At 51.6% G+C, this 56,510-nt stretch overlaps 2 protein-coding genes across 3 annotated transcripts; both read right to left on the bottom strand.

The window, feature by feature from the left end:
• Positions 1-11,992: 11,992 nt before the first annotated feature.
• Positions 11,993-39,870, bottom strand: NUDT3 (nudix hydrolase 3). Of its 2 annotated transcripts, none has more exons than XM_062013842.1 (5): positions 39,412-39,870; positions 24,006-24,116; positions 16,602-16,646; positions 15,018-15,102; positions 11,993-14,129 (listed from the first exon to the last, which is right to left on the bottom strand). In XM_062013842.1, the coding sequence occupies exons 1-5, from the start codon at positions 39,508-39,510 to the stop codon at positions 13,960-13,962; spliced, it is 510 nt and encodes a 169-aa protein (XP_061869826.1). In that variant the 5' UTR covers positions 39,511-39,870; the 3' UTR covers positions 11,993-13,959. The 2 variants fall into 2 exon arrangements, with proteins under 2 accessions (XP_061869826.1, XP_061869827.1); XM_062013843.1 differs by lacking the exon at positions 11,993-14,129 and adding an exon at positions 14,207-14,690.
• A 2,243-nt stretch (positions 39,871-42,113) lies between these two features.
• RPS10 (ribosomal protein S10) lies at positions 42,114-49,266 on the bottom strand. Its single transcript, XM_062013841.1, has 6 exons — positions 49,158-49,266; positions 47,677-47,826; positions 46,714-46,885; positions 43,637-43,714; positions 42,708-42,763; positions 42,114-42,202 (listed from the first exon to the last, which is right to left on the bottom strand). The coding sequence occupies exons 2-6, from the start codon at positions 47,824-47,826 to the stop codon at positions 42,161-42,163; spliced, it is 498 nt and encodes a 165-aa protein (XP_061869825.1). The 5' UTR covers positions 49,158-49,266; the 3' UTR covers positions 42,114-42,160.
• Between the last annotated feature and the right edge of the window lie 7,244 nt (positions 49,267-56,510).

Raw genomic sequence — 56,510 nt, 5'->3', positions numbered from 1 at the left:
ACCAGGACCAGCACCGGGACCGCACCGGCACCGCACCGGGACCGCACCGGGACCCGCAGCACCGGGACCTGCACCGGGACCGCACCGGGACCTGCAGCACCGGGACCTGCAGCACCGGGACCCAAATCGGGACCAGCAGCACCGGGACCCGCACCGGGACAGCACCGGGACCCGAACCCGGATCCGCACCCGGACCGCGCCGGGACCTGCAGCACCGGGACCTGCAGCACCGGGACCGCACCGGGACCCGCACCCGGACCGCGCCGGGACCTGCAGCACCGGGACCCGCGCCGGGATCGAGGGGGAAAGGGAAAGCGAGGACATGAATAGAAATGGGAGAGGGAAGGGAAAGGTAAAGGGGGGCGAGCAGAGGGGCGCGGGGACAGATGGCGGAGGGGCGGGACGGGACACGGCGGGACGGGCTGGGGACGGAGAGGGACGGATGGGGGGTGGAGGGAGGGATGGAGGGAGGGTGGAGGGAGGGATGGAGGGAGGGATGGAGGAGGGATGGAGGACAGATGGGAGGGGGCTCAGAGCGGGGTGGGGGTGGGTGCGGCCCTGGGCTGTCGGGTGGGTGAATGTCGGGTGGACAGAGGGACGGACGGACAGAGGGACGGGTGGACAGAGGGACGGACGGACAGAGGGACGGGTGGACAGACGGACGGATGGACAGCGGGACGGACGGACAGAGGGACGGATGGACAGACGGACGGAGATGCGCAGGATGAGGCCACAGCCCTGCAGCGGCTGGCTGGGCACAGCGCAGGGTGAGCCATGGCAGGGGCTGCCCCGGGTCCCATCCCCAGCCCGGGGCTTGAGCCGCGGCTGATGCTCCCGGGGCCGCCCCGCAGGGAGCTCGGCGGGCGGGGAAGGGGCTGTCGCGGTGCCCTGGCGCTGCCCCCGGGCCGTGGCAGTCCCAGCCTGATCTCTGGCCGCAGGGTGAGCTGCTTTGCCGGCAGCGGGAGCAGATGGCACCGCGAGGTGGGTCGGGTGGGAGTGGGGGACGCTGGGGAGCAAAGAGCCCCGATTTGCTTCCCTATAGATGAAATAAAGGTGATGATCAAGTGAAATGAGGTGGAAGTGGAGCCTGGGAATGGCAGAGCTTCGGGGTCACGGCCCCTGGTGCCCAGGCTGAGCTGAGGTGGGTGCTGGGATGGAGGTGACACCCCTCCAGCTCCGTGCAGGAAAGGGTTTGGGGAACACGGGGGCCTGGGGCAGGTGGGGCTGTGGCTGGTTTGGGAAGGCTGCATGAGGCAGGGAGGCTCAATGCAGATGATGGGAGCAGTGGGGTCAGTGAGGGTGCTGTGGACAGTGGGGTGGGATGGAGCTTGGTGCCACCCCAGAGCACCAAGAGCATCCTGTGCTGGCAGTGCTGGGGAAAAGCAGCTCTGGCTCTGCAGCACCCCCAGGATGAACCTGCCCAGTGAGGATCCTTCTCCTGCCTGCACCCCCTGCCCTCAGCCCCTGCTCAGGAGCACCAGCCCAGGACAGAGCTCAGGGACCATGGTGATGCACCACAGCCACAGGAGACTCTGGGGACACAGGAGCAGAGATGCCCTTGGCCAGGCATGATGGAGAGTGGGGGATGCCACAGAGGGTAGGAAGAGGTTGAGGTGACTTGTCCCCATGCTGGAGGGATCCCCCAGCCCAGAAAAAGGCACCTCTCCTGAGGCCACCTGATGTCCCATTGTCCCCAGTGTCCCCACTGGCCCTGGCAGCCCTGCTGTCCACAGCACCCTCGCTGACCCCATCATCTGCATTGAGCCTCCCTGCCTCATGCAGCCTTCCCAAACCAGCCACAGCCTCACCTGCCCCAGCCCCCCACGTTCCCCAAACCCTTTCCTGCATGGAGCTGGAGGGGTGTCACCTCCATCCCAGCACCCACCTCAGCTCAGGAGCTGGGATTTTGGTGGCACTGGGTGAGGAAGATCTGATGAGGGCTCTGGAGGAGCCACACTCCCTGAGCAGGGCATCACCCCTATGAGCTGCAGCAGCAGCAGCAGCAGCAGCAGCAGCAGCAGCAGCAGCTCTCCTCACAGCCCATCCTCACCCCCACCCTCCTGCCCAAAGGCACCAGGACCAGCCCAGCACCACTGCAATGGGGAAAATGCAGAAAGGGATCCAGCCCCTCACTGCTGGGGCAGGAGGCAGCTGAGTGGTGGGAGCACATCAGCACCATGTCAGCCTCACACTCTGCCCACCCCTTCCCAGCCTGGCACTGCTGTGAAGTGGATAAAACCCAATCCAGCCATTTCTAGGGAAGATCCTTGGACAGAGCAGACAGGAGCACACGGGCAGCCCAACCCAGCCCAGCCCAGCCTGAGGGGCACACAGGGGCTGGGGGTGAGCAGCCTGCCTAGGGCAGGGGGCACTGAGCCCCCCTGCACAGCCAGAGGCACCCCTGAGCACTCAGGTGTTTTATTTCTTCCTTCACTGCTGCCCAGCACATCAGGATGGGGAGAAAGAGGGGGGAGGGGGTCAAGGCTGGGGCAGTGCTGGGGATGCTCATCCCTGGGGAAATCTCCCTGTTACTTACCCCAGGGTGGGGGAAGGGTACCAAGGGGCTTAGGGCAACACAACCTGGGCATGTGGCACCTTCCTGATCAGGGTGGCAGGAGGGTTCAGCTAGAACACGAGGTATTTCTGCACAAAAACCTGCTGAGAGAGACATCAGCCCCCTCTTTTCTGCTGCTCAGCCCCCAGCAGGTAATTGGGGACAGCTTTGCTGAGCTGCTAAGCTCCCATTTAAGCAGCTAAGCTCAAGTGGCCAGATTTCTAGCCAGTGCCTCCCTCCAGCTGCTCAGCCAGGCAGAAATACCAGGGCAGGGGAAGAGCACTGCTGCCCACCCCTCTGAGAGCTCCAGCTATGCTCACAGAGACCTTCCCTGTGCCTCAGCAGGGATTAATTGTGCCCTCAGCTGTGTGGCACAGCTGTGAAGGTGAGGGTGATGTGCTGGTGTGTTTTCCCTCATTGCAGTGCAGGAGATTCCTGGTTACATTCAGATCCCAGAGGGGATTTGCAAAGGCAGAGGGCAAGAGGTGAATCTCCAAACCAGGACACACTCACTGTGCAGACAAACACCAGAGCTCCCATGGCTGTACTTCCAGCCCTGCTGCTACATTCAGGCTGGATGTTAGTGGCTCTTGCCCAGCCCTAAAGGAGGGGAAACCCCCACCCTGCCCAGAGCCCTGGGAGCTGCACAGAGGCAGCAGCAGAGCCCAGTCCCCAAACTGGGGAGTAATGGGGGTGGTTGGGGTAAAGGACAGCCCTGAGGGGCCATGTCAGGTACCCAGGAGGATGAGAACTGCCCCTGGCACAGCAGCTGCCCCACAGCTGGGCATGATGTGGGGCTGAGGGACACAGCAGCTCTCGTTGCACTGTGCAGAGGCTGAGGGAGGTGCTGCATGTCCCCATCCCACAGGCAGTGAGGGCAGTGGGACGTGCCAGAGGCAGCCTGATGCCATGCAAAGAGCCCTGTCTGCTCCCCAGGAGTGTCCTGGCAGCAATCCTGCATCCCCTCTGATGGCCTCTGAGCATCTCCTGCTGCCCCCCTTTCCCAGAGAGGAAACCCAGCAAACCTTCAAAGGGTTCAGGTGCCCTGAGGCTGACCACAGGCCTTGGGGAGGTGGTGAAGCATTTGTGTGCACACACACCAGGAGCATGAACACAGCAGGTGTTTGTCAGCACTGGGTCTGAAGCAGCTCATGTGATTTATCGCTGACTTACACTGGCCCCTCAAAACGCATTTCTCTGTCTCAGCCCTGGCTGGGGCAGCAGCAGCTTGTGGTGGGCTCAGCCAAGGGCTGTCACCAGCAGCCTCTCCCACAGCAAGGGGACATTTCCACCTGAAGGGCTCTCAGTAAGGGCTTTGTGACACCAGCCTGAGCAGCTTTGGAGTCAAGATCACCAATGCTCCATGAGGATCTTGGTCAGGACCAGAAACATCTGGATAAGACTCACTGACAGAGCCACAGAGATGCTGGAGGGAGTGGAGCATCTGCCTTGTGCTGAAAGGCTGAGGGAGCTGGGGCTCTGCAGCTTGGAGAAGAGGAGCCTGAGGGGTGAGCTCAGTCATGTTACAAATGCATCAAGGGTTGGGTGTGAGGAGGCTGGAGCCAGGCTGTGCTCAGGGATGGCCAGTGACAGGACAAGGGGCAACGGGCACAAGCTGCAACAGAAGAGGTTCCAGAGACACAGCAGGAGGAATTTGTTCCCTGTTGAGCTGAGGGAGCACTGGCAGGGGCTGCCCAGAGGGGCTGTGGAGGCTTCTTCTCTGGAGACATCCCAAACCCAGCTGGATGAGTCCCTGTGTGCCCTGCTCTGGGTGCTGCTGCCCTGGCAGGGGATTGCACTGGATGAGCTCTGCAGGTCCCTTCCAGCCCTGGAGATTCTGTGGTATCCCTGCTTTAACACAGCCTGGATGGATTGCTGCCTGCCCTCCCCACTCACACAAGCCCATCTCAGTATCAAGCTCTTGGTCCAAATTTTCTTCTCCAGGCTGTGACCATACCAAGAGCCACTCCACACAGGGCTGTCACCTCTGGTGACACTCCACTGCCCCATCTCCAAGTCCCTGTGGGTAACAGCACTGGGAAGATGAGACACCACGCAGCAGGCAGAGCTGGGTGTGAAACTGCTGTGTTTATTGGTTGGCACTAGGTTACAGCCCAAACTCTCAGCAAACTTGCATCTTAAAGACAGTGGTGACCTCCTCCCTCACACACAACTCAAGCCAACAGCTGGAGGAAGGAGCCAGGCTGTGGCTGTGTCACCCTGCAGTGTCACACTGCCCCAACACACCCAGCCCCATCGGCACAGGAGGGACAGGGGTTTGTAACGATACCAGAGCTGAGTGTGGAGTGGACAGAGAGCCCTCAGGTCTGTGTGGGACACACTAGGGATGAAAAGGACAACATGATGGAGGTTTATGCTCTACCTGCCAGCCAAGACTAAGCAGGAGCAGGGGAGCACCTGCATTACTCATCAGCTCCAAGAGCCTCAAAGAAAACCAACGTGTTTGACTTGGAACAAACGTGTGGTGAGGAAGAACAAGCCCATGTCAGTAAGAAAAAGCATCAGCTGAAAGGCCAAAGTGCCCTTGCAGGTGTCAAGGGGGGGCTTTGCAAACCATTGCAATGTAATAGATCATTAACAACCCCCCCATGTGTTCTCTGTAGCAGAGGATCAGCAACACGAAGCACTGGAGTGAGGAACAGAAGTCTGCAGCCAGAAAAACAAACAGATGATGGGAATTACAAGTCCCAAACCAGCTCAAATGCACAGAGAAGTGAGTATTTCACTGACTCAGGATCCATTGAAACATCACTGGCAAGCTCAGGCTTCTTCCCATTGTAAGACATCAGCCAGTTTGTGTCTGTTTTCCTCCTCCACACTCACCAGCGTTTCAGCAGCACTGAGACATCCCAACCATGAGGCAGGAGCTGGGAATGCCAGGAGGTCACTCGCTGCCAGCATCCCCCTGCCTCAAGCCTGGGCACTTGGATGACTCAGGAAAGCATCTGCAAGGTTTAAAACCCCATTTCCACTGGGATTGCTCCACACTGGCACTGCCAAGGGAGAGACCTGGGCACAGGCTGGTACTCCAATGGGCATCAGAGTCATCTTGGGGCTGAAGGTGAGTTCAAATGTACCAGCTCAGACACAAACAGAAGAGGCAGCCAAAGCCTCACAGCTTTGACCTTGGAGGTATCTTGGTTCCAGAAGGAATGGAAATGCCTAAGGCAGATGTGCTTGTAGCCACTGCCAGCCAGGTGAGATGGCCTGGGCAGTTATCCCAGGGCCAGGCACACACTCCCAGGGGTCCTGGGATCCAGGGACAGAGAGTTCATGAAAAGACTGAGCAGAAAATGCAAAGTGATTGTTCCAGATCTTCTCATTTAATAAACAGAAACAGGAAAGTACAGCAAAACACTCCTGGACCTCCCGAGGTTGATGTGTGAGGCAGCTCTAGAGCCAGGTGCTCACTTTCCCAACCAAAAAAAGGGGGGGAAAGGAACAAAGCAACAAAAGGAAAAACCCCCTCTATCAACTAGCACCAAAGAGAGATTTTCATCTCCTAACCACACTGTTCAGCCCAGCAGAGTGTTCTTTCCCACCCATCCAGCCCTCTGGTATGTACAGACCTGATGCCACTACACCCAGGGAAACACCACACGTGCCTACACACAGCCCTGCACCACTGAAGCCCCCTCACCAGCCTCTGACTGTGTTCAGCTCACTGAAGCCTTGAGGAAAGTGAGGCTCATGTCTATAGGTGTGTGTGTTACAGTCTGCAACAGTGAGCCACGACAAGGGCACCCCTGAAGCCTGTCCCCAGGCTGTGCTGGTGGCCACCACATCTCTCCCTAAGCAGGAAGGGAGCCAGGAGGGGAAAAGTCATTCAAGAGCAGGGCCAGAGCAGCTGGGGAGCTACACAAAGCTGCTGAGTGTCTTTATCAAAGCTCTTTGCACCAACAAGTTTGTTTCTTGCTGCAGGTTTGGCTCAAGAGACCAACAGATTTCAATTCTCTTCCCAAGGATGGGCAGCAGCTTCCACCCTGGGCAAGTGAAGTGTTCAGCCCTGCCCTTCAGAGCTCACCCAGGCTGTCACTGCAGGTACAGGCATTGCAGCTGCCTGGCTGGAGAGCACAGAACACAGCAGTTTGGGATAAAAGAGTGCTTCTGAGAAACAGCACCATCTGAAGTTGTTGTGTGGGAGAGGCAAATGCTCCATCTGTACAGCTTCAAACACTTTGCTCTTCTGGAGCACATGTCCTGGGTGGGAAAGATCAGGCAGAGGCCTGAAGTCCAGGCTGGATCTGGGAAGGGAACTGAGGATTCCTGACATTGCCTACCCACATTTCCATCCACTGAATGCTTTGTGTCATAGAATCATTTCAGCTGGGAGAGCCCTTTCAGCTCATGGATGCAGCCTTTGTCTCAGCCCCATCAGCCACCAGCCCATTGCCCTCAGTGCAGCACCCACCCAGCTCTGAAACCCCTCCAGGGACTCCAGCAGCTCCCTGGGCAGCCCCTTCCAATGCCTGACAGCCCTGGCACCAAAGAGACTCCTCCTCACATCCAGCCTCAACCTCCCCTGGTGCAACTTGAGGCTGTTTCCTCTTGTTCTGTTGCTTGTCACCAGGGAGAACAGATCCACCCCCACCTGGCTCCAGTTGCCTTTCAGGTAGTTGTAGAGTGAGAAGGTCTCCCCTGAGCCTCCTTTACTCAACAGCCCCAGATCCCTCAGCTCCAAACCCTTTCCCAGCCTGGCAGACCTCTGGAGAGGTCCAGCACCTCAATGTGCTTCTTGCAGAGAGGGGCCCAGAACTGGGCACAGTATTGGAGGTGCAGCCCCACCAAAGCCAAGCACAGGGCAATGATCAGCTCCCTGCTCCTGCTGACAACACTGTTCCTGAGCCAGGCCAGGATGCCCTTGGCCTTCTTGCCCACCTGGGCACGCTGCTGGCTCAGTTCAGCTGCTGTCAACCCACACTGGCAGAGTTAGATTCCAGCCCCCTTTTGATTTTTTCCAGTGTATGGGGTTTGCTTTAAGGCATGTTCAAGCTCATGCTGAATTAAGCTGCCTCCTTGCTCAACAGCAACGTGGGAAGCACAGGCAATGTCCATCTGCTGAGTAAAAAAGCTTCACTTCAGTTCCTCTCCAGCCCCCAAACCAGAGCTCTTACTTTCCCCCCCATCTGCAAGACGGCTTCCAACAGCAAGTTGTTTGGGTGCAGCCCTCCACAGGCACCCAGGGGTGGGTGAAATCCAACCCCTTCCCACCTCAGGCTCTGCTCCTTCCCCACCAGCACCACTCACTGCTTTTATCTCACAGGGCAGCTGTCAGAGAAGCAAAGGAACCACAGCCCCAGAGATAGAACCCAACATCCAAAGGAACCACAGCCCCAGAGACAGAACCCAACATCCAAAGGAACCACAGCCCCAGAGATGGAACCCAACCAAGCAAAGGAACCACAGCCCTAGAGATGGAATCCAACCAAGCAAAGGAACCACAGCCCCAGAGATGGAACCCAACCAAGCAAAGGAACCACAGCCCCAGAGCTGGGACCCAATCAAGCAAAGGAACCACAGCCCCAGAGATGGAACCCAACATCCAAAGGAACCACAGCCCCAGAGATGGAACACAACAGGCAAAGGAACCACAGCCCCAGAGATGGAACCCAACATCCAAAGGAACCACAGCCCCAGAGATGGAACCCAACATCCAAAGGAACCACAGCCCCAGAGATGGAACCCAACATCCAAAGGAACCACAGCCCCAGAGATGGAACCCAACATCCAAAGGAACCACAGCCCCAGAGATGGAACCCAACATCCAAAGGAACCACAGCCCCAGAGCTGGGACCCAACCAAGCAAAGGAACCACAGCCCCAGAGATGGAACCCAACATCCAAAGGAACCACAGCCCCACAACCAACCAAAGAAGCATGTCCCCACAATGGAAGGAAAAGGAAACAAATCCCAAAGGCTGCAGAGAGACAGCAGCACATGCATTCACCTGCCTGTGCCACCTTCCCATGGCAAAGCAAGGCAAGAGATGTGACCTGAGGAGAGCCCTGGCTGGGCTCCCTGAACCTCTAAATGAGTGCACTGTGCACAGCAGGACTCAAATCACAACAGCTTTACTACCAAGAGCCAGTGGCCACTCCCAAGCATTGCATCTTACCCTACTGAACATCAGCAAGGGATGGGGAAAGAAATAGGAAGGCTTTAACAAGCCAGACTCTCCCCATCTGATCCACACAGCAGCTTAAACCCCTCCTTATTGAGAGCCCTTCTGTTAAAGCCCATATTTTTATCCCATTCTGTTTGGTTTCAATGCCAGTTACTGGGGCTACATGGTAATGCCAGTGGAGGACTGAGCTCAGCACTAAACACAACACATGAGCTGAACTATCTTCTGGCTACAGGGGGTGCAACTGCCCTGCCCTCACTGAGCAGCCTCATTCTGCCACTCTGTGGTCCCCACACTTTCTCTCCAACAGATTCACCTCAAGAGTTCAGCTGTAAAACCACTCAGAGGCTACATGCCTTGTTCTGAGAGTCAGGAGCAAGTAACATTCACCCTGCTCAGGGAGATGCCCTCACATCCTGCACTCTCTCAGCTGCCACCACCTCAGCCCCAAAGAGCTTTCACAGTTCAAAGTCTAATGCATTTTCAAATGGAAAGAAAATACTTTGCAAAGTAGCCATTAACTCTAAGGAATGTTTTGCCAAATGATACAACCAGAGAGGGAAAGTCACTGTACTGTGAGTGAGGGTTTGCTGAGCTCTGACAGAGCAGCTCAGCTCAACTCCAGCACAGTGCAAACCAGCTCAGCCAGCCCTGGCAACAAGTCAAAATGCTGTGCAAAGATGAGGGAAATACAAGTCTCTCCAGCTTTGTAACAAGCTGAGCTTCTCTGTCACCAGTAAACTCTTGTCTAGAACCAAAACAATCCATCAGAGAGGGTGTGGAGGCTCCTTCCTTGGAGGGCTTCAAAACCCACCTGGACACGTTCCTGTGTGACCTGATCTGGGTGGGAGCTGCTTCTGCAGGGGGTTGGGCTGGATGAGCTCTGAAGGTCCCTTCCAGCCCCTCCATGCTGTGACTCTGTGAAGCAACCAGAAGTACTCTATCAACACTGAAAGCCAGATCTCAGGGAGAACAGAAGAATCTCCCCTTCTTACACTCTATCAAACACTGGGGGAAAGCTGCTCCAAACAGAAAATGATGTGTGTTACTTCTAAGCCCAAAGAAAAGGTTCTTCCTTATGAAAGATGCCTTTAAAAAGCCTCAGCAAGGCCAAATGTGAAACCCCCAACACCATCTTACAGTAACCACTTCAAGACAAAGGCAGGTGCTGCACCTTGTCTACTGCACACAATTGCTGACCATCACCAATGCATCCAAATCCCTGCTCCACTGTACCAAAACCTTATCTGAGACACCTCCTACAGTCCCAGCTCCACTAAGCTTGATTACACTTGGCACTTCTGCAGAGGGACATCCACCTGCTTCTGGAGTTTTATGCATCAGTTAAGATCAGCAGGAAGGGTTCTGACAAATCCTGCTCTAAGAACCAAGCAGCAGTTGCTGGAGACATTGGTATCCTGATGGGGACCTTATGTTTTCTCCTGCTCCTATGCTGGAGGCAATGTCAGCAGAGCTGGTAGGCAGCATCACCTTCAACTCCCTGGCAACATTTTGCTGCCACAGCAGTAATCCCAGTGGGTCTGTCAAATGCTTCCAGTGAGAGAGAACCAGTTTTCTAAGTCTTTTGAGGTTTAACAGCTCATCAGGCCTAAGCAGTGGTCTCCTCTCTCCAGCCATTAAGCTCTCAAACACTTAAAGATCCAGATGGCAGGATGCAGCTTTGCTAGAGGAGGATTTCTCACTGTGAGAAGACCAGAGGAAGTGAGTCTGAGTGGGAACTGCTCAGAGAACCCCCCTGAGCTGAGCTGCAGGGCTTTCCTCTGCATCACTCATCTTGCAACCCTGAGGTGCAGAGAAATCCAGTACTCCAGGTGCTTCAAGGGCCAATAAACTTGCTGCTTGATGGATCAGAAGGGAGGTGTCTGTACAAACCATGAAAGCAGCAAGGGCAAAAGTAATGTTATTAGTGGAGTTACCCTGATGAGGTTGCAGGGGACACAGACTTTTGCAGGAGAGCTCAGGGCTTGGAGGTGGAGTAATTAAGGTAATTAACAGAGTCAGAGGCTGCACCTCCTCAGCACACCCAGCCTTCATCCCAAAGTGCATTCTGGAGAACCAAGACACATACCTGCCACCTGCAACTTCAGGGTGATCTGCTCAATCTGCTGCCAACTTGCAGGAAATGCAACCACAGCACTGCAGTGTCATCCCCACGGAGGCAGCAGGGCCAGGGAACAGCAAAGCTACAGCAAAAGCCAAACTACAAACACTCATCTTCCACATGAAGCTGAGACACACTGCAATGCTCCACTGAAGGGGGTCAGCCTAGACAACTGCTTGAGGTAATAACCTCCAAAAACTAGCTCAGGATAGCACCAGTTTGAGCAATATGGGAAGTCCAGGACTAATTCTACAGGGTTTTTAAGCAGTTGGTCATGACAGCAGTTTAATCAAGCAGGCAGGGGTCTGTACTGCAACACCCAGAGCACACTGTCCTTTGAAACAACTCTGATTGATAAAGGTAGTTTGATTGTAGGTCCCAAACCAATGTAACAGCTTGTTTTGTTGGATAAAATCACTTAGAAAGGCCAGGGCACACAGCTAAAGCAGTCACTGGAGAAGAGCCCCAGATGCTGAGGAAGAGGGGGATTTGTGTGGTGCAGGGAGAGGTTTGGGCAGGACTAAGGCCTGTTTTGCAACCCAAGTCTGTTGAACAAAGGCTATTTCTGCCCCCAGGAGCTGTTTGCAGTTAAGAAAGGCATCCTATCAGCCACTCAGTGTTACTGTGTTAACCAGCATCGATTCATGCCACATTCAAACACTTTCTTGGCACAATTTATTTTTCTGACCCAAACAAAGAAGCCATTAGCAAGTCATTAACAATATTCTACCCTAAATTGTCAGTTTGAACAGCCCTGTAAAAACATCTCTTAGTTTAAAAACAAAAGTGTGCATGCTGTATTAAAACTGCAGTTGCCCTTTCAGAGTACCAGCTGCTTTTGTTGCAAAGCATTTTTTTTCCCCAACCATCCTCATCTGTACAGTGCAGAGAACAAAAAAAGAAACCTCAATGGAAGGCAGCAGATGGCTGTGTCCTGGTGCCACTCACAGCTTGGTAACAGAGGACTCTCTGGCTTTCTTGTACACTTCCAAATACAACATTCAAGCCCTTTTGAAGAGTTTGGTTCAGGCAGATCAGCACAGAAAAAGGATTGTACATTCGTTGAAGTGAACTCAACTGGTGTCATTTTAGGCTCCATTCCAGATGCTTGGTTTTTCAAGCTACTTCTTGAATAATGGCCTCTGGGCTTTTTTTTTCTCCTTAGGAGGGGTTTTTCTCCTTGGCCATGGCTGGCAGCTCTCTGGGCCTCGCTCCTCTGTGCTGATGAAAGCGAGGAGAACGAGCGAAGGAACAGAATGGGATCTGCAAATGAACAGCTTCTTGCCAAAGCAGCAAGGATACCATTCCCCCTTGTCCCAGGCTCCATGGATATTTCTATCAGATTTTCATACTTTCAAAGAGCTTCTTGGGAAGAGAGAGAAACTCTGCAACAGTGAGTGTTTATTAGGATATTTTCTGTTAAATAAAGGGGGGGGAAGAAGAGGAAGAAGAAAAAAAAAGAGTACTGCAGATTTAATTTCACATCTTGGCTCTGCTCTGACAAAAGAGAAGTCACTGAATTCAGCAACTACTTCTTGTCCCAAGCCAGGGATTCATTAATGCCCCTCCCAAAACTTGTACCTCTCCCACCCCACTCCCCAGCCCCAACCCTTCCCATTTTATTTCCCAACTAGACAACACTGTTGGCAAATCAAGACAGCATGAAACTTACATCAATAAAAACAACAACAGAAAAAAATAGAGAGAGCAAGCTGTGAAGCTGTGCCAATGCATGAGGGGAACTATCCTAGCAAATGGTGCACTCCTCCAACCAGAGTCAGCTGTACCTTTCACAGAGGGAGAGTCTAAACACCTTGAGCATGCTCCACGGTGCAACTCTAAGTGCTGCAGAACCACAGGACAAGAGACCCAACACCTGATTGTTTCTTACCCCCCCACCTCCCCCCAGGACTTCTTTTCAAGGGCTACAGATGGTTATCCAGCTGTAGGGCCACAGAGGGTTATCCAGCTGCAGGGCCACAGAGGGTTATCCAGCTGTAGGCTCACACAGGAACACTCAGGGAAGTCCAATCCAATGCTTTAGCACAGGAGGATCCAGTTCAGCACGGTGTAAGGCATGTGGACAAGAGGAGACATCAGCAGAACGCAGCAGGAGCAGCAGAAGAACCCAGCTCAGACCTTGAACCTCACTTTGAGCCCCTCAGTCCCTACCACAAGGACATTGGGTTCCTCTCCTCACGTTTCTGAGGCTTTTTTGGCCAAGTGTCAACAACAAAAACACCCCACCCCAACTCCTTTTTCCTTTTGTTTTGATGTGGCTGCAGAAACTGGGAGCTGGAGGAGAAAGCAGGGAGCAGCAGGGACTTCTGTCTGCAGGTGATCAAAACTCTGCCCTCAAGTGTCACTGCACTAACAGCAAACAGAGAGTGGACTGGCCCAGCCACCAGCACTGTCACAGAATGGGTGAGGGTTTCTTTGTTTTCTTTCAAAAGCCAAAACAGAACAAAAGGCAAACAGATTAATGATGAATCCTTCTTTGCAGAAGCAAGCCAGGAGTATAAAAAAATCCTGTGAAATTAAAGTGTTAGATTCTCCATCTAAAAAAAAACCCACCAACAAACCAAGAAGAGTTTATACAATAGGTGCTGCCAGGGACCACCCCACGGGTCTGAGCAGCACCTTACAGTACAGACTAAGACTTAAAAGAGCTGATCTCACATTTGAAGTCTTTAATTAAAAAAAAAAAACAAGGAAAGAAACAACAACAAAAAAAAAGAAGTGGCTGTGGCTGGGAGGACACAGAGGGGACACTGCAGGACACAAGGCAGAGGAGAAACTGGCAGCCTTTGCTTTGCCAGGCTGTGGAAGCTGTGGTGTAACAGGAAAGGGGCACTTCATGCACAGAATGTATTTTACAAAATACATCTCCAAAAAAGCCCCTCCCAGAAAAAAGGGGAAAAAAAAAAAGAAGAAAAAGGAGGGAAAAAAAGCCAACAACAACAACAACAAAAATAATCCCACCTTGCACTAAACTGCAGCACTCTTAACACTTGCTCTGCCACAGGCTGCTGCCCATGCCTTGTTTGAGAGAGGAGGCATGTGAAAAAGGGGAGGGGGGAGGGGAATCCATGTTTCAGTCTGTTTTTCAGCATTTCTCTCACAGGGATGTGTCTTGAGTCATCTGATGTCAGCCACGGAGCTCTCCGAGTACGTCGCAGTCATGACAGGGGTGCCGTTGTTTGCCAAACAACCTTGCCTCAAGGTTTCAAAATACGAGGCCTGCACTGGTTTGTGATACTGCAGAACTTTTATGGCATCTTCTATCTTAAACCATTCCCTTTTCCTTCCTGTGGGTAAGAAAGACAAACCAGTAGATGTGACAAAACGTTGGTGTCGATTAGCTTCAATTCATGAAGCTACCCGTCGGGTGCATTTACCACTGCAAGAACAATTCCACTGTGTAGCAAAGCATCAGCTCAAGAGACACTGGGAGGTTTGCTCTTGAGATTGTCTCAAGGGCCACCAAGTCCAAACACCACACACTGATGACTTCTCTAGGCCCATGACACTGTTTAGAGCAGCACAACCACTGGCCCGACGACTGGACTTGCATTTCCCAGTTTAAAGCAAAGTCCAGCCTCACAGCACCTCTGTTCTGCCTTTACTGCAACTCCCATTCAAGTTGGATTCTTAAGACAAGCCACAATGACACACACACCAATCATCACCCCCAAGTGCTGACAGTTTGCAAGGGAACCTCAGTTTTGGGTGGGCTGGACTCATTCACTCACCTCTTCCTCTTGCTCTGTACACAGCCTGAGGAAAGTGAGGTTCCAGGTGCTACAGCACTAAGGGCAAACCTTGGGCAGGGTTCAGGTTCATTTGCATTTGGGGATCCAAATTAAAGGCTAAAATTCCAAGAGGTAATGGGAATGGTTAATCTGTGCTGCCCACATATTTTCTTCTAGTCACAGTAAAGACAGCTCTTCATCATCTTGGCTTAGTAGCTTAAGCTGGAAGAATGCAATGCTGGATTGCTCTAGAGGCATCTGCACAGCTGAAGGGACTCCTCTTGGCTCACAGGGGTTACAGAAGCATCAATCTGACCACAAGCAACCAAAGGACACAACACTGCAACTTCTCTCAACCACTCTCAGGAGGATTTCAGCTCTCAGGTGGATGCAAAGCTGACATGTTTCTGTCTGCATCCAAGCCAGCAAACCCCAAATGCTTACCAATATTGACAGAGTCCTCCCAGTCCTCCAAGACCTCTGTGACGATAAGTACGTAAACATATGTCCTGTGCTTCCTGTCCCGGTTCTAAAAGGCAAAGGGATCAGAGTCATGGCAAAACTACCAGAGGGAAAAAGCAGGTGGGCACATGGTGACTACAAGCTGCCTCACTGTGAAGCTGTGCTACCACAGCATCACACAATGGGAAGGGGCCTTTAGAGATCAGCCAGTCCAATCCTCTGCTAAAGCAGCTCCACTTAGATCAGGCCAGAAAACCTGAGCCCTTCTGGGTGTAACTGCTGATTCACAACACAAGGTGAATGCTAACTCCTAACAGCTGAAGTATTCAATACACCTCATCCCTTGTTGAATCAAAAGGTGGTTGAGGAGCAAGTACAAATGGGAGGTCATCTGCAGCACTGCTGTTGAACTCTGGAAATGAGCCTCGACCAGTAAATTGATTAAGAGATTTGGATTAGTTAGATCAATGTCTGGGCACTTGATTGACTTTATTTCGAGCAAGTCCCCTTTCTTTTCCCTCTTTATTGCTCATCTACAGAAGGGAAATGCACACACTACCTTATGCACACCTTCTCTCACCTTATAGCTTGGCCTTAGCTATTAAAAACTGTTGCATTATAAATGAGAAGTCTGACAATATTAACAAGGATTGCAGCTCCTCCTCTCTCTGCCCTCCTGAGACCACAGCTGGGATATTGTGTCCAGCTCTGGGCCCCTCAGCTCCAGAAGGACAGGGAGCTGCTGCAGAGAGCTCAGCACAGGGACACAGAGATGCTGGAGGGAGTGGAGCATCTGCCTTGTGCTGAAAGGCTGAGGGAGCTGGGGCTCTGCAGCTTGGACAAGAGGAGCCTGAGGGGTGAGCTCAGTCATGTTCCAAACCCATCAAGGGTGGGTGTGAGGAGGCTGGAGCCAGGCTGTGCTCAGGGATGGCCAGTGACAGGACAAGGGGCAACGGGCACAAGCTGCAACAGAAGAGGTTCCAGAGACACACCAGGAGGAATTTGTTCCCTGTTGAGGTGAGGGAGCACTGGCAGGGGCTGCCCAGAGGGGCTGTGGAGGCTCCTTCTCTGGAGACATCCCAACCCCAGCTGGGTGAGTCCCTGTGTGCCCTGCTCTGGGTGCTGCTGTGGCAGTGGGGTTGCTTTGGAGGTCCCTCCCAGCCCTTGAGATTCTGTGACTCTGTAATTGTTAAGAGAGCTGTGTGTGGTACCTGTTGTCTCTGTATCTCACCAGTACCCATCAGGTGTGACCACACACACGCTTCACCACACTGCAGAGGCCAGTTTGGCAAGAGCTGATGTCAAGTGCTAAAGAACAAAGGAGAGACATTGCTCCCCAGCTGCTGAGTGGCCTCTTTTGGCAGCAAGAAAGGTCTGAAAGCACTGAGAATATTCACTGCTACACTGTCTGACACTCCTGACTGATTGCAGGGGAGGTCCCTGATGATCAGCATCGCAAAACCAAGTCATGTGGTTTATCTCACCAAGAGATAAGTTGGGTTTTATTCCAAGACAAATCTATTTATTTTGCATCACAGTTTCACAGCCTCAATGTCTGAAACTTACCTCAAAAATTCCCACTAGTCTTCCCAACGTCCCTTTCACTCCAGCCTGTGGAGAGTTCAAAGAGAGAAACAGAGACATGCTGTAACAACAGGTCACTACATATTTCCTCATCTGTTGTGCAGGAGCAGTTTCTTTAGGTCAGGAAGCAAATGCTGTGCAGTTCTGTTAACCTGAAAACAACATGGTCACAAGAAAAGTGCCACCAATGCATCACAAGCTGTACCCATGCTTTCCTAGGAGTTTTTCCTTCCTTTTCTAGATTCAATCCATTCTGGATTCAATCTGGAGGAAAAAAACCACTCCAACTATTTGATGAGGGAGTAACTGCACACCCTGAGTGAGCAGAATCTCCTCTAAAGGTGAGTATAGTCTAAGCATGGATAAAATTTGCTTTGTGATGTATAGTTTCACCTCTTTATAGTTCATGAAAAGAACTTGAAAGCACACCTAAGGGACCCAGTGACACCATCAAAGCATCATGACAGCTACCAGGTACCTCAGGGATGTGCTGCATACATTTGAAGCAGGCCAATACAAACATCAAATGCTTTCAAACACTGCAAAGTGGCCTCTGCAACAGGATCAAGACTATTTTGGATACAGCACAAAACACAGCTGTGCATTGACAGAGGGCTTTTGAATCAAGCACAGGCACAAATCAAGAGAAGATCTAAGCAATGGTTTAGTCTTCTACTTGAGTAGTGCTGAGGATCTAGTCACTGTATCTGATTTGCTGTCACTTTTTACACATCCACTCGCTGCTGGGGCTCAGCCACTTTCTCCAACTGCTGTTTCTTGCCTCTTCTCTCTAGGGCTGGCAGCCCACGTGAATGCAAAATGCCATGGAGCCATCCCACTCTCCTGTCCTCAGACCCCCCTCCCCCCCATATGTTACATTCCCTTCTTCTGTGACTGTAAATGGTTGGAAGGCACATGCCACACACTGGATGGGATTTAGCTCCATGACTTCACTGGTGTGAGGCACCAGGCACAGCCTGGCACGTTTGGAAGGGAAATTTGGGCATCTTCTGTGGCAGCTGGAACACATCCTAAATGCTTTGGGAAATCAGTGCCTGTGCTCTTGCATACAAGAAACACAGATCTGATGATGGCTGGCTTAAGAACTTATTACTGAATTAGAAGAATGTTTAGGTGAAGGCAACTAAATATTTAAGACAAATGCAGTGTCCTAAGCAGCTCAGATACACCATGTCCTGCTTGTTCAGCTGCCAGCCCCTGCTGTACAGTCACACTCTTTTGGAGAGGAACCTTTGCTTAACAAAAGACTTTACTGGTTAATTTTCCAGCCTACTAAATGAACATAAACACCACCAAACAGCCAGAGCACACCTCACTGCTGCTTGTAATGACAGCTGATGGCAGAGCTGCCCCAAGAAGAAAGCTCCCCCTACCACAAGCACTCACAGAAATGTGTCATCCTTTCTGTACCATGCTCCCTGACCTCTACTTCTAGGAAGGAGTTTTTCATCTGAATCTTTTATGTTGGTTTTGGATGCAAAATTTATTGTCTCATCAGTGTTTCTGACATTCTGCTCAGCCCATTGGTGGCCCACAAGGCTATTTCTGGAGTCAAATAGCAATTCCATGAAGGTCAATGTACGCATGTATGCACACACCAGCGTGGCTAGGACAGATAACTGGTTCTGACCTTTGCAGATGAGTGATTTTACCTCATCTGAAAAGCCATTGCTGCTAACCTGGACTAATCTGTCTCAGAAGTGAACTGGAAGGCAAATACTTCAAATTAATATCGTGCAAAGAACTCTATCAGCCCCTAACAGTAGATAAGCAACCACATCAGGCAGCACTAACACAGGGAGGAAACACTAGGCTTCCACCTTCACAACACACACACATACATGTATGAAAAGGTGAAGGCTAAGCAAATGTTTCAGGTAAAGAAATGTCTTAAGCCAATTTTCTTCTCCTGTTCTTGGGAAGGCTACTGAAGTTCTGTCCTCTGTCCTCTTTACTTACCTGTGGAGGCACTGAATCAAAAGCCAGGGATGTTGTTGTGATGGTTTAGCAAACTCTCAAGCCTGACCTGAAAGAAATTGATCTCCAGGCAACTATCCAGTCTGGAAACTAAGCAGGAATACTGCACAGCCAGCCTCCCCAGCTCTAAAACTGTGCTTGAGGTAATACAGGCAGGTGAGGAGCCCTTCCTTCTGCTCTGAATAAACAGAGAGGCGACAGATACCGCTCTGCCTGCAAACTCACATCATCTTTCTCCATTCTTCCTAATCCTACTCATCCCAAAAAGCAGAAAAAGCAATGCCAAGGTAAGCATGTGCTGTAGGAAAATCATGTTGAGCTACCATTTAAAAAGTGCAGATGTAGGAATTTACCCCACACAGTATTAAACGGTGTTGGAAATCAATAGTTTGAGTCAAACATTGGGCTGGTTAAGAGTCCTTATCAAAGATTGAAAGCACATCAACCATCACATCTGGGACACCAGTGACTCATATTATTTTACTGGTGCAGTGGAATGTAAAGACAACACATAGAACATGGATTGAGTTCTTTTCAATCTATTTTTGACACAGCAGTTAATTCACATGCAAACAGGAAAGTCAGAATCTCTCTGCAGCCACGTTTAATGGCACAATCAAATGTGAAAGTGGACTTCCCAGTCTCCAAGAATCCAAGAAAATAATCTACAGCTGTCACCACTAACAAAGCAAGCTAGATAATGAGCAACAGAACTGCCAGGCTCCATAACTCTTGCCTATGGGCCAATCCCTCACCCACCACCTTCCTGACTCATCTTCGCTGCAGGACCATGAGTATTTTCTTGGGAAGTTAAAAGCATCAACACAGGATCATCCAGAATTGAAGATGGATCTAAATCTTCATTTGCACCAGATGACTCAGGAATTTTCTCCTTGGTAGTAAATGGATTAAGGAACCTCCACCCTCAGAAGTCACAACAGCAAGTGTCTGGCAGGGACAGACCAATTGATTTGGGCACACTTTTTCCCACAAGCATTAAAAGTGATGTACACAGAGCCCATGCTTCTCCTCAAAATGCATTCCCATCCTAGAAGGACTCTATTAAGAAAGACAGGAGAGCAGCAGCACCAACTGTTCCATCCACAGGTATGAAAACAAAGCAAATCAATCAAACAACAGTACTCCCCAGGAAGAGGCATGCTCAGGTAGAAAAGAGCACAGACACAGCTTGCAAAATGAGCTTTTTTTTCCCTCTGCTCTGCATATTCCAATCAGTTTTGAGGTAGCCCTGGTCAGAGGAAAAGCCTGAGTCTGGCAAGAGTGCAGGAGTGACCCAGCACCAGCCAGTTGCCCCCAAACAGACGACTTCAAACGGCTGGGGCACGCCCAGAGGGGTGGGCTGGATGAGGAACACAAATCTGGAGGAAATGAAGCTTTACTGGTTCTGCTGCTCATGGAACAACTTGTTTTAATAAAGAAAAATTACTGAAGACATCCAAGAACAGCAGGTTCAGGTTTCAAAGCTGAAAATAAATTGGGGTCAGATGCAAAAAGCAGCCTGCAGCAACACCATCTGTTCCTAGGGACAGCTTTTATTTCCTTCCATCTGAGCTAAGGAAAGTGTGGGTTGGAATTTCAGCTATTTTACTTTGCTCTATTAGGCTCAAAGCCTGCATCTACTACAGATTACTGCTGGGCAAGAGGAGTGTGGTAAAAACAACCAAATATTTGCCCTAATACTTGCAGTGCTGAAGGTAGTTAATCACACCCACAAAGTGCCAGCTTAGACAAGTCCTGAGGATGCCAATTACACACCTGCCAGGAAAATGTTCTTGCTGTCTGTGTGTCTCAGGGAGGGTTATACTTAGTGAGCTAATTCTTTACTGCATTATAACCAATCTTCATGAGCTAGAAATTAAATACCACCACAGAGCAAAGACCTTAAGACACTGCACTTGTTTTTATGAGGTTTGAGTACACAGGGTAACAGACAGCAGCCACTTTAGTCCACTGCTAGCACTGAACATTACCACATCCAGGAAGAGTTTCATGCCATCATTTAAGTCATTCATCCATGGTCCTTGCAACACTCTAAACCCAATTATGCTTCCTGTTTTAGCACTGAAAGGTATCAATATTCATACTCTAAATCACTAATAATGTCCATGAAACAGAAAATGTTCTTTAAAAAGCATGTTTAAGACAGGGAAAGAAAACAGAGGTGGAACAGCCAGGCCAAGGCACTATGGCAATGGATGAGTTCTGATACTGGCATCGATTGCCTCTTTGGTCACAGATCAAGCACAACTTATCTGGGTGGTTTTGATTCCCATGAAGAAAACACAACTAACACTCCTGTCATTTTATAGAACTTGACATTTAGTAAGTATCTAAAGGTCAGGATGTGAAAGATGCTTTAAGTGCAAAACAAAACGCCTTTGGCTTGAACAGATGAGCGTGGAGGCTTTTCTTCAAAGTCACTCTACAGTCGAGTTTAATTTAAGGCATCTATTTCTAAACTATGTTTTTCACCAGTTGCTCACACTCAGAAAAAAACCTTCATTCCTAACATGAAACTAATTCTGAGGAGGGAATGCAACAGCATGAAGAGGCAAAAGATCTACTACATCAGTGCTAAAGGGCTGGTTTCAAAAGGCACAACCTTAGAATGTACCTGGAGTTTGCAGCTGTTTAAGGCTGACTACATCATTTTTCAACAATCTGTCAGAAATAAGTGGTTTTATTCTGAACAAGCTGCTCTCCCCCAGAGCTACCATGCTCCTCTACTGCCACTTTGCCTAAAATTAATGCCCAAGAACTCGAGTCACTTCAAATTTTATGCAGACAACAACACACGACAAGTGTTGGAACCTGTCTGCTGGGACAGATTAATATAGATAAGGACTGTCTCGAACTAGGACAAGGACTTAGAGACAGAGAGATCACAGGTTTCACTCAGAATCTACATTTTCAGTACAGTCTTCCAGTCAGATTCCTTTATGTGACAATAATTCCAGCAATAGCACGGAGGAATCACACACACAGGCAGCAAAATCAAACCAGTGAATGCAGAAGTTAAGAATCTTGGTTTAGGGAAGTGGAGTTTCAAAAGAAAATGCACATCATCCAAAAAAAAAGAGAATGAACTAAGAAAAAGCAGCCTGTTGTCTTCTTCAACATGACTCCTTACAGCTCTACCAACTGTCTTGTATTAAATTGGAAAAGGTATCCCAGAAAACAGGGAAAGAAATTGCTCCCACAACTTTGACCAGCAGGAAACCCACCTTGTTGTAGGGGGAAAAATAGTGTTTATTGACATGGAGGAAAATGGATTTTCCCTCTCTCAACACAAGCAGCAGACTCTACCTGCTCAGCTGACCTCTTGTTTTCCTGCAAGGCAAAGACACCCCTATCCCAGGAGAGAAGCAAAGACACTAAACCTGCTCAGGAATGAGTCTCACATGAAAGAGTGAACAGGGATCACCAGCTAGCACACACACCAGCTGCCCAGCAGTCTCCTAAAACACCTCCTCTGCCAAATCAAAAGCACAAGCTGGGAAAGAGGGTGCACGAGCCCTTTACAGCGTCACAGCTGCAATACAACAAACATTCCCCTTCTGCACGCCTGGTCCCCAGCAACACCTTACAGTCAACGGCTCACTGAGCTTAAGACAGTTGATGTACATTATCATCCTGTGTGTGGAGCCTGAGCAGTGTACCAGAACACAAATCTATTTGAGGAAGACCTTACACCCTCCTAAAAGCTCGCCTGTGTTTCCCACCTGTGTCAGCCAGCCCCATGGTTTGAGCTGGAGAAGCTCTCAAGTGATTTTATACGTGTAGCAGGCAGCCTTGAGGAGAGCCTTTAGCATAAGAGCATCTGATAGCTCCCCATCCCACCCTGCACTGGCATCACGTGCTACTAGGTGTCTGGAGGTTATAGCCATGGGGGTAATCCTGCTGCTTCTGGAGCGTGGCATTCAAGCAGATAGGTGCTTCTCTGGGAATGACTCAACCCTGCCAGGCTGCCACAGTTTGAATTACATTCTCATTCGTTGTGGATCCACGTGAGCGAGGGAACACCAGCTGAGCGAGAGGGGATTATCTCAGCCAGCCCAAACCAGTTTCTTCACTGCAGACTGAGCCTGTGCCAAGGCTTCCTTTCAGCCCCCGAGCTGTCATGGAAAGAGAGCGACTCTTCCAAGGCACTGCTGTGCTGCTGCCTGAGGAAGGGAGGCTCCACACTGATTTCTTTTAAGGATCTGCAAAGCAGAGCCATGCACCTCCTGAGTGAGCCCTTGACTTCTGTATCAAGTAACCTCATTACTAATAATGACTGGGTTCTACAGTCAGAGTCCACAGCTACAAATATTTCTGTTGTTCTGGTTACAATGCCTTGGCATGTGCTTGCAAGATTCAGGGAGAAGGAAGAATTGCACTAGTACTATAGAGACACTCAGGAACTGACACATTAGAACAACCCAAAGGCCTAAACATTCAACATTTTGTTAGACAGTAGCAGGTAGTTCAGAATATTTGAGAGAAAAAGCCTTCATATACCAGACAATCAGTAAAGCAACTGCTGGGGATGCTTCCTCCCAAGTCCCAGCAATTAGCTCTTGTTTTTTGTTCTGCAGCACAAAGATTTATAACCCTCTTAAAAGCTCTTTCAATCCTGCCTTATATAACTGTGAACCTACTTGGTCATCTATATATTTAAGCATTCCTGAATCCAAGCATCTCTCTCACTTGGTAATATTCAGAATGGAACTGTAAAGTCATGTTTTACACACAGTGTAGCCAACTGTCCTTCCCTCTCTTTAAATTCCCTATGATGAATACAACTGGTTGTTCCTGCCTTCCCCATACACATCAATGTTTGATCTCCCTTCTGAAATAGCTTCAATTAAAGACCTCCAAAACATGAACACATTAGGAATTGTTGCTTGTAACTCTTACAATCAAGTTGTAAGTTCACAAGTAACTCAAAATATGGACCAGACCAAACATACTGAAGCTCCTGCACTTGGAGTGTCTTTAGTTGCTCACAGGTCTTATTTCTACCTTCTACCCAAGTATTAGACAGCTCCACGAAAGCACAGCTTAAGTTCTCTTAAGAAAGTGTTCTTCATACAGAGAAAACAAAATGGGGAATATCAAAGATGTACTGAAATCATTCTAGCTTAATTTTACCTATTTTCAGTTAAAGGTATCGAGTTCACTCTGACTGAGATCCTGAATTACATTCCTATGCTATCCTTGTTTAGGACTCTGGCTCCCCTCCCACACATGACAGGGATATCACCAGTGGCTCCATGTCCCTCCTCACCTTAGGGAATACAAGCAAGACTGATGAATACAAATTCAAGCCTTGGCTAACAATCAGCAGCAAAGCTCCAGGAGCTCCCACTCTTGTCAAACACTCACCTCTTCACAGACTTCTCGCACAGCAGCCACGTTGGGCTCCTCCTCGGGCTCCATGCCACCCCCAGGGACAATCCATCGATCAGGATGACGACTACTGCTAACCAGCAGCACCTGAGGAGGGTAAGAGCACAGCTGAGGTAGAAATTCAAGGCAACACTTCATTTCAGAGCCAGGCTGATGAGGAGAAGTTGGTTTTGCATCTCTCTCCTCTCTAAACACGCCCATTTCAATGTGAGTACTTGAAAATACTCCACTTCTTTCCAAGGCAATTTCCTTAGCCCCTTCCAGACAGCTGTGCAAGCTACATTACCAGTGACACCAAGGCACTCCAACTCTCCAAATCATTTCAGCTATTACTGTCTCAACATGTTGCAGAATAACTTATGCCTCTGCATACCAAAACAACAATTCTCTATTTGATACAGCAGTGCAATACTTGGAGTGTAAGAGTTCAGTGCTGCACCCAACATTGCTGAAGCCTTCACAGCCTGCAATACTCATCATGCAGCAATGTAAGATGGCACAGAAGCTGCTCAGCATTTTCACCCTCTGCACAAGCCTGATCTATCTTTACTGTTACCTTTGGCCTTGTCTGCCTCTGCAGTTGCACTAATGATATACACAGGTTGGTAAATTCCCACTAAAATACTTACATGGGATTGTTTTGAGAGAGATTTTCAACTTCCCTGTTTGCCTCTTCTTTCCCAGCAGGCACTAAAGAGCTCAGCTCTGAAACTAGCACTTTGTTACCTTTAGATGAGGTTGCTCAATGAGATAGAAGCCTACATTAAACCTCTTCAAAACCCTAGGAAAAGGCTGCAGACTTTGAGTCAGAGGGTTCAACCACTGCCATAGGAGCAATTCTTCACAAGCATGCTTTCCTGCAGTTTCTCTTGAAGCACATTTTACTTCAGTGCAGTTCTGCTCTGTACAAGTTCAGGTTTTGTTTTGTCATCTTCCAGAGAAAGCCAACTAACAACCTCAACTGCCTAAGGCTTTTCTCAAAGAATATCGAGGCACTGTGCTGCTTAAATCTGCCTGTGACACATTCATGAGCAGAGATGGAAACTAAAAACAAAACTGAGACTGTTTTTCAGCTCTCTAAACAAAGCTTGTTCATTAGAGTCATCATGCTATACTTCATCATTTCACTAGCACAAAGCTTGGAGCCAAAGTGACTTGCTCCAGAAACTTTCCAGCATACCAGTCCAATTAGGTTACAGGCCAGCTGTAACAGTTTCAATCAGACATTTGGAAGTTAAGCTGTGTGAGACACTAAAACCTCAGGCTTTACTGTGTAAATGTTGTTGCCAGTAGGATATGAAAATATTTGCACTAATTATCAAGAGGAAACCTACCTACAGAACTGGAACTGCTGAAACAAAAACAAGCACAAGAGTTCCATGGTTCCCCACTTCTTTTATCTTCTGCAAATTCTCATCTGCCAACTGACCACCCTGCAAAGTGATTTTCCCTTTCCAAGGCCACCCAGACCATGCTGACTCAGCACAGGGAAAAGAGAGGGTCCAACAGACTACAACATGCTGGGGTGAGGAGTCAAGGGTCAGTTGTGGGGGTTCAAACCCCAGCTCTCAACCCAGGAGTAGCAAAGCTCAAGACAGAAACTGAAGAGGAGTCACAACAAGTGTTTTGGCAAGGGCTGGTCTAACCTTTTCTAAGCCTGGAGCTAAACTTGGTGTTCTCAAGTGTCAGCAGTCCTCTAATCAGCAATTTTCTGTGGATCCCACCAACAATAATGTCTCAAAGCCTCCTGTTCCTGATTCACACCTCAATCCTGCAACACTTGAAGGATTTAAGTGTCATTTATCAAACTACCCCACTTAAATCCCTGAGTGCTCCCCCACCTGTCTATTGAATTAAGGCAAATATATAGCAGAAATGAACTAAGCTGAATGAGCCACCTTAATTCTGCAGCTCTCTGACAGAGATACTTACTGCCTGACCCATCTTCTGGCTTCAGTTGCAATGGAGAAGCATTTAATTTATAGTAACATCCCATGGTGTTTGGCCTTCCTCAAAAGGAAGACAGAATTCCTTTCCTCCAAACATGCAATCCATGTAACATGCCATCAGGAAGCCATGCCTAAACAGGGAATGGTAACTTCATTCATCCTCTGAGCCTTCAAAGCTCAGGCCAGAAGTCATGTACCACAGGCTGGGACTGCAAGGCCACCACCAGCAGCCACCTCTGGTTTCACGGTTTTTGGCCACTCCCAGCACATTATCCACCCCCCCAGCATGTGCCACTCTATCAGGGTATCTTTTTGTAGAATCCCAGCATGGTGGGGGTGGGAAAGGCCCTGCAGAGCTCATCCAGCCCCTGCTCAAGCAGGTTTCCCTGGCTCAGGGGGCACAGGAACGTGTCCAGGTGGGGTTGGAAACCTCCTGAGAAGGAGCCTCCACACCCTCCCTGGGCAGCCTGGGCCAGGGCTCCCTCACCTCAGCACCAAAGGACTTGCTCCTCCTGTGCCAGTGGCACTGTTTGTGTCCCAGCTGATGCCCATCAGCCCTTGTCCTGGTACTTGAGACAGCTGAAAAAAAGAGTGAGTCTGTCCTCCTGGCACTCACCCTTTGGGTACTTTTAAGAGCTGATGAGATTCCGCCTCAGTCTCTTCTCCAGGCTGAACAGCCCCAGGTCCCACAGCCTTTCCTCACAAGGAAGATGCTCCATCCCCTCAGCATCTTGCTGGCCCTGCACTGGCCTCTCTCCAGCAGTTCCCTGTCCCTCTGCAGCTGGGGAGCCCAGAACTGGCCCCAGGACTCCAGATGAGGCCTCAGCAGCTATGGCAGAGCAGAGGGGGAGCAGAATCTCCCTGGCCCTGCTGCCCACACTCTCTTGCTGCCCCCAGGCTGCCATTGGCCTTGTACTTCATCCCAACTCATTACCAGTAGAGCTTGGACTGAAATTCCAGACTTCATGTCAGCAGGTGAACCCGAGGACAAAGTCAGAAGTGATGGACACTTCAAGCACACTTTTTCTTGCAAGGTAAGGAGGTGTCATCTTTGTCACCTCCTGTTGCAATTCTGAGTTTCAGCTCAAAGGCTGCAGAAACAGAGCTCTGAAGCTCAGCACAGTTCATGCCATTGAACCCCTGCCACCTTCCACTTGTGAGAAAAAAACATCTGCTACGAAAATCCCTGTACAAAGGCTTCTACAGGAAAGCCTGCTGGACTGCTGAGACTGGAGACAATGCTTCAGCAACACACTAGTAGGAACTTGTAGGTGTAAACACCACTTTTAGGAAAAGTAAATGAACTTCAGCTGCTCTGGCAGTTGAGCATTTTCTGAATAGAATGAACATGAACAACCCTCAGTGGGAAGGAAAAACCTGTCATTCTCACACTTTTATGTAATCAGACTATTTCCTGTTTAATAAAAAGGAAATCCCATCAAGAGAGAGCAGGAAACATGCTCTACAAGGTCATTCTTTTACAACAACTTTAAACAGGATATTGCTACCAATGAGCTCTCCCCAAGACAAAGGGGCCTAGTTCAAAATGAGGGTGAGACTCTGGTTTGGTTTAAAAAAAACCACACATCTAAAAAAGCCCTGTGACCCAATCCATGCAACACCTTCAAAGGGATCCAGTACAGAGATCATTATAATCCCAATCACAGAACACTTTGGGTTAGAAGGGACCTTTAAAGGTCACCTAGGTCAATCTCCCTGCAAGGAGTAGGGATATCTTCACCAAGACAGGTTGGTCAGAGCCCTGGCCTGCCTGACCTCCAGTGTTTCAAGGGACAGGGCATCCAGCACCTCTCTGGGCAACTTGTGTCAGTGTTTCACCACCCTCATGGTAAAAAACGTCTTCCTTATACCTAGTCTGAATCTACTCTTAAAACTATCACTCCTATTGCAACAGGCCCTGCTAAAAACTCTGTTCCTATCTTATAAGCCCCTTCTAAGTGTTGGAGGGCTGCTATAAGGTCTCCCTCGAGCCTTCTCCAAGCTGAACAACCCCAACTCTCTCAGCCTGATCCCTCTGATTGTTTTTGTGGCTTCCCCTGGACCTTCTCCAGCTGTTTTATGTCTTTAGTGTGCTGGGGACTTCAGAGTTGGATGCAGAACTGCAGATGAGGTCTCACCAGAGCAGGGGAAGAGAATCACCTCCCTCAGACTTGCTGCCACCTTTCTTTTGATGCAGCCCAGGATAAGGGTTGGCTGTCTGGGCTGTGAGCACGTGTTGTGAGCTCACATCCAGCTCTACCCCTATGGCCTTCACTGCAGGGCTGCACTCAATCTCTGTTTCCCAGCCTGTACTGATACCAGGGGTTGCCCTGGCTCAGGAGCAGGATCTTGCACTTGGCCTTGTTGAACCTCATGATGTTCACAGGGGCCCACTTCAGTTAGTTCAGGTCCCTCTCAGTGGCATTCAATCCCTCAGGCACATCAGCTGCACCACTCAGCTTGGTGCCACCTGCAAACTTGCTGAGGGTGCACTCAATCCCACTCTCTATGTCACCAATGAAGATATTAAACAGTGCTGTTCCCAATGCAGGCCCCTGAGAGACACCACTCATCACCCATCTCCATCTGGACATTGGGGCATTTGACCACCACCCTCTGGATGTGACCATCCAACCAATTCCTCGTTCACCCTTCAAACCCAATGAGTGGGTACTTCTCCTATTTAAAGTGAAGGATGTTGTGGGGGACTGTGCCAAAAGCCTTACACAAGTCCAGGTAGCTTCTCCCTTGCTCACTGACCTTGCCATTCCATCACAGACAGCAACTGCCTTGGTCAGGCAAGACTCCCCCTTGGTGAAGCCATGCTGACTGACTGGAACCATCTCCCTCCACAGGCACAGCTTCTAGAAGGATCTGTTCCATGACTTTCCCAGGCACAGAGGTGAGGCTGACAGGTCACTGTTTCCCAGGGTCCTCCTTCCTACCCTTGAGTGCAATGTTTCCCTTTTTCCAGTTGCCAGGGTCTCCACCTGACTGCCATGATGCCTCAAGTATCATGGAGAGTGGCTTGGCAACTACATCAGCCAATTCCTTTGGGGTTCTGGGATATATCTCATCAGAATCCACAGACTTAGGTAGCTTCAAGTTCCTCAAGTGATCACAAACCTGATTTTCTCACAAGGCATATTTTCACATGGCAGCATCATTCAAATATTATATGAACTGCCCCACAGCCAGTAAGGTGAGACAAGCTGAAAAACCACCTCTCTGAAAGCCATCCATGTGTGGGTGGAACAGACCAAATGCTGTTTCCAAGATAAGAAACGCATTCCTCTGCAGAAACCTTTTCCCCTCGACAGCTGGATGGGTGAACATAAAATACCTGAGGAAGTGAAGATACCAGCTGAGTGTGTTGCAGAAGAGAGATGTAATAGTTTGTATTTCTGCCATGACAAGTTTCAGAACAGTGACACATTACCAGGCTCACTCACACTGAAAAGCCAAGACAGTGGCACCTACATGTTGATTTTACCAAAGAACATGACAACAAAATGCTGTTCAAGTGCTCAATTCAACTGAGCAATTTCCAGTACAACTCAATTTAACAAAATAGTCCCATTTTTGAAGGATCATCTTGTAAATCCTCCAAACCTACCTTTTAGCTCATTAACTTATGAATTACATACAACTATTCCTTTGAATATACACTCAAGAAGACATTTGACCCAAAACACTCGTTAAAAATACATCCCCCCAAATCAAAGGGGTTTCTTTTGTTCTTTACACTCAGGCCACAACACAAAGCAAAGGTGACATTGCCATTCTATTCTTGCCAGGCAACTGTGTTTAAGGTGGCTGTTGAGACTCCCAGCCTAACTAAGGACTTTGGGGGCAGATGTTGGAGCCAACTCCTGCAGCCTTTTTGCAAAAGGCTTTGCAGGTATCACATCACACAGCCAAATTATGTTTTCCATGATTTGAAAGACAATTATGTCATTTCAAAGCAGGGAAATGAGCAACACAAGCCTCTGTGGCAATGCACAAAGCAGCCCTGAAGTAGCTCTCACACACAATCAATGAAATAAGAGGAAGGTTAGAAAAATAAGCAAAGTTTGAAGTTTACAGCAGGGGCTCCTAAACACTGCTAGGCTGTAGCCCTCGTGGTAAGCAACCTTCAAAGCAGCATGCAAACAAAAAAGGGCAAACAAACCAGGGCAAACAAACCTAGAGCAGCCTACCAGCTTTCCCCAGAGGAGACAGGAAACATGCTGAGACATCTAAGGCTGCCTGGACGGCTGCACACGGGGCCAGGAGCTCCATGGGAAAAGGGGAAAGAGCTGGTCATTGGGATAAATCTGGGAGTCCCTGATACACAGTGCTGACCTTAAAACAATCTAATTACATACTAATCTCCTCTGTTCATATCAGAGGGGTTTTTTTTCCCTAACACACCTTTCCCTGACCTCATCCCTGCCCACCCCCTCCCCAAAATAACGCTGAACCAAAACAAGGCAGAGAATGAATTCCCAGCTAACAGAACAGAGATGAGGGATCCCCAGGCTCTTTTGTGCTATAGTGGATTTAAACAACCACCACCACCCATAAATAAAACAAGAGCAGCTCCTCTGTAAGGAACATGATTCCTGGAAAGAGGCTCCACAGCAGCATTACAGTAAAGTCAAAAAAGGCTCCAGCGTTATTCAAAGCTGGGCTACAACGCTATTAGAAAAATGAGCTGTGAACCTTCCAGGAAAAGACAGTCCTACCCACACACACCAGCCTAAGGACAATCAAGCTGGCAGACTTCACAAGGAACAGCAGACAAGATGTTAAATACATGGGGTTTGGCCCAGCCAGCATTCTGCTGCCAGAAGGCAATCTATAGCTAAACAGCCCCGGTGCTTCCTCTTGTGCTTTGCAACAACACTAAGCCACCAAACCATGCATCTTGCAAAACCTCCCAATATTTAAACTCTCTTTCTCATCTCACTTTAGGATTATTTATCAGAAGATAGACTACAAGAAAATAACAGTGGGTCTGGTGGAGAAGATGGCTGACTCCAATGCTTCCCGCCTCTACAATCTGCCTTTGTTTGAAAGTTTCAGTTTAATAAGAGCCTCTGTATTCAGGAGTTTGGAGTTTAGCTGTGCTAGAGACTCTCTCATTTGCCCTATGACCAGGCAGGATATTGTAGCTGCTGCAGCTCTGTGTCCAGCATAATAAAGAGCTTTTATGCTTTACTCAAAGTTAACAAACGTTCCACACAATCCCAGTGTATTGTTGTTCCTGCACTTAACGCTTTTCTACCAGAGAGAGCCGCAACCTCGACTCAAGCACCTTTAAACACCAACAACAGCACACTGACAGAGTTCAAGAGCAGCAGGAGGGAAAAAAGAGCCTGTAGGTAGCATAGCCATGCAAAAAATTCATCTAATTTAACCAGCAAAAGCACAGCCTCAATGACACCACAGCAAACCCCACGTTTTGCCAAGCTATTAAGGGAGGATGGTCTCAACACACACACCAAGGCTTACAAGGGGGTTTCTCCCACCCTCTTGCTATTCAGGGCACGTGGTAGTAACAACTAGTCTGTGGTCAATAAAGCTATGGCCAGCTTTAAACATGACAAGGTCTTTAATAGGAATACATTCAAGCACAGAGCAAGCCACAGAAGGACCTTCTCCTGACCATGGCAGCACATGCTCACAGGAGCATTGCTGCTCCTCAGCAGGACACATTTCCTTACACAAGTGTTATACTCACACTGTGCTCCCTGGCAGACAACATGGGGCCTAGAAACTGGAGGCAGAAAATTGATGACACAGTGAACTAGAAAGGGAGATGAAAAACTGCCTCAGTGTGAGGTGAGGGAGCCCTGGCCCAGGCTGCACAGGGAGGGTGTGGAGGCTCCTTCTGAAGAGGTTCCCAAGCCCACCTGGACACGTTCCTGTGCCCCCTGAGCCAGGGGAACCTGCTTTAGCAGGGGCTGGAGGAGCTCTGCAGGGCCCTTCCAGCCCCCATCACTCTGGGATTCTATGATCCAGAACTTGACAAAGTAAAGCACAAACCTCAAGAAAGGAGTAAGAGGTGAACTGGAAGTTCAGGTCATTTCAAGCATGTGGATGGCACCTACAGTACTGTAACCACAGAGGAAAAACCACAGAAAGTCTTAGTTTTTAGGTAACTTGTTAGAATAACAGCAGTAAAGGCTCACATACTACACTGCTTCTCTGCCTTCTGAACACCAAGGCTCACAGTACTGTTACTCCAGTTTTCTTGTGGTTGTAAGAGTGACTGCTTACTGTTACTGAGGAAGAGCACAATCCACAGCCCTCTCCCTCCACCAAAATTCAGATAACCACAAGCTTTATCTGCAACACACCTCTCCCAGCAGGGATGGACAGAGACAACAGCTGAAATGCCTGAACCAGCAGCCACTTGTTTCAGAAGCAAAGGGCTGATAAGGTGGCACTCCCAGGGCAAAAAAAAACCCCAACACAAACCTGATAACCTATTTCTGTCTGTCAAAACCAGTTTGTTGACCACTCAGTACTTGCACAACCTGTGCAGGGTGACTTTTTCCAGAAGGAATGTTACCTTGTGAACTGCCTTCTGTAATAATGGGGCAAAAAAAAGAATAGAAATGAAGTGTTTTGGCTTTTTACATAGACCAAGTGCCCCTGGATGTCAGTGCTTGCACATGCTTACACCTACTGGTTTGATTAATGAGTCCTATTCATAAAATAGAGCAAGCAAAAACCCTACAGCCATGAGAACTCTTTGAATACAAGTGGTTAAGTCTCTGCATAGCTGTCAGTGTATGTTAATTACACAAGCAAAAGTAACCACCCAATGAAGAGAGCATCCAAACCATCTGAAGCATCCTGAAAAGAACAAAATCCCTCTGAATTTCAGGGGTTAACTCAAGATTACTGAGAACAAAAAGTCAGTGTGCACGCTGTGAGCACCATCCCCTGCACAGCAAAGCTACAGAGACGTGAATTCTGACCAAAACATTAAAAACTGGAAAGATCCCTGGCTGGTCTGGGAACTCAGGCTCTCCTTTGGAGTGGAAACAAACAAACCTGTTTGAAGAAACTGAGTAGCTGCTTCTCAACTGCCTGATATTGAAGAGTGTGGGCAGCAAGGCCAGGGAGGTTCTGCTCCCCCTCTGCTCTGCCATAGCTGCTGAGGCCTCATCTGGAGTCCTGGGGCCAGCTCTGGGCTCCCCAGCTGCAGAGGGACAGGGAACTGCTGGAGAGAGGCCAGTGCAGGGCCACCAAGATGCTGAGGGGATGGAGCATCTTCCTTGTGAGGAAAGGCTGTGGGACCTGGGGCTGTTTAGCCTGAAGGATCAGAGATCAGAAGAGACTGAGGGGGGATCTCATTAATAGTTACAGATATCTCAGTGGTGGGTGTCAGGAGGTTGGGGCAGCACTTGTTTCTGTTGTATGCAGTGACAGTTCAAGGGGTGATGGGCATCAGCTGGAACACCAACAGTTCCATTGAAACATAAGGGAAAACTGTTTCAGTGTGAGGTGAGGGAGCCCTGGCCCAGGCTGCCCAGGGAGGGTGTGGAGGCTCCTTCTCAGCAGGTTTCCAACCCCACCTGGACACGTTCCTGTGCTCCCTGAGTGAGGGGAACCTGCTTTAGCAGGGGCTGGAGGAGCTCTGCAGGGCCCTTCCAGCCCCCACCACTCTGGGATTCTATTACATACAGCACCTGAACACTGATGTTCACTATTCATAATGCAGAACTGAAAGCTCCTTCATCTTATTCTATCCCATTTTCCTGGGTGACTCCATCGCAGAGTTATGCAAACCAGGATAATTTTCCTTATTAAAAACAATTCACACAGTCCCCCAAGCACAGGATCATTTTCCTTTGATTGAGAAGGGAAATAGTTGGTTTTCCAGACCATGAGTGACCATCCATGGAAAGATGAGGTCCTTTGGCAGCAGCACCAGCTGGGTACAGCCCCCACGTGCTTGTACCTCAGTGGCTTGTCTGAAGAGTGCCAAGATGAACCTAGTCAGGGAACTGATCATGAGTTTTGTAAGAAATAAAGGTCAGAGAGGGAACAGGACACAATGAGTGAGGAGAGAAAGAAAGAAAGAAAGAACAGCTACAGGTTGTGCTCAGGCAATAACTGAATCTGAGATGAAAGAGAGTTCAGAGGAGAAGAGACAGCAGCCACTGATGTTGGATCCTTCTCAACAAAGCTGGGGTGGAGTGCACTCTCTCCTCCTTCCACATTCATCACTTTCTCTGACTTGTAGCAGAACAAAACTGACTCAATTCTTCAGTTTCACAACAGCTTCCAGAGTTTCCAGTAAATTACATGGAAATGTAACAATTTTCATTCTTTTGGAGTTTGGGAAAACACGAGAGCCCACGGAACTGGTTTAAAGTGTTTATGAATGCTGCCTCTGTGAAAAGGCTAAAGGCTTTTTAAGATGAAAGTTGGGTTTTGCAGAGGTTTATACTCTTAGTCTTGGAGAAAAATAGCTACAAACACAGCTGAGAGAGTCAGGAGAAGCACTAGAGAAGACTTCCTGAACTGCCCATATCCTACTGGAGATGGAGTGACACATTAGCAACAGGCAGGGAGAACTTTATTTGGCCTCAACCACAACTCTTCCATGTGGCTGAAGGGAACAGAGTCAAGCCAAACCATCCCACTGAGATACTGAGGCACTATTCCATGCAAAGTACGATGATGACACGTTGCTGGGCTCCTTTTGCATCCCAGCAGTGAAGCACTCCAAGTGTTTTCAGCTATTATTACTTTTCCACTGAAGCAAATGCACAGAGGATGGCTGAGGAACACCACAACATCACCAACAGTTCAACTTTGAGAGCTGCTGGGTTACATCATAGCTTGGTTTGGAACTGACCTGAGAGAAGCCAGAAATAAAGAGTTAGTTTGCATTCAAATTCCCTTCCCCAAGTGAGGCCATGGCAGGGCTGCACAAGAGCACATCTGGTGACTGCTTTGGCGTGGTGTGTTCCTGCAGTGGCTGAGCCAGGGTGCCTACCAGATGCTGGGTGAAAGCTCTGTTTTCTCATCTCAGTTTAGACTTCATTCACAATTAAGAAAAGACCACCAATGCTGGATCCTATTCTTCCTGAAGCATTTCTTCCAAAAGTCTTTATAAAAACCCCAGTGGTTAATGAGCAGCTTGTCCTTTCACCAGACACAATGCAGGCTTGTTGAAACCTGTACCTACACCAGAGCAGGACTTAAAGCCAAATGGTTCCTTTTTATTTGTGTTAAAACATAACACAGAGATGCTGCCATTGAGCAGGCATCCATCTGCTTCTTAACAGTAAGACATTAGAGACATTTTTTTGAACATTTCCTCATTGAAACAGCTGATCTAGACAAAGAAAATACTTGTGTTAGAATCATAGCATAGTTTGGGCTGGAAGAGACCTTTCAGCTCATTGATCCAGCCTCTGGCCCAGCCCATTGCCCTCAGTGCAACACTCACCCAGATCCAAAACCCCTCCAAGGACGGTGACTCCAGTAGCTCCCTGGGCAGCCCCTTCCAATGCCTGACAGCCCTGGCACCAAAGAGATTCCTCCTCACATCCAGCCTCAACCTCCCCTGGGGCAACTTGAGGCTGTTTCCCCTTGTTCTGTTGCTTGTTACCAGGGAGAACAGACCCATCCCCACCTGGCTCCAGCTGCCTTTCAGGTAGTTGTAGAGTGAGAAGGTCTCCCCTGAGCCTCCTTTTCTCAACAGCCCCAGATCCCTCAGCCCTTCCTCAGCTGAGACCTGCGCCAAATCCTTTCCCAGCTTGGTAGCCCAGCCTCTGGATCCTCTCCAGCACCTCAATATCCTTCTTGTAGAGAAGGGCCCAGACCTGGACATAGTATTGGGAGATGCAGCCTCACCAAAGCCAAGCACAGGAGAAAAATAACCCCATAATAACAATATGGAGAGGCACGGACACGATGAGCAGTAAAACGAGTTATTTCAGAGGTAAACACAAGACTTGGGATCTCTTAAACCTGCACACTCTCCTTCCTTGTTTCTGCAGAAGTAGTAAATGTGCTTACTCCATTTGAAAAGATGAAAATAGGAGAGACCTGGCACTTGGTTGCTGAAAGATCCTTTGAAGTCTGCTCACACTCTCTCTGAATCAATCCCGTTGAGTCCCCAGCTCTCCCTCCTGCCCAGTGAGGCAGCACTCTGCAGTGGCTCACTCTTCATGAAAAACACACATCTAGAGATTGTTTTTTCCACAGAGTCCAAATAAGAACTGCAGTTTTTGCTCCATTTGACATTTATCTTTAAATGAATTCACCCCTGGATTGTTCTCTCCTCTTTTTTCTGAAGGAATGTGTAACAAAGGCATCTCTTCAGCCAACTTTTGGTCTTCTAAAAACGTTCTGGAGCTTCTTTCAAGTTGAAAAGTCCAAAGTCCAAATGCAATAGAAAGAAAATGCACAACCTCAAGCAGCAAAGGAAAAAAACAAATCACTTAAAAACTAAAAAAGGAGTGAAGTGTTATTTTGTTAACACTCTCTATGTGCAAATTCCATTTCAGCAATCTCCACTGATGGCTAAGAAAATTCCGGCCACAGACTGAAGACTTTGGGGGTAAACACCTAAAAAGAGGAAAGCAGCTTCCCCTGTAGGAATAAACAGGAATGTTCTTATTTCTTCTTGCTCATTGACAAAATCAGATCATTTGGGAACTAATTAAAGGTTCAAAAAGGGAGAAAAGGTTTCAGTTCTTAGCAGAAAATGACACAACACAGGAGCCCTACTATTTCTTAAGCACTTAAAAGAAATAGCAACCAGAAACAGCCAGACCTGGGAAAAGGAATAATGAAGGAAGTTTAAATTATTTATCAAAACATGCCTTTTTGTTTCCTTTTCAAACAGCAAGCTTTTAATAAATCTTTAACTAACATACTTTGGTCCTGTTTTCTATCCCCTCCCTGGAGAGACTTTTTACATAGACCTTGATTTCCTTTTAAATAGAAATAATCAATAATAAAATGGCATGAGCACAAAAAAACCCCATCCCAACCAAAATATTGTTCTCCAAGAGAAAATGAAAAGCAAGAAATCTTCCATGGACATGATAAAGTATGTAATTAAACAGGTACTGAAGGCACCTGTCTCGTTATTGGAAGAGTGCAAACAGCAGTAAGATTAGACAAGAAGATGCCTCTCAAAAGTTTAAATAATTGGAGAAACTAACAGAAGTAAAGGTTTCCTGCTTGCTGATTGCAATAAAGTATACTTCAAATGGCTCCTAGGCCTTTTGGTTAAGAACAAGAGGAGTGGAGGGTGTCTCTTCTGGTGTGGATGTGTGTTGTCTGGTGTGACTTGAGAAGAACCTTCCTGAATGCATTGGCTGCATAAATCCCCTTCAAGACTGGCTATTGCAATAGGTAAGAGATTAGACCACAGGATGCAGCTTCAGCTCTGTGTTATACACACAGACTCCACAAATAAATGTGGTGTTGGAGAGGCTGTGGGATGTTCTCAGAAGGCCAACTCAAAGCACAACAACCCCGTAATTCATCACTTCGCCGTTTCTGTGGCTCGCTTGCAAAACGCACACACACGCACATCCTTGAGGAAATCAATCTCCAGCCCATGCTGCATCATTTATAAAGCAATCAGTGCTCCTTCATGTGTCACAGAACAGCACAAACAACACCTGATTTTACTAGAGGGATGAGAGACAAAGCCAAGCACTGTGACCAAAGCTCAAGTGAGAAAATAATGCTCAGGTGAGAACAGCCGTTGCCCTGATACACACAAAGTTTTCCAGGGTTTCACTTGCTGGCCTCATAACAGAACCATGGAAATAACAAGGCACAAATAGCAGAGAGAAGCAGCTACCTCAACTCCTGCCTTTGAAACTGGAAATAGATTTTTCTGCTGTAGGTCTTACCTAGAAACTAAAGCCTGAAATTGTACCACTTTGAATTAAATGTGATGTTCAAGCCACTGGAAGTTGTTGCAAACCATAACACAGACATAAAAATGGCTTTAAAGCTCAATCATCAACAAGCCTACACTGAAAAAGATTGGTCACAAGTTAGAATGCCTCTGGAATGACTTTACTTTTCCTTCTTCAATCACTTTGGGTCAGTATTGTGAAATTGCCACACTAAACAGACCTTTGTGTCACCAACACAGCTCTGGACACCAATTCGCCCTGGCCAGAAGGAGTAAGAGATCACTGCCATGAGGTTAAGCTGCAGCCCACATGACACTGCAAATCCAGGTGTTGCAAAATAAAGACTGAACCACCAGTCCAAAGGGGATTGCATCAGGTAGCTGGTAAAATTACACTTCTATCTTCAACCAGGCTGTAATCAAACATGGTCAAGCACTTCAAGAATTGCCACACTTGCCCCACCAGTTGTGCAAAATCACATCAGGAAACTCAGATGTCTTCAACCACCCCTGCTGGTTAGCCCCAGTGTCATTACACAACACAACCACAGTCATTCCCATAGTTAGTTTGGAGTATCACACGTTTCCCTAAAGCCAGGGGGAAGCACCAGCTACGATGAGCACTTCACCAAAACACAGTGTTCTCACGTCACACCATCAATGCCTGAGATGTTGACACTCTTCACCATGACAGCACAGCTACAAAGGGTTTGTCAAGCCTCCTTCCCCATGTTAAATAATAACTGAACAGCATGCTAATTGACTTTCCTCCAGTAAACTGTCTGCATTCCCTTCTGATTTCCTGTAGCTACAAATATGATAAGCAGGAGAACAAAGACTTTAGCACAGCCACTCAAGAACCAGTCCATGAAATGAAGTATGCCCGACTCCAGCAACAGCCAAAACCCAGACCTGCAGCCTCACTTGTCCCAAGTACCCCATGCCCACACTATGGAGATGCTGAAAGAGAACGGTGAAAAACTGCACATCCCAGTAAAGTTTCTCTTTTCAGCTCACAGACAATACAATCACTTAGCAACACGGCCCTTCTTCAACCAATCTACCTTGAATTCCCACTTCCTCCCAAGCCTCTCTGGACAGCAACTTCTGGCACTCCATCAGTCCCCTTTTATCCCAGTTTCTTTTTATAAATCCAAGGTCAGGTTTCCTCTCCCATCTCATGTGATGTGCTGGACTGAAGTTCTGCCAGCGTGGTCGGTCCACTCAACTGCCAAATCCCTTCCCGTGCTACAACACTATTCCTCCACCCCGTGATACACAATCTTTCATTCTGGGCACTTTCCTCACGTTTAGAGCACAGAAATAAAGATGAGAGGGGGGAACCACCAACTTTCCCAGCGACGTTTAATCGTAACTGGAGCGGAAAAAATAAACCCCATCAACCCCGTTACAACCAAGTCGCACCCGGGCGGCTCCGGGGGCTGCACGGGGGGTCCCTGTGGGACGCGGCCTCGCCCCCACCCCTGTCGCCCCGGGCAGGGCACTCGGCCCCCCGGCGGCCGCGGCCCCCGGCCCTCACCTCCTCCTCGCTCTCGCTGCGGAAGCACAGGCAGGCCGCCCGCTTCTTGTAGCCGTCCCCGTCGTAGGTGCGCGTCTGGTTGGACTTGAGCTTCATCATCCTCCGCTCCGAGGGGGCGGCCGGGGCGGGGAGGGAGGGGAGGGGGGGCACAGGCCGGAGGACGGCGAGGCCCGCGGCCTAGAGGGCGGGGGTGGGCAGGGTGGCGGCGCCGGGAAGGACCCGCCGGGACTCCCGCGAGGGGCGGGCGGGGGAAGGACGGGGGGGGACGGAGGGGGGCCGCCTCCCCGCGACAGTCTCTTTCTCGGTCTCGCTCTGTCTCCCGCAGGTCGGGAGCCGCCCGCTACGCGCTGCCGCCCTTCGCCCGCCTCATCCCTCCCTTCACTTCCAGCCTCTCCGCCGCCGCTGCCAACGCTCCGGCCACCGCCGCCGACGACGACCGCGACGCCATCTTGGGGCACGCTACGCAAACGGCGTAGAGCCGGCGGGCGGGGGAGGCGGTGGCTGTCCTTTGCCTTTTCACGGCGCGCCCTCTACGCAAACGGCGCAGCCCGCTTTCCAGAATCCCTCCCCCCCCCTTCCCCGCGCAGACGCCGCCACCACGCCTCCGCCTCACGCCGAGCCCTCTGCGCCAGCGGCGCAGCCCGCCTTCGAGAATAAGGCTCCCGTCCGTAAGCCGCCGTGCGGCTGCGTGCTGGGACGAGCCGGCCGCTACGCAAACGGCGGCGGGGGCAGGGCCCGACCCGCGGCGGCCGCCGCGCACATGGCTCTGCTTTGACAGCGGCTCTACGCAAAATGCGCAGGCGGCGCGGAGGGAAGGACGGGCGCCGTGCGCAGGGAGGGGGCGGCGTACGCCAGTGGCGCAGCGCGGGGGGCTCTTTGTACCCCACGGGCGGCAGCGGAACAAAGCGGAGCGCGGCGGGCGGGGGCACGGCGCCGTGCGAGGGGTCTCGGGCGGACAGGCACCAGCAGCGAGACACCTCACTGCGGGGGGGAGGGCAATACTGCACCCACTCACGGGCTTTTTGAGGGAGTTTTTTGGCTACAGCCTCATGCGATTTCACCGGGTTGCCCCCAAACTGCACCCCCGGAGGCGTTGGCATCAGCATCACCACACTGCAAAGACACCCGTGCTCTTCCCACACCATGGGCTTGGCTTGTTTGTGCAGCCAGTGGCAGGTAGAGGGGTGCCACCACCTCACAGCCCCCCACATCACAGCCCCTCCTTTTGCATCAGCTGGGAATTGAGGGTAAGCCAAGGAGCCTTTAATAACCTTCTGACTCCATCTATTTGCTGAACAAAAGGCTCTTTGCCAGGTGTGAGAGCACTCATGGAGGCCCCCATCCAAGGGGACAGTTAACAGCCCTGCCTCTCAGATCCTCAGCAGCAGCTCCTGTGGCTGAACACTGTGAAGCTTTGAGAAGATGAGGACAGAGCCCACAGAGCTCCCAGCACAGGCTGGACAGATGGTCAGGTTACAAGAGCAGCAGAGATTACATATGTGGGGGTAATACTTCCCTTGTGGAAGAAGGTATTGGGATTGGGATGCTTCACTCCAAAACAAAAGCAGTTTTACTTGCTAATTTGGATCTTCCCTTTCAATGTTCCTATTAGGAAGTCAAATATTCTGTTAGAAGAAAGTATTTACCATTTCATACCAGTTGCCACACACTGAAGTAGTCCAAGTGGTTGCTTATGTTTGTATGAAGTGGAATATTGTTGAACACAACTCTGCTTCCCAATCACTACTGTACATTGAGTAGCAAATGTAAACACTATCCTTACACTGTAGGATAAAATCAGGAGAAAGTCAAGCAGAAAGCTCCACAAGACCTGGAGAACCCAGCAGCTCCCTAGCAAAGATGGGAAAAAAAAGAGCTTTTAATGTATGTTCCCAGGAAGAGCTTGGTTGTAAAGTGCATTCAGGCTAAATCCAGCCACCTGGGTTTCAGCAGCTTAGTTTGGATCATGTTTAGCTAAACTGCAACCTACAAACTTCACCAGAAGGATCAGTTAAAACAAAGACCTGAAACACCTCGTCTCTCCCTACAGTGCCATTTCCTTCAAAGCAAATTAAAAACTATCATCTCATGCCCTCACTCCAAACGAGGACTGGAAGGAACTCCCTTCCCCTGGGTTAGCCTCCAGAAAGCCTGTGATACTAAGGCTGCCTGCAACACGATACCGTTTGTCATGCTACAGAAACCCAGTCCCAGTTAGCAGCGTCCATCGTTAGCTGGCGGGTGACACCTGCTGGTAGGCTGCAGCAGACCCCTACAACAACCACCACCCATCTTTAAGCCACAGTTAATGAACCCAGTGATTTCAGCACCTGCCCGCACTGGTTGTGTCCAATTCACAAGGCAAACACAGCTGAACTTGCTGGATTTTCTGTCTGCAAGACAGAATTGTTTCAGAGCCCAGTTTTACTGCATTACTAGGTCTGAGTGTCTTCCTGGGAGGAGCAGGAAAACTGCCTGCAGTGCTTCTGCACTGTCATGAACCAAAGCTCCTCATTAAGAGTCACCTCTACACACTGGCAACACCCTACATCAGCAACCACCAAACCCTTAAAGTTCCTTCCTATGGCCTGCCTCTGATCTCAAATTATTCCACTCCTGTTGTTACCCATGCCAAAGTTTTGAGTCACCTTTGTGAGCTCTGGATTCATGCACTTAAATGAGATACAGTGATGCAACCCAGGTGGCATTTTCACCTATTTTATTATACACAAAACATGAGCAGGAAGTTCTACTGAGGAGGCTGACCACGTCCACGACCAAATCCACCTCTCTGCAAGAGAAAAGGAAGAGCATTAGGTGTCACTGTATTAAGGAAGTGACAGCAGCAAGAACCATCAGCATCATAAAAGGGCAAACCAACCATCTCTCCTCAGCTTTACATCACTTCGATAAGCATCCCCTGGCTCCAAGCACAGCCTAACTGATCTGAGACTAGCTACAGGCTAGGCTAAATCAACTCAGCCCTGTGGATGATGTCTAAACTTCTTCTATCTCTGCAGCATAAAGTCATGCATTTCCTCCAGAGCTCAGTTTGCTTCTCAGATGCGACACTGTCTCTCCCTGAGGCAATGGGGTGGTTTCCCTGAGAGGAATGCAAAGTGCTGGGGACAAAAGGTTATCAGTTTCCAGCCTCTCTGACACAATCAGAGCCAAACCCCTAACCCCCCTGGAGTACCTGAGCAGCACCACACCAGTGTGCATGCAGAGGGGACCTGTCTACTTTCTCCTAACCAAAGCTTTAACAAAAGATGCAAATCTCAAATGTAAATACTCACAAACTGGAATTCAGTGGCTGCTCCAGCACCAGCCTCAGCCTTCTTGTCAGCACCAGCTGAAGAGAGAGAAAAATGAGTTATTAACCAAAGAATGCACTCCCCAAGCAGAGAGCTCCTGCTTGGAACCAAAGATAACTAGAACTGAGGTGAAACACAGCAAAATTAAATAGCTATTATTGTGTCCAGTTCTGAGTTCCCCAACTACAGAGGGACAGGGAACTGCTGGAGAGAGGCCAGTGCACAGACACCAAGATGCTGAGGGGACTGGAGCATCTTCCTTGTGAGGAAAGGCTGTGGGACCTGGGGCTGTTCAGCCTGGAGAAGAGACTGAGGGGGTATCTCACTAATAGTTAAAAATATCTAAAGGGTGGGTGGGTGTCAGGAGGTTGGGGCAGCACTTGTTCCTGTTGTGTCCAGTGACAGCACAAGGGCTGATGGACATCAGCTGCAACACAAGTTCCATTGAAACATAAAACAAAACTCTTTCAGTGCTGAGCTGAGGGAGCCCTGGCCCAGGCTGCCCAGGGAGGGTGTGGAGGCTCCTTCACAGAAGGTTTCTAAACCTGCCTCGACCTGTTCCTGTGTGATCTGACCTAGGCGGAGCTGCTTTGGCAGGGGGTTGGATCTCTACAGGTCCCTTCTCCAATCCCTACCATTCTGTGATTCTATGACTGTTAGAAAGCTACTGCACCCACCCCAGAGAAAGCCCCACAGTCCAGTTTGACTAAATCAAGAAAAGACTCCTAACCCACAACCAGATACAGGTGAACTGTGGTGTGCAAATGCCTAAGCTACACCAAGAGGCTGATTTTTTCCCCCCTTGTCTTCTTGAAAGGAGGCCAACACTGAAGACAATTCTCCCACAGAGATAAGCTGCACAAAGAGCAAGGTCAGCCCAACACCCATGCAGCAAGAGGCCAGACACTCACGTGGAACAGCGCTGCGTCTGTACGTGTCCCTGTCAGCCTCTCCCCGAGTGAGACGCGCGGGGCGTTCGCCCTCCAGACCTGCGAGGAAAGGCAGTGGCATCAAATACATTGCTCAGCAGGACACAAACAACCCACTGCATGGCTCACCCCTGCACCTCAAGGGGGAAAAAGCCCTCCCTAGTCAAGCATTGCATTCCATCTACCAGCAGAGCTCATAGTGTATACACACCTGAACAAAAATGTGATGTAATAGGACAAGCTTCCCTTAATGGGTGAAGTTTGTTGAAGTGCAGCAGCTTGTGCTTGAGCTCAAGTTAAATCAGATGTAAATGAATTTACAGCACCATCAACAGTCTTGTGGCCTTCACACAAGAGTGAAAAAAGAATGATAATGAAATCAGAATAGAGGGACTCTGTCAGCTATGAACAAGCTCGTCAGGCCTAAGTCACAGCCTGCATGACGTTCTGACCCCAACCTGAAACACAGCTACACTATCAGTGTCACAAATCCCCCTCAATGGAACAGATTAAGGAAAATAAGAGCAGATTATCTATGTAACATCAGATTAATATCAGACTGAACACTTGCAGGGAAGAAATGGATGAGGCAGAACTGCCAGCCCTCTGCACCACTCTTACAGGGTTCCCTCAGAGCATCACAACTGCCACAGAACCAGGCCAAGGCACCATGACACATTTAAGGGCAGCTGCTGCCTGACACACCACAGGTTAGTTGCAGGTCTTGAATGTGCTGCAAGAAACACAAATGGTCACTGCTACAGGCTCAATTTATACTCTAGGCACTAGTTTTCTGATGCAAAAAGCAGTTCTTATCACAGATGCTTTTATTGCACTACTCAGTGCCAACAGATTAGCTTATCCTACAGCTCTTCTGCTTCTATTATCTGTCCTTTCTGTCAGCTTAAACTGTTACAGCACGTTCCCAAAACAATGGATTTGGTTTCTAAAACATCAGCTCTGTCCATCCTTCATTTCTAACAGTTCAATTCCATCTGTAACAGAGACACAAACTGCAAACATTCAATACAGAGTGGTCTAAAACCTACTTTAGACTGTTGCAGCTTTTGTACTCAGCCTTCCTGGGAACATCAGCAGCACTGCATCAAAGTACCAGAAATGGCCCCCAAAACCCCAGAGGTCAAGCAAGGCCCATTAACTTGGATCCTGCATCACCACCCACTCACACCTCTGCAAGTCCTTCTCTGCTGCAGCCTAAGGCAGGTAATCTACAGAGCAACAGCACAATTTGTACAGTCCTTCCAGCTAACCCTGCCAAGCTGCAGCCTGAATGAGGTCAGCAGCACTGCACTGGGAAGGGATAAACACAGCTTCTGAAGAATAAAACTGGTGACATCCAAAGCTACTCAAGAGATCAAAGAAACCATCATTTCCCCAGTTTCAAGGCAATTCTTTCCTTTGAAGCAGACAATGCTACAGTTTTGTTAGGCTAAAAACCAAGTTGCAGGTCATGCAGGTGAAGTTCTCAGCAGCCCCTGCTCACAGCCTCCATCCCCAGTGCCAATGCCCAGTACTTGGGGGTAAGATGTAGCTCAAAAACAGGAGCAGGAGACTCCTACCATCTTCCAAAAAGAGCTTTGTCATGCAGGACTTCTCTATCACAGAGCAAGTCCTGTTTTAAGGGCAAGATGAGATCCTACAGCATTATTGCTGGTAAACACAAGAGACAACTCTACACAAGGCAGAAGATCCATCACCTTCTGCCTCAAAGGAGGAAAAACACTTCTTGTTCCTAGAGACCTTTCAATGCTGCTCTGCCAACCACAGCTGCAGTACCCTTCTCTCTCCTTTAAGTTTCCAGTTTTCAGCTCCCCAGAGACCTCCTGGGAAATTTTACAATCCATATTCTGCACTGTGGTATCTCTACTACTGGACAAGGAACCAGGAAAAGTAAGCAGAAGGGGTTTCACACAGCACTTCTCAATGCCTACAAGCAATGTAACCATTCCTCCTATTCTGAATTCTCACCCTGGAACACAGTAACCTTCTCAGAACCAAACCAAAGACAGTGGTGGCTTCAGCAGATTCACCTCAAGTTTGTTTATACCATACTATGACATGGCTTTGCTCACCACAAATGGTTATCAAAATGGTTCACAAGCCATCTGCAAGCCAAGACAAAGCACCCACATGGAAAAAGTGCAGCTTCTGCCTTGTGTGGACTGGAGAGGCAGGTCTGCAACCCAAACTTCATTCAGAAAACCCACCAAGAAAAACATTCAGAACTACAAACCCAACACATAACAAGGATTTGATGTTCATCTTTAAATAAGTGAAGATAGCTTTAACCATCTGCCTTGCCTAACAGCATGTCAGGTGCATGTGATAAAACCTGAGTGTGGATATCCACCTTGACCACAGGTACCACATGAACCCCTACATGAAGCACAACCAGCATCCAGGTTTGGCTTTTGCTTTGAGCCCTCAAATCCTGTGCCCAGGTGCTACAGCCCAATTTTGTTCCCTCTTGGCAATCCTAGCCAAGGCCATTCATCCTCCCAGGTGGTTCTTCTCAGGATAGCTCAGCCAGAGACAGGGTCCTCTGGACCTGCTTGACTGGACCAGCAACACATACAGAACCGACAGAAAACTGTGGTAACTGCTGTAGGCTCTCCCCAAAAGACAGGAGCAGGGTTTTTTAAAGCCCTGCCAGCCAGAGACATCCTGTCTCAGACCTCAGCCATGTCTGGGCACCAACTGGTACCTTGACCCACAGCCCGGGGTTTCAGCACACCTTATCTCAGTAATTCCTGTAACTTGGGCTACCAGAGCAAACCAAGTCCCACACTAAGCAGTCTTCCCAGTCAGTCTCACAGCTTGCTTCAGCCCTCTCCAACTCAAGCCACCACAAAGCACAAAAGCAATACAACCTATACACATCTCCTTCATCTATTAACGTTTATACATGAAATATACCCCACAGCAACTCACAGCACTCTGCTCTGGAAGATGCAGGTGACTGTCCAGCACACCTGTGCTAACATAACAGGCTGACTCTCACTCCCTTCTCCCTCCTGCTGAGTCCCAGCCCCGCTCACCCTTGGGCCGTGGTCTGCCGGTCTCGGGGCGGCTCCGGCGCAGGGTGGCAGGGACGATCTCAGGGGGCAGGTGGAGGTAATCCCGCAGGTACTGGATGCCCTCGTTGGTCAGGTACCAGTAGAAATGCCTCCAGGCAAACTGCTCTTTCACATAACCACGGGATTTCAGAGACTAGGGAGACAATTCTCAAGTTACTTCATGTATGATCCTTACCATCATTCAGGATCTCTGATCAATCCCCTCACAGAATCTTATCACAGAATCTCAAGGGCTGGAAGGGGCCTACAAAGCTCATCCAGTGCAACCCCCCTGCCAGAGCAGCAGCACCTAGAGCAGGGCACACAGGGACTCATCCAGCTGGGTTTGAATGTCTCCAGAGGAGACTCCACAGCCCCTCTGGGCAGCCCCTGCCAGCGCTCCCTCACTGGATGTTTTACAGGGAAGGTGTGGAGGCTCCTTCCTTGGAGGGCTTCAAGACCCACCTGGACACGTTCCTGTGTGACCTGATCTAGGTGGGAGCTGCTTCTGCAGGGATTTGGGCTGGATGAGCTCTAAAGGTCCCTTCCAACCCCCACCTCTGTGATGTTTTTAGGAACACAATTGCTTCCCAGGGCTGTGTGTGGAATAAAAAGTGAGATACAGATTAAAAGTTCCCATGCACAGGGGACAGTTCCAGCATCATTCCCCTTCTGTGAGAAAACACAAGTCTACCACACTCAGACCTCAGCTTCAAGAACAGACCTGGAGATGTGGATCTGCAAAAGAACAACCTACAGCCTGTGGGGAATGCCATATCCAAGCAAAAACAACAGGAAAGTGGGAAAATAACAACAGGAAAGAAATGGTAAATGCAAAGTAATGCCTGACAAGGTTTATTTGACAACAGCTGATGTTCATTCACAATCTCCTGTGCCCTGATCCCAGCAGCAGCCCAGCCCTCACAGCCCACCCTGGCTCTGTACCTGCATGGCTTTCATGACGTGGAGGTTGGGCACATTCTTGTCAACAAGCTCAGGGTGCTTTGGCATGTGGACATCTTTCTTGGCCACCATTACTCCCTCCTTAAAAAGGAGTTCATAGATAGCAATTCGGTTCTTCTTGGGCATCAACATCTAATCAAGAGATAAGTGGCAGATGGTGAAGAGAATCACAGAATGGTTTCAGAGACCTTTCAGCTCATGGAGTGCAGCCTCTGTCCCAGCCCTATCAGCCACCAACCCATTGCCCTCAGTGCAACACCCACCCAGCTCTGAAGCCCCTCCAGGGACGGTGACTCCAGCAGCTCCCTGGGCAGCCCCTTCCAATGCCTGACAGCCCTGGCACCAAAGAGATTCCTCCCCATATCCAGCCTCAACCTCCCCTGGGGCAACTTGAGGCTGTTTCCTCTTGTTCTGTTGCCTGTTATCAGGGAGAACAGACCCACCCCCATCTGGCTCCAGCTGCCTTTCAGGTAGCTGTAGAGAGTGAGAAGGTCTCCCCTGAGCCTCCTTTTCTCCAGGCTGAACAGCCCCAGATCCCTCAGCTCCAAATCCTTTCCCAGCCTGGTAGCTCAGCCTCTGGATTCTCTCCAGCACCTCCCAGAAATAACAAAATTACAACAGGTCTCATTTGTATTAAAAGCCCAACACTTAAATAACAGCCCCCAGAGTACTGGCTCCTGTAAAAGCTTCCTGAACTACTTTTCACCACCTGAGCTGCTGAGCATCCCTTCCCCTGCTCTCCCGTGAAGGAAAACTGAACAGTCCAAACTTTTGGTCATTACAACATGAACTCACAGACCATATTACAGCCTGGGAAGGATCTGATGTTAGACAAAACCAGCCACACGTGCTGCGAGGCAGCACAGGGGACGGCGTGCTTTGGCTCTCCCACCAGTGCCAGGGGCTCGTGCTGCTGTGCTTCATCCCCATTTAGCCGCGGAAGCCTCTCCCCCTGCCCTCGCAGGGCTGGGAGCGGGGCCTGGCAGCGCCCCTCAGCACTGCAGCGAGGGTACAGCCGGCACCGGGCCTCACGTCCTAACACGCCGGGCCCGGGCCGGTCTGAGCCGAGCAGCAGGCCCCGCAGAGCTCCCAGCACTGACCAAGGCACCGTCACCACCCGTAGCGCCCGCGGCAGCCCGAACCCTCCCTCCACACGCAGCGGAAGGCCCCGGCGGCACGGCTGGGAGCTCAGTGAGGCTGCCGCCGCGGTTCGTCTCTGCAGCCCGGCGGGACACTGGCGCAGCCGGCGCGGCGCCCCCAGCCCGGTAACGCGCCCTGCCCGCGGCCTACCGACCCCGCTCTCTCCCGCCCCGCAAACCCGGGCCTGCATCCCGCCCATCCCCGGAATGCCGCCGCGGGGGAAGCGGGACGGGGCTCCCCGCCACAGCCCCGCAACGGCCCCGCGCCGGCGCCCCGCGATGGCGCCGATGCCGAAGCGATACGGGCCCGGAGCGCGGCCTCACCGTGGCGGCTGCCGCGGGCCCACGACCGGAAAGGAGCGCGCGTGCGCCGCGCGGCCTCTTCCGGCCTCCCGAAGGCCCCCTGGCGGCGCGGGTGGCCGCCGCGCTGCCTGAGCGGAGCTCGCGGCTCTCCCGCCCCCCGCCCGCGCCCGGGGGACACCGCTCCCTCCGCCCCGCGCCCGGGGGGACACCGCTCCCTTCGCCCCGCGCCCGGGGGGACACCGCTCCCTTCGCCCCGCGCCCGGGGGACACCGCTCCCTCGCCCCGCTCCCGGGGGGACACCGCTCCCTTCGCCCCGCGCCCGGGGGGACACCGCTCCCTCCGCCCCGCGCCCGGGGGACACCGCTCCCTCCGCCCCGCGCCCGGGGGGACACCGCTCCCTTCGCCCCGCGCCCGGGGGGACACCGCTCCCTCCGCCCCGCGCCCGGGGGACACCGCTCCCTTCGCCCCGCGCCCGGGGGACACCGCTCCCTCGGCCCCGCGCCCGGGGGGACACCGCTCCCTCCGCCCCGCGCCCGGGGGACACCGCTCCCTTCGCCCCGCGCCCGGGGGGACACCGCTCCCTCCGCCCCGCGCCCGGGGGGACACCGCTCCCTCGCCCCGCTCCCGGGGGACACCGCTCCCTTCGCCCCGCGCCCGGGGGACACCGCTCCCTCCGCCCCGCGCCCGGGGGACACCGCTCCCTCCGCCCCGCTTCGCGCCGGGCACCCGCAGCCGATGGGGAGGGATTGCACACTGCGGGGATGGGGGCGTGGCGGGGAGCCCGTGTGCCGGTGCTCAGCCATGGCCCGGTGCTTTGCTGTGGCACCGTGCTCAGTGTGTGCCAGTGCTCAGCTTCGTGCTGGTGCTCAGCCGTGCACCATGCTCAGCGTGTGCCGGTGCTTTGCTGTGGCCTGGTGCTCAGCTTTGTGCTGATGCCCAGCCGTGTGCTGATGCCCAGCCGTGTGCTGGTGCTCAACCATGGCCTGGTGCTTTGCTGTGGCACCATGCTCAGCCGTGTGCCGGCGCTTTGCTGTGGCCTGGTGCTCAGCTTTGTGCTGGTGCTTTGCTGTGGCCCAACGCTCAGCGTGTGCCTGTGCTTTGCTGTGGCCTGGTGCTCAGCTTTGTGCTGGTGATCAGCCATGGCCCAGTGCTCAGTCGTGTGCTGATGCCCAGCCGTGTGCCAGTGCTCAGCCGTGGCACCATGCTCAGCCATGTGCCAGTGCTCAGCCATATCCCGGTGCTCAGGTGTGTGCCGGTGCTGAGCAGTGTGCTGGTGCTCAGCTGTGGCACAGTGCTCAGCAGTGTGCTGGTGCTCAGCTGTGTGCCAGTGCTCAGCCGTATCCCGGTGCTCAGCCGTGTGCCGGTGCTCTGCTCTGCCATGGCACAGTGCTCAGCTGTATCCCAGTGCTGAGCCGTGTGCTGGTGCTCAGCCATGTGCCAGTGCACAGCCACATCCCGGTGCTGAGCCGTGTGCTGGTGCTCAGTCGTGTGCGGGTGCTGAGCCGTGTGCTGGTGCTCAGCCATGTGCCAGTGCACAGCCACATCCCGGTGCTGAGCCGTGTGCTGGTGCTCAGCCATGTGCCAGTGCACAGCCACATCCCGGTGCTGAGCCGTGTGCTGGTGCTGAGCCGTGTGCCAGTGCACAGCCACATCCCGGTGCTGAGCCGTGTGCTGGTGCTGAGCCGTGTGCCAGTGCACAGCCACATGCCGGTGCTGAGCCGTGTGCTGGTGCTCAGTCGTGTGCGGGTGCTCAGCCGTGTGCTGGTGCTGAGCCGTGTGCCAGTGCACAGCCACATCCCGGTGCTGAGCCGTGTGCCGGTGCTCAGCCATGTGCCAGTGCACAGCCACATCCCGGTGCTGAGCCGTGTGCTGGTGCTCAGTCGTGTGCGGGTGCTGAGCCGTGTGCTGGTGCTCAGCCATGTGCCAGTGCACAGCCACATCCCGGTGCTGAGCCGTGTGCTGGTGCTGAGCCGTGTGCCAGTGCACAGCCACATGCCGGTGCTGAGCCGTGTGCTGGTGCTCAGTCGTGTGCGGGTGCTCAGCCGTGTGCTGGTGCTGAGCCGTGTGCCAGTGCACAGCCACATCCCGGTGCTGAGCCGTGTGCCGGTGCTCAGCCATGTGCCAGTGCACAGCCACATCCCGGTGCTGAGCCGTGTGCTGGTGCTGAGCCGTGTGCCAGTGCACAGCCACATCCCGGTGCTCAGCCGTGTGCTGGTGCTCAGCCATGTGCCAGTGCACAGCCACATCCCGGTGCTGAGCCGTGTGCGGGTGCTCAGCCATGTGCCAGTGCACAGCCACATCCCGGTGCTGAGCCGTGTGCTGGTGCTGAGCCGTGTGCCAGTGCACAGCCACATCCCGGTGCTCAGCCGTGTGCTGGTGCTCAGCCATGTGCCAGTGCACAGCCACATCCCGGTGCTGAGCCGTGTGCGGGTGCTCAGCCATGTGCCAGTGCACAGCCACATCCCGGTGCTGAGCCGTGTGCCGGTGCTCAGCCATGTGCCAGTGCACAGCCACATCCCGGTGCTGAGCTGTGGCATCACAGCCGTGGCACAGCCCGTCCCCCTGCAGCGCCCTTTGGAGCGGGCTGTAAAGCGCTGGCCGCGGGCCAGCGGAGCTGCTCCCTGTGCCCGCGGAGCTGCTCCCTGTGCCACGCTCACACGCCCGAGCAAAGGGCTCCAGAGCCGGCTGGAGGCACACGGGGGCCGCTCGCATCACCCGGCAGGGGCTGGGGACCATCTGCAGCCCCCCCGGCTGGGAGTGGGGACGTGGTGGCCGCACGCAGGGTACAACGGGGGGGACCGGAGCCGTGTCCCTTTAGGGGTGGCCCCGCACAGCCCGGGGCTGCTCCGTGCCCCGTGCACAGCGCTGACTGCGGCAGGAGCAGCTCCCACCGCAGGCACAGGGGCCGTGTCCCCGCCGCCCCCCTCAAGCACCCCGTTCCCCGGTGCCCCTGCAATGGGAGAGGGAAGGAGTGGGCCAAAAGCCCACGGCGGGAGCTCGGCGAGGTTGGGGACCCCCCTGCTCGGCTCCCCGTTTGTTCCCATCCCTGCCCGCAGTTGTGTTTTCACCTCGTTCGCCCAAGGAGCCGTCGCTGCGAGCCGCCGATTGGTCGGCTAAAAATGCCTCCTTAATCTCCTCGCTGATCTTTACCCCCCTCCTCCCCATCTGCCGTGACCTTCCCGCCGCCGTGCACAGCCAGCCCCGGGCGATCCGCCACCGGCCCCGCTCCGCCGGCGGCCCCGCAGGTACGGCCGTGCGGCTCCCGGAGGCGGCGTCGGGGGGTTGGCCGGGGCTCGCGGCGCTGAGGGCTTTTACCGGCACACAGCCGCGGGCACACCGCGGGTGATGGTGGCAGATGGGACGCAGGGGCTCGCTGCTGTCACGCCGAGCCCGTGGCGGTGGTGCCCGGCCGGTGATGGGGTTGCTCAGGGGGTCTCACAGCCCCGGGCTGGTGGTGGTTTGCTGCAAAGAGGGGACGTTGCTTTGGCTGAGCGGCTGCCTGACCCATTTAAAGCCATTGCAACTGCGTTATGCCGACTGGGACTTATCCTCCTCGGGTTCTCCCGGCAATTTTGAGTGGATTTGTTCCCCCCTGTGCTCGCAGCAGGGGTCTTGCAGCTCCTGGGGGCTGTCTGCACCTCCTGGGGGAGCTGGGGTCTGTTGTGAAGTGGCAGTGCAGGGGTCTGGCATGGTCAGAGCTTCTGGGGGCTCATGAGATGTGACCTCGTGGGGCTGGTGGGATGCAGCACACCCCAACCCTCACACAGCCCCGTTTAGCCTACTATTGCCCTTGTAGCCTACTCAGGCACCCGCCACATGAGAGCTCCTGGGGGGCTTCTTGGGGGCTGCTGGCCCCACACACTGACCACAGGGTCAGGGAAGCCCCAGAGCCACTCCTCATGGATCAACTGCTCTCAGCTCCAGATGCAGGGTCCCTCCAGCCCCCCCGGGGATGCAGCAGGGAGGGCTGGGACCCCAGCCACGACAGCTTGCAGATGGGGGGGACTGGAAGCAGCTGTGCTCATCTCTCCCCTCTGATGCCTTTGCAGTACATATTTGTCATCATCTCACCTGGTGAGAAACACAGGCTGCTGCTCCAAGCCCTGCAGTGTGCTCTGGCAGCCCCTGCCCAGCTCCTGGTGCTCTGGCAGAACCCCTGGAGCTCCCTAATCCCGTCAGCCCCAGGGCACAGCCATGCACCCAAGCAGCTGGCAGGGAGCTGAGGCTCTGCAAGGCAGCTTAGGCTGAGCCTGGGCACTGCAGGAGGGCTGTGGCCTCCCAGCTGCAGGCAGGAGCCAATGCTCACCCTCCCCAGCCCATATCTCCTCCCAGGGTGGGAGTTCTGGAGGCATATGGGGCAATAGAGCTGTGATTTTGGGGCTGCACTATTTGGAGTGGTCAGAGGAATCACTACCTGCCCTGGGAAGCCAAAGAGACAAAAGGAACAGCAAGGGCCCTATGGAGTGTGTGGGACTGAGGGAGGCTTGTGCCCACCTACCTGGGGCTTGTGCCCACCTGGAGCTTGTGCCTTTGTGTTTTGGACTGCCCAAGCTGAGCTGGAGGCTGGTGCAGGCCTGGGGCAGGAAGGACTGAGGGATGTGGCACATCCTGAGATGCCTGGAGCTTCTTGGTGCTGTCCTGTGTCTTCACTACCATTTAATCTCCTTGTTCCTTCCTCTCCAGCAAAGCAGGGATGGAGCTGGGGGAAGGACACACTCCTGGTCAGCAGAACAGCCCCAGGGATGCTGCAATAATTGCAGCAACACCCCCCATCAGAAAAGCATCTCCTAGCTCACCCCACAGAGCAGGAGAGCTGCCCTTGTCCTGCTGCTCTGCCCACCTCTGCCTGCATCTCCCCTCTGACACTCCTGCACCTGCCTTAGAAATGGCAAAGCAAACAGTGCTAAACGGATTAGAGCCTCCCCAGCAGCCTCTCTGGCTGCTCCTGCCTCCCTCAGCCCCCGCAGCTCCTTCCCTGGGCAAACCCCTTCCCTAAGCCAAGGACTTGGGGCAAGGCCATGGCTGCAGCACAGTTATCCCAGCTGGGGGAGCCACCCTGCCAGCCCCAAAAAAAGACTCAGTGCCACACTGCAGGTCCCACCATGCCTGACCCTGATACCCCAGCTGAAGACCTTTCTCACCTCCTGGAATTTTGTGCTCCCTTTCCTTTGCAGGAGCCCAGAAGCAGCAGCTTGGCTGCTGCTGATAGTGCTGACCTTCCCCTGGGGTCTGCATTGATCCATGACCCCCTCAGCCAGTGCTTAACCCCGCTGCTGCCCAGGGTGTGTGGCTCTGAAGGGGCTGCAGCAGGACAGGAGCTGTAAAAGGATGGAGGAAGGGAAGCCTGGGTGCTTTGAGAAGTGGTGGGCCCAGGGGCAGGGTGAGAAAGGGAACATCAGCACTGCCATGGTGTGTGTGCACCAGGGCTGCAGTGAGCCAGAGCCTGGGTTTGGCTCTGTGTGGGAATCCTGTGTCCCTAACCTTACTGGTTTTCCTGGGTGTGCTGGGAGGGGATGCTGCCAGGGCTGGATGGAGCTGGGCTCCTCCTTCACAGCTCAGCAGGAGGAGGAGGAGACCTCTGCAGCTGCTCTGCCCAGGGACAGACTTTGTCCCTGCAGGTCAGCCAGCCTGGCTGCTGTTTGTGCAACACCTTGAAGGCAAACACAGGACCCTGCCTTGCTTCTGGGGATGAGGCTGGGAGGAGTGGCAGCATCCTGGCTTCCTGGAGCAGCCATGGCAGCACCCAGCTGCCATGCCATGAGCAATGCCTGTGGGCTCCTCCCAGGCAGCTGCCTGCACCCAGCTCTGCAATTCCCCAGGAAAAATGGAGCCTTTATGTCTTGGGCTCAGCCCCTTCCCCGGAAGGGCTGGGAGGATGCCCCCAGGGCTGGTTATGAGCAGACAAGAAGGGGATTGTTTTGGTGGGAGCTGGGTTGTTGGCAGCACCTGCCCCACACCAGGGCCCTCCACAATGGCTGCCTTTCTGTGTAATTGCTGCAGACCAGCCAATTATCCTCCACTGCTAATCAGAGATGCAAAGTAGCCCTGGGTCTGCCTTCTCCCAGCAAGCCCAAGAGGGCTCCTGGGACCAGCAGCACATCCATGGCAGGGGCACAGCCTGGGCATGAGGCAAATACAGGAGCACAGGCCCCATCTGGTCCTGCCAGCCCCAGCTCATGCTCGTCTCTGCTCCTGGCATCATGTGGGAAGGTTCAGGAGAAGGCCAGGGATGGGCTTGGAATGAGCAGGATGCCAGGAACCCTCTCTGCCCTCATGCCTAAGCAGCCTTTGCTGGAGCACCCATGGGCTCTCCCATTGCTCCCAGTGCCAGGCAGCTCAGCGGAGAGAACTGTAACTGGGAGCTCTCCCATTGCTCCCAGTGCCAGGGAGCTCAGCGGAGAGCACTGTAACTGGGAGCTCTCCCATTGCTCCCAGTGCCAGGCAGCTCAGTGGAGAGCACTGTAACTGGGAGCTCTCCCATTGCTCCCAGTGCCAGGCAGCTCAGCGGAGAGCACTGTAACTGGGGGCTCTCCCGTTGCTCCCAGTGCCAGGCAGCTCAGCGGAGAGCACCGTAACTGGGAGCTCTCCCATTACTCCCAGTGCCAAGCAGCTCAGCAGAGAGCACTGTAACTGGGAGCTCTCCCATTGCTCCCAGTGCCAGGCAGCTCAGCGGAGAGCACTGTAACTGGGAGCTCTCCCGTTGCTCCCAGTGCCAGGCAGCTCAGCGGAGAGCACCGTAACTGGGGGCTCTCCCGTTGCTCCCAGTGCCAGGGAGCTCAGCGGAGAGCACCGTAACTGGGAGCTCTCCCATTGCTCCCAGTGCCAGGCAGCTCAGCGGAGAGCACCGTAACTGGGGGCTCTCCCATTGCTCCCAGTGCCAGGCAGCTCAGCGGAGAGCACTGTAACTGGGAGCTCTCCCATTGCTCCCAGTGCCAGGCAGCTCAGCGGAGAGCACTGTAACTGGGGGCTCTCCCATTGCTCCCAGTGCCAGGCAGCTCAGCAGAGAGCACTGTAACTGGGAGGCAGAGAGGAACAGGCCACGCTTGAACAATCCCACCCTGATTAGTGCAAAGGCTGGCACTGGTGGCTGAGTGATGGGCAGAGTGGCTGATATCTGATGGCATTTCTCTCCTCTCCTGCCTGCACTGGCTTGCTGCACAGGCAGGCTACTGGCAGATGCAAGAGCACAGTGTGGGCTAATTTACTCAGCTTCTCAGTTAACCATGGACTCAAAAAGCCATCATTTCAGAGCTGCAAGTGGCCCCATCAATCAAGACTTACTTTCTGCCAATACTGGCTGCTGCTTCCCACAAGGAAACTCATTTTACAGGAGAGGAAATGGCTTACCACAGGAAATAGTAAGTGGTGGGGTGA

Source organism: Colius striatus, chromosome 22 (assembly GCF_028858725.1).
Source record: "Colius striatus isolate bColStr4 chromosome 22, bColStr4.1.hap1, whole genome shotgun sequence".
Classification (NCBI taxonomy): domain Eukaryota; kingdom Metazoa; phylum Chordata; class Aves; order Coliiformes; family Coliidae; genus Colius; species Colius striatus.
Note: the sequence above shows the minus strand (reverse complement) of the source record. Positions and strands in the feature narration are given on the sequence as shown.

Excerpts from the sequence above, each read along its gene's own strand:
- RPS10 (XM_062013841.1), bottom strand. The coding sequence starts at position 47,826 with ATGTTGATGCCCAAGAAGAACCGAATTGCTATCTATGAACTCCTTTTT. Across the intron at positions 46,886-47,676 it reads ACGTCATGAAAGCCATGCAG|TCTCTGAAATCCCGTGGTTA; the intron begins GTACAGAGCCAG and ends TTGTCTCCCTAG. Across the intron at positions 43,715-46,713 it reads CGGCAGACCACGGCCCAAGG|GTCTGGAGGGCGAACGCCCC; the intron begins GTGAGCGGGGCT and ends CTTTCCTCGCAG.
- NUDT3 (XM_062013842.1), bottom strand. The coding sequence starts at position 39,510 with ATGATGAAGCTCAAGTCCAACCAGACGCGCACCTACGACGGGGACGGC. Across the intron at positions 24,117-39,411 it reads GCAGCGAGAGCGAGGAGGAG|GTGCTGCTGGTTAGCAGTAG; the intron begins GTGAGGGCCGGG and ends TACCCTCCTCAG. Across the intron at positions 14,130-15,017 it reads GGAGGACTCTGTCAATATTG|GAAGGAAAAGGGAATGGTTT; the intron begins GTAAGCATTTGG and ends TCTTACCCACAG.